We start from the raw sequence: 72,089 nt of genomic DNA on the forward strand, positions 1-72,089 counted from the left end.
TCTAATACATGATTGTTCCTGGTCAATATGTAGTTTTCTATATAGTGAGTGAATCTTGTGGCTCCATCCTCCTCTTTGCCTTGAAAACCTCCACCTTCATCTGGAGATGGAGACAAAGAGTGAGCAAGCCATGACACATCTGTAGCTCCTTGTCCTGAAAGTAATAATTGTCTCTCCTGTTCACATTTTATTGGTGAGAATTAGTTAAATCATCTCAGATGCAAGGGTGGGGGGTCACAGAGGGATAGAATCATTCTGAGCAGCTGTTTCCCAGCAACAACATAAAGCTATGGAAGGAAAAGCATGTTATCTCTGAACAAAAGCTGATAATCTCAGCTAGAAACATATGCTGGATTTAGCCCAAGAGTACAGGATTAGAAAGCAAGATCTCTGTGTTAGGCCATTTTTGCCTTGCTGTAAAGAAATACCCAAGGCTGGGTGATTTGTAAAGGAAAGAGGTTTAATTGGCTCACGGTTCTGCAGGCTGTACAAGCATGGCACTGGCATCTGCTTGGCTCCTGTAGACGACTCAGAGAGTTTTTACTCAAGCAAAAGGTGAAGCAGAAGCAGGTACATCACATGGTGAAAGCAGGAGCAAGAGAGAGAATGGAAGGCGAGGTGCTACACACTTCTAAATGACCAAATCTCTTGAGAACTCACTTACTATCACGAGGGCAGCACCAAGCAGATGGTGCTAAACCATTCATGAGAAACCTACCCCCATGATACTATTACCTCCCAGGCCTCACTTCCAACAATGAGGATTACAAGTCAACATAAGATTTAGAGGTGACACATATCCTAACTATATCAATCTCTTTTTAGGTTTCCTTTACCCTATTTCAAAGGAGCAAATAACCCCTTCTTTAAACTCCTGGGTTGAAATTAAATGTGAAATAAGATAACACTGTGATGACTTCATTGAGATGGAGTGCTGAAAATAGAGGCAACAATATCATAGTAATTGTTATAATGAGCATTGAGGGTGGATTTATCAGAGAAACATTCTCTGATAGACAAGAGTTAAGTTATAGTGTATCTTGACCCCTCAATATTCCTAACAGAAAGCTGGATTAAGGTATTCTCCTGAGTAGGAACTTGTATTGCTTACTTAATCTTTTATTTCTTCAACAAACATTCATGGCAAGCCTTCTCAGTATCAGAGACTGTGGATACAAAGATGACTAAGACAGGGTCTAAGGCCTGGGAGTACAATTAGTGCAGGGGTAGGCAATCCACATTGCCCATGGCAGAGTTGAGAAGTTGCAGCAGAGACCTCATACTCTGCAAAGCCTAAAAAATTTATGGCAAGCCCTTTACAGAAAAAGTTTACCAACCACTTGTCTAGGGGAAGGTAGATGATTGTGGACCAGCTTGAAATTAAGTGGATCAGACCACTTCCAAACTTCTGGATAACTCTCTTCAATTCTCCCACTTTCAGATTAATCCGTGTCTCCCTTTTAGGTGTTTTCATAGAGCCATATGCTTTTCTTTCATAATACAGGTTACAGTTGATATAATTTTTCACTTTCTTGGTAATTAATTGATGAGTTTCTGCTTTCCTCACCAATATAGGCCTGATTATATGCCCGACGCTATTCTTGGCACTTTTCATATATTCACTCATTTAATTTTCTCAACAATCCTCTTAACCTACTCTATGAGGCAGATACATTATTATCGTCATTTTACTGAAAGGACCTGAGACATAGGGAGGTAAAATAACCTATTTAAGGTAACTTAGAAATAAGTGGTAGAGTCGGGGTTTGGACCTAGGTAATTTGGCTCTAAAGCCAGCAATTAAAACATTGTGCAGCATGTGATGGGCCCTAAAATACATTTGCTGAGTGGATGAAAGATACGGTACTGTGGGTCAGTGCTAGTCCAGAGGAATGGATGAAACACTGTGCAGGCAGAAAACATGAGGCACATTTCTAACTGCATTTCAGGTGGGATCAAAGGGAACTGTATATATGACTTTCATGTTTTTAACTTGACTCAAGGCCTTAGAATAAGAAGCAAGAGAGCAGGCACCTTGTCTTTCTCCAATTTCATTTGCTGTAGCCAAGGACTAGTGCCCTGGCACCCCCCATGTGCCATCTCTGGGCTAAGGTCATGCCTCTCCGGCCATCCTTTCTGTTTTTCTAATCTGTGCAGTTGCAATCCCCTGCTCAAAGCAATTCCCTTGTTTTGACCCACTCTAACTCCCCCAGACTCTATTAAGCTTCAGGAAGCATAAAAGCAGCTAAGTCATTACCTGAACTGAACCTGAACTCTAAACCTCAGGAGATTCACCCATCACTGTGCTGAAACGGCTCCCTGGGCTTTCAGCTGTAGCAATTTTGTGAAGTCAGCACAGTGTGCCCACGGGGATGCATCATATTTTATTCTTCAATCAAGCATGGTGCCATCAAGGATTGCTTAAGTGGCTTGATATCAGCACTTTTTTTCCCCCCAAACAACTTATGAGCTTTACGTGCATGAATTTTGCCTGTGTGAAAGTGTGTCAGTTACCAATATTTTTCAAAGTCTTGGTTTTCTGATTCTGAGAGTTTCCTCCACTGAGATCCCGTGGGCCCTGTTCTTCAAGCAGAAGGTCAGCCTCCTTCTTTTTGCTGTGCATGCACTCTCTTGACACAGAATTGGAGCAGCCAAGATCCACCTCAAGGATGGCAGGTCAGGGGTCAGGGGTAGCTTCAGGTATTTGGTTGGTAATATTCAAGACCCCTCGCTTGCAAACTGGTGGTGCAGTTCTGCACTGCTTTCAGGCTGAGCAGAGTCCCTGAGGCCGAGAAAGCGAGCGCGGTGCTGACTGCTTGGAATCAGGTAATATTTCCCTTCAGGCTGCTGCTCTGACTGGCTTTTCAGAAGAGTGTTTCTTCTAATAGAAAATTCCTTATTTTCACCTGTGAAGAAATCTGATTTGGACAGTGAGTATCTTTTGTCTTCTGAAATGCTAATTTTTACAACATTGAGACAGCAGCTGCAGACGTGGATTTGACAGTCCACCTCCCTTCTACAGCACAGCTGAGTAAAGAGAGTATGACTTGAGCATATAGATAAGACAGTTTTCATCCTTAACCATCACAGCTGGAGAGATCTTGATCTTCATGGTGCTCCCTCCATACATTCTATAGACTTAATTTTTGGTAGGTACAGTGTGTTGTGTAACTTTTCCAAGATCAGAGAATATCAGGGAGAATATCATAGGCATCATCTGTCTGTTTTTCAGAGATATGCAAACTATGACCTAGTGATTTATTATGTATTAATTCAACAATGGCAACAGCACCATTCTGCCAAACCTTAATTACTCTCTATTTGAGGTTGGAGGAAGTCAGAGCTTTGGTTCTAGCCAGTGCTCGGTTTAACTGCTCAGATCTGAGCATCAAGATTTTATGAAACCCCATCTCTACTAAATTTACAAAAAAAAAAAAAAAAAATAGCTGGGTGCAGTGGTGCATGCCTGTAATCCCAGCTACTTGGGAAGCTGAGGCAGGAGAATCACTTGAACCTGGGAGGCAGAGGTTGCAGTGAGCCGAGATCATGCTATTGCTCTCCAATCTGGGCAACAGAGTGAGACTGCGTCTCAGAACAAACAAAAAAACAAATGAACAAACAAACAAAAAGCAGATTTTAGGGTGGGCCAGGCTAAAGTACTTCGTAAGTTAATATTCAACATGCATAGTTTCTAGTACATGTGAGTGGGTTGTAAACTGTAAAGCACTGTATGCATTTGAAGCATTATTATTTAGATTATATATAGGATATTATTACTTAGATGATTGTATTATTAAGATAGGTATAAAATTAATAACAGAAAAATATAGGACAAATAGAAGAATGGGCTATTTAAAGTATAGAAAATAATCTTAAACATTATTATTTTTTCTATTTCCCCTTAAGCAAGAAGAAGGAGAGTTCCCAGTCATCATTTACAGTGTTTATTTAGTGCCCACAGTATATATCACTTTTGTAGCCTTACACCTTTCAACATCTTTAAAGCATAAGATTAAGTTTCACAAGGGCAGGACAATATATCTGATTGGTTCATTGCTCTAGCACAGAAAATGTCCTTAATATATATCGATAGCATGAGTAAATGAGATAAAACTTATCACACACATTAATTAAAGAACGTATTTCTCTCAAGGTTTGTAAGGAAACAATTTGAGTATCAACCACTGTGATCCAAAGTGCAACAGCTTTTGTCACTCTCAAATTGCCTTCCAATCTTAACAGTCATTAGTATTTTGCTCACATTGATTGAATAGCTAAATATTCAAAATCCACCACACCTAGCATAACTCAAGGTGCTTTCCTCTCATTCAGTCTTGGGAGGTAGTCTTTTAAAATTTAGGTTTTACTAATACTCAGGTGTGGTGGTGAGTCCAACAGACCAGGAGAAAATTGCCAGATAAGATAATGTATTACAGTTCCCAAAACGACGAAGCCCACCATGCCACAGGGGCCACACGAGAAAGCACTAAGTTTCATCAGGAGGCAGAGAGAGCAAGAGGAAAACTGGGGTAAGAGCCTTTATTGTTGCTTTCTTGGGAAGGAACAGGTGAAGTAGAGTAAGTAGTTTAGGGTTGTCTAGTTTGAATCATTTCAGCAGCTTTGGGGGCATAGGAGCTGTCCCTAGTTGCCTGGTGTTGGCACTGGGGTGATTAGGGCAGAGGAATAGTGACCTGAAGTGTTAGAGCCTGATAAATGAGATGGTCAAGGGTATGGGCTCTGTATTGGCTGATTTGCAAATGAAGGAATCCTAGGCAAGTCCTTTATTTCCAGGAATTAGCTAGTCCTGGGAAAGGCAATCCTTCCAGAGTCAGCAAGCCTTCAATATGTCAAAGCATCAAAAATATAGAAAACAAAAAAAGATGGTTAATATATTTATGTATTTATTTATATATTTCTGTTGAGAAAAATGTGATTCTGAGAAGTGGCTTGATGAGGTGGAGACAGCTGGAAAGAGTATATAGGAGTAGAACCCAGAGCTCAGGAGGGCATACTGGCCACAGTCCGCAAATTTTCCCCTTTGCTTTGTATCAAGAACATCTCTTGCCAAACAACTATTCTATTCATGACACCTTTTAGTAGCAAGATTGATAACTCAAACTTGAGTTAATTGAAATTGATATCTACAGTGGGAAAGGTAGGAATTTGAATGTAGAAGGGCTCTCTTCCCTTAACTCATCTTTGCTTTTCTCTGCGTCTGCCTTCAACCTTTCCTCTTGCGGTCTGTCTTTCTTTAGAAGGCTGGAAAAACAACTTCTAGAAGTTTCTGTGCTCGGTCACTCAGGTCTTCACCACTTGAGAGGAAAAAACGCATTTCATACAATGGGAGGTCACTGACTGATCTATTTTGGAATGTCATTCCACTGTGTGAACTAATTCTTGTCACCTGAGATGTGAGGTAGTATCATTGTTCCATCTTGGGTCAGATGCTTATCTTTTAGGGGGAGTGAAGAAAAGGAGGGAGAGCTGTCACTAAAGAAGTAATTAGATAGTGGTTAGACTAAAACATTAGATGTCCATCACAGGAGATTTGGTTAAACTCAATGTAAAATCTTCATCTTCCATTTTCAGTCAAATTTTTGGATGGTGTACGGGTCATTTGAGGCATTTTTACCAGAGAAAATCCCAGGAACATTTCAGCAGTCATCAAATGGATGGGGAAATAGTATTTTTTGTTGCACAACAGAAAAGTGGAGTTTAAAATGTCAGCACAATTGTGAATGGAGGCTGAATTTTGTTTCAAATAAACATGAAAGGCAAAGAGAAGTCTAAGGATTCTTCAGCTCTAAAGAGTGAGATACTCTGGGTAATACAGCCCCCTGACAGTCTGAGAGTGGAGAAACCACACTGATCCTTACAGAATCATAAAGTGCCTTGAGTAATAAGTATCAAGCATTTGCAGTTAATTCCAGAATTTGATCAGTACAGGGCTAAGGGAAACCAGTTCCCTTTCCCAATTTCAGGCTCTTCAACCTTAATTTTTGGGGAAGTAGAATCAACTTTCAACGTTTGTGATCAGGAAAAACCCAATCTTTGCCTGACTTGGCATCAAAAAGTCACCTACTTGACAGAGCACAAACTACCTGGAGTGCTCTGTCCTTGTTTGTCTCTATCAAAGGTAAGTGATTGCCTCAGACAGTACCGCTGCCTACCCTCTCCTACACCCACCTGTGATTTGCCTTAGTAGTTTAAGCTGAAGTCTTTATGACACAAGGCTGTTGTAAGTTTAGAGTGCGCAGTAGGGCATGGGAGGCTTTGAACAGAAGCTCCCCATCTGTTATCTTCAATCCCTGAGCATTAGTAAAGAGACGAGTGAGGGCTTATAAACCATTAAATGTATCAAAATATCAAGCAGAATTAGATGTCGGCTAGCATCAATATCAAAATGGTCAATGCACATAATAATTGCCTCTACTTATTTTTGGAATTATAACAATTTCCTTGTGTGGGTTACCTTCCTGAAGGTCAGAATTTTCAAAGTTTGGTGACATGGATCATTGATTAGTACAAGCAGTAATTAAGAAATTAAGAATTATTACCTATAATGCATTTTGTGATAAAAAAGTATTTCAAAATATAAATATTACTTCAAGCGTTCATTTATTAAAGTACTTTGAAAGGAATTGCATTGAATCTGTAAATTAGTTTGGGTAGTATAAACATTTTAAGGATACTAGGTCTTCTAATCATTGAACATAAGATGTCTTTCCATTTACTTGTGTCTTCTTTAATTTCTTCATCAGTGTTTTGTAGTTTTTAGCGTACAAGTCTTTTATCTTCTTGGTTAAGTTTATTCCTAAGTATTTTATGCTTTTTGAAGCTTTTATAAATGGGATTTACATAAAAATTCATTTTTAGGTAGTTCATTCTTAATATATAGAAATACAACTGATTTCTATATATTGATTTTGTGTCCTGAAATTTACTGAATTGATTTATTAGTTCTAATTGTTCTTTTGTGAAGTCTTTAGGATTTTTTTACATGTGAGATCATGTCATCTGCAAACAGAAAATTTTACTTCTTCCTTTCCAATTCTGGTGATGTTTATTTCTTTTTCTTGTCCTATTGTTCTGGCTAGGATTTCCAGTACATGTTGAATACAACTGATGAAAGTGGATGTCTTCAACTTGTTCCTGTTCTTGGAGGAAAAGCTTTCATATGTTCACCATTGAGTATTATATTAGCTGTGTGATTTTTATTCACATATATCAATTATATCTCAACAAAACTGTTAATACATAAAAGACACTCTGATAGGAGAATATTTGGAAATATTAATAAAAGTTTCGGGCCCAGGCTGCTAATGGTGATGGTAATGGTGTGTGTTTAGAGTTAAGCACATTTGAAATGCAATGCTATATCTTTGTGGGAGAAGGGGATGAGACAGTTTTTATTGCTCTGGGTCCTTGAGATTAAGTGGTGAGAACAAGATGAAAAGTGCCTTATGGGAGGATCCTTAGGTTATGTGGCAAAATGTGTACAAGGACTAAATTCCTCTTCCCAGTGAAAATCCTGGAAAACAGCAAGAGCAGGGCATGAATAAACTAGCTGTGTTTATTCTGAAGGATCAAAGAGACTCACCTAGAATACATCATGGGTGAAGCTTCAGAAATTCATTATGTCCAACCCATTCATTTTTCAGAGAAGAAATCTATGGCCTCATGTAGAAGGGTTTGTCAGGCAAAATAACCTATCTATGATCAAGTACTCATAGCACAGGCAAGAAGCAAACTAAGAGTGAGCTTGTGTCTGGGTGACACCTTCATCATTTCCACCATCATACTCTTGGGAAAGTATATGTTTTTTCTGAAGTACTTTAAAGGCTCATGTTAATTTTTTCTGTTTGACTTCAAATGACAAAAAAGATAAGTGGTTTGAAATTACAAAAAAAATACTCAACTGAATATATAGAACATTTTCTAGGAGTTAGAGCTGTACAAAGATGGAACAAGTCAGCACATCATAGATCAAAATTTAGTGAGCATGGTTTTGGGGAGGTGATAAGCCATCTTAACTACAAGGATTCAGGAATGGCATGACCACTGTGGTAAGCTCAGAGATGTTTCCCCAGCATTGCCTTGGTAGGTGGCTGGGAGAAACTTGAAAATCACAGGATCTTAGTAAGTCTGAGGAAGGCTTGGAAGAGTAGTCAACTCTTAATGGGACACCTGTCACATTAAGTTAGCACAGAATAATTGAGAGGGAGGTGTTCCTGAAGACCTCAAATAGTCCAAGACCATTCTCAACCAAGGATGGTAGACTCTAAGAACTCAAAAAATATTTACTATTCCTATTGTTTTTTATCAGCTGGCCTTTCTTTGAGAATATTAGGTGACGAAATGAAACTACTTCATGAATGCACTGTAACATAATGAAAATACATAGTCTTTTAGGATCAGTCAAAATTCATTTCAAGTTTTGGCTTAATCATGTAATAGCTCAATAGCTCAAGGAAAAGAGCTTAACTCTCTTGAGACTCTGCTTTTTCATCTGTGTTATGGAAATTAAGATTTGTCTCAGATGGTTGCTGCAAAGATTTACCAAGGTGGCATGTAATACAACTAGTCTAGAGCCTCATCTCTGGGGTTAACACCCTTTGCCAGCCTCCATTGTTGGGCAGCTTCCATTGCTTAAAATATCCTCTTTTTGTCCTTATTTTTAAATACTATCTGCTTACTTAATTTCTTCTTCCACCAATGGATCCCAGACACACCATTTTTATTGTTCTCACTATGCAATAGAGCTGACATTTCTGCCTCAAGTTCCCATATAGATTCTTCATGTCAGTGGGGGCATAACAAATAATATTTGACCATGCCTGAAAATTAACAGTGAAGACCTTTTACTTTGTATTTCTAGTGGTGACAGGTACTTAATAAATGCAAAGGAGTATTACATTCTATTACAGAGATGAATACTGGTTGGTGGTATAAATGAATATTGTCTATATTGCATTTCTCCAATCTTAGAATAGCATTATAAAAAGATCAATCATTTTGTCATTATGGTCTTCTTTGGCTCCAATCCAGTTTATTGGATTCCTTTAGTTTCAAGTAACGATAAAATGAATTGCCTCTTATATTGAAAGGGAAAATACCATGTTTGAGACAGAATTGAGATTTTATGGCTTAGATAAAAATGAACCTACTGAAAATACAGGTTTCTTATCCATGGGCCAGTGAATTATATGTGAATAAAGTCTATTCCTTTTCCTTATTGAGGACTGATATTATGTCATTGGAATTTGGTTTTTGAAGATGAAGATTAGTGTTTTGATTCAGATATTTCTTGCATTTTGGAAGGAAGCAATAAAAAAGATAATCTATTCTAATATCTTTGATTTATAATAGAGAAACCAAGGTCCAAGTATAGCCTTTAAAATGGCTTTTGTGTATGCATTATCAAGCCCTACAGTGTCTCCTTTAACTTGATCTGACAGTCACAATTATAGACCCATGAAGTTTTAAAACTAGTCTGGAACTTGGTGATTATCTGGTCATACTTATTTTACAGTTGAAAAAACTAAGAGGTAAATGGTTGTTCAAGGTCACATGGAGAATTACTGGCAGACTTGACAGCAATACTCAACCACTCTAGGACTTTTCCAGATAATCTCATTTCCTCTCCCTTTTTTTTTTATTCAATCCATCAAACAAGAAAGCCACCACCTGTGTCTGAAGCTTCTCCACTGTACTAAGCACTACAAAGTAATATGGACAAATGAGGCAGAGAAATAAAATACTGTCCTTTCCATGGAAGAACTTAACAATCTTAGGAGACAAGATATCTTGCAGAACAACCCAAGAAGAAACTGAGAGATGATAACATCCTATGTTCTTGTGTCCCTCCATCCCCCATTTAGACACCTGCCTCTGTGCCCTCAGAAGTCTCTGTTCTCATCTCAGCTTTAGCCTTTATCTCACAGAATTGCAGTTGTTCACTTAACTTTTCTGGTTTTTATCTTTGTTTTCATTTCTTTGCCACTTGGCAAGTCAGTGCCTCCCAATTTTCTACTCACAAACTTCAGGATTTGAAGCTACTAAAAATATCAAAATGTCAGAAATTCAGAACACTTTAGCGTAAAGAAATAAAGAAACAGCTTACACAACTCAATACATTCTAACACGCTTCTCCCATCCTGGCCTCTCTCCTACCCTTTCCTTCTGTCTTAAATTTGTAATGACATTTTAATTAAAAAGTTGATAAAAATTAAACATAGAAAATAAGCCCAGGAACATTTAACATTTGTACATGGAAGCTGCATTTTTACTCAGATGGAACCTCGCAGCTTGAATGATTCATTTGTGGGAGTCGTACACAAGAGTTGCTTGCAAAGAGAATCTTATGAGTAAATGATAAGTGAAGTCATCCTTTTCAGAGAATAAGAAGAGTTATAACTGGGCGGGAGGAGCACCTGCCCTCATCTCAAGAAGGGCCCTATGCATGGCCACAGAAGAGTGAGGCCATAGTCCATGATTTTGGCAGTGATCATGCCCTCCCTGGGGGTAGCAGGAGCCATTAGGTCAATCCCAGCATTAACTTGACCGTATTTGGATAAAATATCAGCATTGATCTTAAGTACTACTAGCGAGACCTGCCTATATTACCAGTAGCCAAGACAGCAGAAGCAGAAACAGCTGGAAAAAGCTATAAATTGGGGCCATCAGCGGCAGATGTAACTTGACACTCAGGGCTACAGAACACGTGGAAAGGGGCAACAACAGCAGCTCCTGTGATTTTTATGCAAAGATTGAGGAGGGACTCAGAGCTAGCATGTCAGTTTGTTACCCTTGTGATTTTCATCCATGCTCTTGATTTTTTTTTTTTTTTGAGGTTTTATGTCCAGGAGACTCAAGAGTTATGGAAGAAAATAATGGAGCAAGAAAAGATGGGGCAGAAGAAAGGGAGAATGGCCCATTATTGGGAACATTTGGTCTATAGTAAGAACACTGTGATTGGTTAAAACAAAAGCAGCAACAATAAAATTACTAAACACCTCTGTGTTCTGGACAGTGTGCTGGACAGAAGGAACATAGAGACAGTGGGACAAAGTCAGATAACTCTATTCATATCTTTATCTTAGCTCTTATATTATAATCATCTACTTGCCTGTCTTTCTAAAAAGACTGAGCTCTTCTAAGGCAAGAATACTGTCTTTTGTATCTTTGTGTCTCCAGTGTATACTGTATCCTTGTTAGCTATGGAACTTGCTGTGCAAACTGAGACACTTGTGAGAATGAAATGGGTGACATAAGTGATTACTCCTGGGCGATAGACACAAACCAGGACTTTCCCAGGCAAAAGGAAGAAGCACTGTACAGAATATATATTTTCAAAGATAAATGCACCTTGGGTCAATTATTTGAACTCAAGGCAAATCTTGGAATAGCCTCTGAGCTAAGCAGCAATTGACAATGGAGAGCATTTTGACTCTTTAGTTTTGTGTCAGTTGGGACATCTTACCATGGTGCATTATTTGGTTGTGACTGTGCAGAAACTCAATAAAAAAACAGGCATGTATGAGACTAGATGTTCCACAGTCATCCAAAGAATGACAAAACCATTTCAAGAGGAACATGATGAGGTCTGCTGGCAAGGATCTTTATTGGCATCCTGGGAACTTCTGGGGTGAATGTATGTGCTGAGCTCAAATCAGAATATCTGCAGGAAAAAAAGAAAAAAGAAGAAAAAGAACAAGAAGTCAGACCAGGAAAGTGAAAGGATATCGCTGCTGGAGACAACGACAAATTTAAGCAGAGTAGGAGAAAAACTTTTTTTTTTTTCCTTTGTGCCAGTTTCTTTTACACGACTTCAGAACATTCAATGACAACCCAGTGTGCAACTTGGCACTGTCAGAAGAGTCCTGGGAAAGAAAGGAAATGCAGTAAGAAATGGAAACAGAATATTGTTGTTGAGAGCCTGGAGCCCATTTCCAGAGTTTTTTACTCAGGGGGGAATAAGAAAATACGAAAAACCTTAAAAAAAAAAAAACAGTAAACAGTAAATTTCTCCCTCATCTCCATCTTTTTTCACTGGAGGCAACAAGGAAAGGAATGAATTTTCATGTTTGTCTAGGATTCTTCCTGTGTAGAAAACAAAAAAAGAACTCAGTCAGATAAAACAAAAACACTTTCCAAGACTCATCATGGAGCGGTGGCCTTAGTGTGAAATGATGATGCCCATTGATGGCAGAAAATCTCTTTTCTTTCTACCTCAGGTTTGGCCCAGTGCCCTTTGTCTAAGTCTCTTTTTTCTATCAACAGAAATTGAGTCTATAGCAACTATATGTAATGGTCTTCCCATGCCTTCAGTATTTCTTTTTTCTTTTTCTTTCTTTCTTTCTTTCTTTTTTTTTTTAACTTGAAGTTCCAGGATACATGTGCAGAACGTGGAGCTCTGTTACATATGTATACGTGTGCCATAGTGGTTTGCTGCACCTATTGATCCATCCTCTAGGTTCCCTCCCCTCAACCCCCACCCCCAACAGGCCCCAGTGTGTGTTGTTCCTCTCCCTGTGTCCATGTGTTCTCATTGTTCAACTCCCATTGATGAGTGAGAACATGAGGTGTTTGGTTTTCTGTTCCTGTGTTAGTTTGCTGAGGATGATGGATTCCAGTTTCATCCATGTCCCTGCAAAGGACATGATCTCATTCCTTTTTATGGCTGCATAGTATTCTATGGTATATATGTACCACATTTTCCTTATCCAGTCTATCGTTAATGGGCATTTGGGTTGGTTCCCTGTCTTTGCTATTGTAAATAGTGCTGCAATAAACATGTGTGTATGTCTTTATAGTACAATGATTTATATTCAGCATTTCAAACAGCACATTTGAAGTAGACATGGGAGTTTCCAAGAGACCACTCATTCATTATTAAAAAAAAAAAAAATGGTGGTTGGGGAGCAGTTTGAGTGTCTTTTCTTTTCTGTAAAGGAATAGTAGCTCACTCTGATTCAGTGCTGGACACCCAACAGTATGCTCAGAGGGTTACAGTTTCTGCTCCCACAATGGTACTGTGGCTTGCATTGGCAGAGATTGAGGGTGATCACATCTTGTTCTCATGCCTTTTTTTCTTGGTTGCCTTCTCTTCTCTCTGCTTGGTTAAACATGTGAGCTTGTAGCCCTTCAAAGACTAGTACACATCAGTCTCTTCCCTTCCTCCCATGCTTCTTGCTGAGACTATGGTATGTATATCCTTGGCTTGCTAGGCAACTCTACTGTGTGTGTGTGTGTGTATGTGTGTGTCTGTGTGTGTGTTATGTGGATGTTTTGTGCATACAAGTATGTGGTGCATATATGCACATGTGCATCACATATATGCTGTGTGTTGTCTAGTGTGTGGATATATATGTGTATGTGGTGTTTTACCTGTACTGGATGTGTTGTGTATGTAATGTGTGTCTGATGTACATATGATGCATTGTATACATGGTTAATGCATGTTGTGTGTATGCGTGTAATATGCATGTGTTGTATATGTGTTTTTGTGTTGTGTGTTTTGCGTGTTCCGTGTGTGTGATACATATGTTGTATATGTGTTTTGTGTGTATTGTGTGTATGTGCATCATCGGAAATGTTGAATTACTTTCTTATGTTCATCACTTTTGTTGGGCATGCTCTAGCTTACCAATGTCTCTTTTTAGCTTTGGGCTGCTGGAACCACATTTCTTCAGATATCTCTGAGTAGTGCACAGATGGCAGGACTCCAGACTCACCATTCCTCTGTGAACAACCGCTGGGTTTCTACAAGTTTATCAGCCATTTTGCATGCACAAACCTCTCCCTGGAGCCTTCATCCTCTCCCGGTTATCACTCACCAATCTGTACTTTCTCATGGGGTTGTCAACTAATTCTCTCTGCATGCTCCTCACTTCCCAGTCATTCCTTAAACTGCAGTGATGCAGCCTTTCTCTGCCATCATGATTCCACTGAAGATGGCCTCCCTGTGATTAATGAAGAACTAACTGCCAAATTCACTGGATGCTTTTTAATCCTTATATTATAAAAATCAAACAATTGTAAGCATTGTCAAACTCTTCCTCCTACTTGAAATTCCTCTTGCTGAATTCTGCAGCGGCATACGGCAGTTTCTCAAATAATGTTGTTTAATTCAACAATGTTTCATTATAATGTCTATGAAAAAAAATTTGATGCCCAGCTGGGGCCACTGTCTGTGTGAAGTTTGCAAGTCCTCCCCATGTCTGTGTCTGCGTGTGTTTTCTCTGAGTACTACAGTTTCCTCCCACACGTCAAAGCTGTGCACAATAGGTTTGTTGGTGTGTCTCAGTGGTCCTAGTCTGAATGAGTGTGGATGTGGGCGTGAGTGTGTGCTGTGATGGGACGGCTTCCTGGCCAGAGTTGGGTCCCACTTGGCTGCTGAGCTGCTGGGACAGGCTCCAGCCACCCAAGATCCTTCACTAGAGTAAATAAGTAAATCATTATCTAACTTGTTTTTATTATTTTTTCTTAAACACATGCATATCTCACATTTATTTCAATGTTTAATATTAGAAGTGTTTGGAGTTTCCATTTAGAAGTATAATGTTTTTCTGACCAGAATATGGGGTACAAACTTAAGTCTTGTTAATATCAATTAGCCTATGGTAAAATTGGTTTTGTCACACTCACACATTGTTTTGTTTAGAGTTGCCATTTCCAAAAGCCTATTGACAATGTTAAGTGAGACCTTTCTTCACTGTCATACTCCCTCTGCTTCTCTAGCAGCTCCTCAGTTTTCTCCATCTCATTCTCTTCTTCAGTCCATTTTTAAAATGTTAGTTCCAAGTATTCCATTGTGGTCTTCATATTTCAGTCTATACATTTTCCCTGACTGACCACATTTACACACTCAGTCTCATTTTCCTCCTCATGAATGACCCACAAGTGTCCAGGCTCAGCTAAGACCCCTTCCAGGTGCAGATCTGAGTTCTGCCTGCCTGTGGGACAGCTCCCTCTGGGTATATCAGCAAGTACCCCGCAAGGATCTGCTTAGAGCCCGTGAGTCCTCCTTTGTCTGTCATTAGCATCACTAAGCCTGTGGTCACTCAGGCCAGAAACCCAAGACAGCTGCTTACCTTCTGGGAAGTGAGAATCCTATTTTCCTCAGAGGGTTGCTGTGGGACTAAAAGGAGATAAGCAATACAAGTCAATTTAATACATTATCTAGCTTTTAGTAGGTAATCAGAATATGGTTTTTTTTTCTTTTTCTCTCTTAAAACATTATCATGGAAGTTCATTGAGTCAGAGATTAGTTACAGATGGGAGTTTTCAGACATGACCTCAGTAAACAATCAAACAAAATTACAATATTTAAATAACAAATCAGGAACAAGGACTGTCTCCGTAGCACATGAATTCACAAAGTGATTCTACAACACCTCCATTATTGATGCTCAGAAATCTGTGGGATTGGAGGACAGGAATTGTATTTTCTACTTTGTAGAAGAGGAAACTGTGCTTCTGATGGATTCAGTGACTTCACCAAAGTCACCCAGCTGGCCAGTGGCAGAGCTGGGAGAGAAATAATCAGAAAGATCAGAATCCAGTTTGAAGAGTGTATTCACATGAAAAGCTGGGAATGGCCACCTAGAAAACACAGACATCAGAGAAGTGAGGTCAGTTCTTTGAAGTTAAAAGTTAAGATTTTGCCTATAAAGGAAGAAAACAAACAAAAAAATTTAACAGGATTACAACATTTTCTATACAAGGCTGGTTTATGAGTTACAACAATTTAATTACTTACAGTTTTTCTTTTCTGTACAACTTGTTTTCATTTCCTTCCCAATTTAAAAGAGTATATTTAACATTCCAGTAGACCAGACGTCCACAAGACCTGGGCTACAGACCAGTGGTCCTGGACCATTCAGCAGGAGGTGAGAGTGGGTGGGCAAGCATTACCCCCTGAGCTCTGCCTCCTGTCAGATCAGCGGTAGCATTAGATTCTCATAGGAGCACGAACCCTATTGTGAACTGTGCATGTAAGGGATCTACGATGCGTACTTCATGTGGAACAGTTTTATCTCGAGGAACAGTTTCATCTCAAAACCATTCCTCCCACTCTACCCCTACCCATGAAAAAATTATCTTCCATGAAACTGGTCCCTGGTGTCAAAAAAGTTAGGACTACTGGATTAGATGATGTGACAGCTGTGGTCTTTGTGTGAGAGAGGTAAGAGGGAAGTTACTCTATAACAAAAATCAACAATAAGAGGGTAGGGGTCTTCCCTTCCCTGGTGCCCTTTAGTCATTTACATTTTATAAAACAATATAGGTGAAGGAGGAGGCTAATCCATAGTAACAGAAACAAAGTTTACAGCTGCCTATGTTACAGCTGCCTATCATCTGACTCAGGCCCTATGATCTTATTCCTTTAAGGCTCAAAATAATTGAAGGTTCCAACAGCTTAGAGTTGGAATTACTTATTTTCACCCCTCCCAAGTATGTGTTCCTTCTGTTTCCTGTGGCCTGCCAATAACAAGGTAGGTAGGTAGTGTCTCTCTACCAAGGTAGATATTGCCCAATTGGACAGATTGACAGGCGACCATCCATCTCTGAGTTCAGTGGAGGGGGCAGTGGCTGAATTAAGAGGATCTAATCACCGTAAAAGTCCTTGGTGGGGTTGAAGCTTATGATAGTTTTTAAGACAGGGACATAGATTTGGGGAGAGAAGTGTCAGGGGCTTGCTAAGCCTGTAATGTGACACATAGAGTGAGACAGATGAAGGAGTAGATTCGGGAATATAAATCTGCCAGACACATGATGTAGATTGTTTTGCCTGTCTATGAGTTATCATTTCTGGAAGAGTGAATACAATGCAGTGCCAGGTGCCAAGGCAATTCAAAAAAAACTAACTAAGCTCACCATTTCATAGTCAGTGAAGTGGAATCATATATGTGATCTGATGTGGACCTTGCAACCACCCTTTGATATTTTAATTATTATTATTATTATTCATCTTTTATAGGTCAGGAAGGTGCAAATCTCAGAGTAGAGAATTTGTAAAAGGTCATGTTCCAAGGTCAACTACCAGAGAGACAATAGACAAAACTCTAAGGCTATAGACCTAAAATCTCTTTAACTTGTTTACCATGATACATTTGGGTCTTAACCTTTGCTCTCTCATCTTGGGCAGACGCCTGAACTTAGGTCTCTCACAAATGCAGATACTAATAACCGCTCTACCTACCCCATGCCATTGTTTGTGAAATCCAGATTGATGATATACATGGAAGTGCTCTGTAGAATCCAATGTAATATTATAGACCTGGAGAGTATTGGTATTAATGAGTTCCCATTCCTGCTGCCTTTCTGCTCCATGACTTTCAGCTTTATCTCATAGAGGGTGGTACCATTTTCTTTGCTGGCAATACAAGGCTGGTCAAATCAATAAGCCGAGCCTTCCTCAGTTATCAGGACAATGTGTGTTCCATTCCTGCACAGGAGGCTCTGGGCTGTTTGCAGTGCTGCCCTCGTATCACGGATGTCAGAATGTCAGTGTGAGATGCCAGATATCACAGGGTAAGCTCCTCTTTCTGCAGAGGAGGGGACACAGGACTGCAGTGGTGAAGTGCAACATACCCAAAGTCACACGGATGGTTAATGGAAAAGCCATTTCTAATAAACCATCTGTGATTTTCTTTTTGAGACCTTTAGCCTCTCTTTAGGCCCTTTCTATCCACATCACTGTATTCAAATGAAGAAAAAAATAGGCCTTCTCAGCCCCCATGTTCTACTTTCTGCCTTGTGGTCTAGTTCCAGGAAGTGGGTGATGGGGAGGGAACAAAAATTAATCCTATCACTTTTTGGGAGAGTGAGCTGGTTAAAAGGTGATTTTGTTTTTTTGGTATCAGCACTTTAGCAAATGTAATAGGCTTCTGATTGTTTCTGTGAAAGAAGAAGACTAAAGGGAGGAAAAAGAAAAGAGGTGAACAACAAGGTGTTGATGCTTTAAAGGAATAGACGAAAGTGACAACAGCAATAATAACAATGTTAACTAACATTTGTTGAGCACTCAGTGTGTACCTAGATGTGTGCTTACAACATTTTAATTAATCCTTGTGAAAGCACTATGAGGCAGTTATTATTGTTATATTTACAAAAAAAAGAAGGCTGAGTCTACGTGAGGTTCAGTGACTTTGGATAGCATGACAAAATAGTAAAAAGATAGGTGAAATGTGAACCCTGACCATCCAGTGGCAGAGGTTTTATGCCAGGGCATTATGCTACATTGAAGGTAAGATAGTGAGAAGCATTCCTGTTGGGGTGCCAGGATTTTCATATGACCAAGATATCCATGATGTCTGGGTAGTCTACCCCTAACAGGTAGTACACCCCTCCAGGGTACTACTAACAAGTACTACAGATACTATCTGTTAGGGATAAAGGTAGCATTATAGAGGATGATTCAGAGCACTGAATGTACTCAGTCATGTACTCATTCATTCACTTTTTTTTTTTTTTTTTTTCATTCAACAGGCGTTATCCTATTGGGTTAGAGATTTTAAGCAAGTGAAATAGTGCTCCCACCTATACTTGACATTTATTGTTCTTTGGCCTTTGCTGTGGCAGGCAGAATTCTAAGATAAGCTCATTGACTCTCACCCTTTTCTTATTCCCTCCCCTTCGAGTATGAGTAGAACCTGAAAATGTAATGAATATGAGACTAGAGAGTGAGCAGAGTTGATTCTGAGTATGCTTAAGATTCTTAGGCCGGGCGCGGTGGCTCACACCTGTAATCCCAGCACTTTGGGAGGCCGAGGTGAGTGGATCACAAGGTCAGGAGATCGAGATCATTCTGGCTAACACGGTGAAACCCTGTCTCTACTATAAATACAAAAAATTAGCCGGGCTTGGTGGTGGGCGCCTGTAGTCCCAGCTACTCGGGAGGCTGAGGCAGGAGAATGGTGTGAATCCAGGAGGCAGAGCTTGCAGTGAGTGGAGATTGTGCCACTGCACTCCAGCCTGGGAGACACAGCGAGACTCCGTCTCAAAAAAAAAAAAAGAAAAAAGATTCTTGATTGTGAAAAGATGGGAAGAGAAAGGGTGATTGCTGGGAGTGGGGACATCACATACATGATGTGTCTGGAGATACAGAAGAGAGAGGGAATTTCATGAAACAAAATCCCATAAAAATAGCAGATGAGGTGGTTACCATGGGATGGGAGTAAAGAAGAGATTACCCATGAACAGAAGTCTTACTGCCTTTTCTGTATTCTTTCTAATAAGTAGGAGTGAAATGAAGGAGAATCTCATTTGCCTAAAGAGAATGGGACATTGCAAGCTTTGTCATAACATCTGAGGGTTTAATGTTGATGCACATATTCATATACCTGCCACTCATTAGCCTCTACTATAACCTTAACTTGAGAGTATGTGCCTAGTAGACGTTCAAACTCCTCAAAGTCCTCAAAGTATTATAGTTTCTGGGTTTTTTTTCTGGGCGTCTTGTAAAATTGCACTTCTGTCTTCCGTTGCAGTTAGGCATGGCTGTAGGAGTTGCTTTGCCCACCCAGTTAAATGCCAGGCTATCTCTTTCGAGAAAACACCTTAGAAACAGTTCTCAGTCACTATGTTGTCTTCTCCTCTGCCACAACAATCTGCAGTGATTTTGAGTGGGCTGTTCTGCCAGCCTGGGCACTGAAGAGAGAAATAGTACAGTTTCCAGCTCATCCATAATGAGAATTTCATGAGAGTAAGAAACACATATTTCTTGTTTTAACATACTGGGGTTTGGGAATTTTTGATTGTTACTGCAGCATAATCTAGATCATCCTGACAAAAGCAACACACAAGGAAAAAACACTTGGCTCCCCACTACTGAGATATTCCCCAAATGGATGAATGACACCATGCCATGTGCTGAGGACCATTAGAACAACAACCAAAAATGGCAATACAACAACAGCAGCAGGAGCAGCAAACACAATTGTGTCTCCATGCGTAGCCCTCTGGACTTCCATGGCAATTATAGTCACTGGGAGGGTTGGCCTGGCTTTTCTAAGAATTCACTGCTCTCTAGAAGCAGGGACTCTCTATCCACATTTCCCATATCATTTCTCCACAGCTTGTCCTTAGGGTGAAAGGACAAGGGCTTTTATAACACATTCCATTGGCTGGGTTTGTGATGCTCTGCCTCACTCCCTCTGCCCTGAAGTAAATCTGAATTATAAAATAGGGCCGGTCTTATCTTGGGTAGCCATGCAACAATGGTTTCTGGAGGTGAGTGTTGAAATATGTCTTGGGGCTTTGGGAAATGTTTACAATTCAACATTCTGTGATCCTTGTCCAAAGATCCTTGATAGCTTCCTTTAGGCGTCACAGAGTACTATCAGCACACACACACAAAAAGCGAAACAAAATCTTTGCATTCATATGCCTTAAACTAACAAGTAAAGAAGCAAGTATCTAGAAAATATTTTGTAGACTAAGTAAAAATATGACTCTAATTACATATATATAAAAATAATAATAATGTAGTCATGTACATTCATAGATAGTCATATATATTAGGGTTCAGAGTCTTTGAGAAGAATATTGCCTAGGTGTCAGAAGATCTGGGTTTTAGTCCAAGCTCATCATTAACCAGGAAACCTGAAACAAATGGCTTGGCTTTCTTTACATTCCCTATTTATACAATAAAAGCATTGAATATATAAACTAATTGTTCTCTGAGGGCTCTTAAAACTCTGATATTCTAGGACTTTATGTATCATTATGCCACAACCTCGTCTAATCATAATAACAATAGCTAGCATTTCAATTCCAACAACTATGGCGGATTGTTAGCAAAAATAGTGACAATTATTCCCTTCCCTTTGTCATATGAGCTTGTAGTTCTATCAAGTGGTAGAGTCTAGGCTGGCCTTGTGGTTTTCTTTGACCAATAGAACAAGGCAGAAATGGTGTTCTACCAGTTAGAACCCTAGGTGTCAAGAGTCTTGCATGCTTCCTCTTTTTCTTTTGGAACACTGCTGCTACCTTCTGGACGTTCAAGGTAGGCTACTGAAAGATCTGAGACATGTGGCCCATTCAAACTCCATCACCCTAGCCAAGAGTTATCCAACTTCCTGACAATGTAAATGAGACCACCCTAGAGAAACCAGCCCATCCACCAGCTGACCTCGGACTCATGAGCCAGTCCCGCTGAGATCTACCAATACTAGTTCAGATCAGCAGAGCCATCGAGGTGACCTGTAGACTCACATGCAAAAAGACATTGTTGTTTTAAGCCACTAAATTTTAGGTTGTTTGTTACATAGATGTAGTAATAGATAATTTATATACTATGTCAAAAATTAACACATTTGATCCTTACAACAAACCAATAAAGAGATATTATTATTATTATTATTATTATTATTATTATACTACTCATTCTACAGAGGAAGAAACAGAGACAATTTACTTGCCCTACTAGTGAGCAGATGAGCTGGAATTTTAATTCAGATTGTCCTGCTCTAGAACCTCCATTTTTCCTATGATAAGCGCAAACTAGTAAATAATTTCTGCTAATTATAAGAAATATCTGCCACCCATATATATCTGTCTGCCAACCCACACCTCCACGTTAAAGTGAAATAAAACACATATAAAATTGCACAGTTTACATTCACATTACACATTTTCATCCACATTGTCTTTGAGTTATGGATGCCAATAATAATTTCACTTATTATCTCTAAAGACAGTCTTTACAAATCTCCCTTACTTTCATTTATTTCAAAAAAGTTCTTGAGAAAGAGCAGCAGAAATAAACTCTTTCTCACCCAGAGAAGAGTGGATCTCTCTCTTTTTTTTTTTTTTCTAGAGATCTGGAATCTGAGGTCGCCCTTTCAATGGAACACTCCTTCACTTACCCTCACCTCATTAAAAGTTGCTCTTCTTAAAGATGTTTCATAGACATTTCCACCAACTGCTGCTAAGGGCAGAGACAAGGGAAAAACTATTTCAGTGGGTGTTTCTGACCACAGCCCAAAGTGACCCCTTGTGTATGTTGCATTACATAACAGATTACCACTGTAACAAACCTGTATTATCTCATCGTTTCCATGGGGCTGAAATCCAGGTACACCTTATCTGGGGTCACTGGATCTCTTACAATTAAAGGGTCAGCCAGGGTTGCAATCATCTCAAGGCTCGAATACGGAAGAATATGCTTCCAAGTTCATGTATCTACGCATTGGCAGGGTTCAGTCCTTGTGGATAGTCTGACTGAGGGCTTTAGTTCTTTCCTGGCTGTTTCTGACCGGGTGGTCATCTCAGTAGGGCAGCTGAGAACATGAAAACTGGCTTCATCGGTGGGATTAAATGAGAAGAAAGAGAGAGAGAAAGTGAGAGTTTCTAGTTTTTTCTAATCCAAACTTGCAAATTTATTTCTATTACTTTTGCTGTATTCTGTTCTATTCTATTTTTTTTAATATATACATTCATGGGGTGTAAGTGCAATTTGGTACATTGATATATTTCGTTGTGGTGAAGTCAAGGCTTGCACTGGAGCAACACACATTGAATTCACCAGCTGATCTCCCATCATGACCCCCCTCCCACCCCAGCAACCCTCTGGGTTTTTATTGTCCATCATTCTACTCTTTGCTTCCATGTTTACACATTCTTTAGCTCCCACTTATAAGCAAGAGTATTTGGTATTTTTCTTTCTGTGTCAGAGTTGTTTCACTTAAGATAATAGCCTTCAGTTCCATGCATGTCACTGTAAAAGACATTCTTTTTAATGAATGAATAGTATTTCACTGTGTATATATACCTCATTTAATCTAATCTTTCATTGATGGATACTTAAGTTGATTCGGTATCTTTGTTGTTGTGAATTGTGCTGTGATAAATATACCAGTGCAGGTATCTTTTTGCTATGATTTTTTTTCCCTTTGGGTGGATGCTCAGTAGTAGAATTGCTAGATTCTATGGTAGTTCTATTTTTAGTTGTTTGAGAAATAGCCATGCTGTTTTCCATAGAGGTAGTACTAATTTGCATTCCCACCAACAGTGTATAAGAGCTCCTTTTTCTCCAAATTTTTGCCAAATCTGTTATTTTTTGTCTTTTTAGTAATAGCCATTCTGATTTGTGTAAAAAGGTATCTCATTGTGATTTTAATTTGCATTTCTCAGATAATTAGTGATGTTGAACATCTTTTTGTATGCTTGTTGGCTATTTGTATTCTTTTAAAAAGTGTCTATTAATGTCTTTAGCCCACTTTTTAATGAGATTACTTGGTGTTTTTTGAGTTGTTTGAGTTTCTTGTAAATTCTGGATATTAGACCTACATTAGTCCGTTCTCACATTGCTATAAAGAAATACCTGAGACTGGGTAATTTATAAAGCAAAAAGGTTTAACTGACTCACACTTCGGCAGGCTGTAAAGGAAGCATGATGCTGTCATCTGCTTGGCTTCTGGAGTGACCTCAAGAAACTTTCAATTATGGTGGAAGGTGAAGTGAGAGCAGGCACTTCACATGGCTGGATCAGGAGGAAGAGAGAGAGGGGGTTGGTGTTACACACTTTAAAAATGACAAGATCTCATGATAACTCACTCACTATCGTGAGGACAGTACAAACAGGATGGTATGAAACCATTCATGAGAAACCACCCCCATAAACAAATCACCTTCCATCAGGCCCCACCTCCAACATTGGGGATTATACTGTGACATGGGATTTGGGCAAGACACAGGTTCAAATCATATCAAGACCCTTATTGTATGTATAGATTGAAAATATTTTCTCCCATCCTGCAGGTTGTCTGTTCACTCTATTAATTGTTTCTTTTTCTGTGACTAGGGTTAGCATATACTCAAAGGACAGGAAATGCAAAAGGAAGTAAATACCAGGAGGTGTAGATCATTGATGGCCATCTTAGAAGTCTGTCTATTATACCTTGCAAGCCAGATATGTCTTTGAAGCTTTGTGTTTTATCTTTAAAATGTATGAATATTTACATTATATGCAAAATGATATGTCTACATTTATTTTAACAGAAGGACAGTATCTGAATGATTTATTATCAGGAGATGATGCGTATTGTCATTTCTGTAACTTTCAGTATGCCAGGTTGCAGGCATAAGCTCTGTTTGGAGAAGCATTGCCTGGGTCATTTTCTTATCTTTTCAATTCAAATCAATCTTGTCATTTATATAAAGGAGAAAAATAAGACACAGAGGGGACAGTGAAGGTCACCGCTCTCCAAGGCAATGACAAAGTTGAAACTATATCCTGGGACTCTGGGTTTGGGGCCAGAATACTTTTTTTAAGACCTTGCTTTAGTTGTGTCTCAAGCACACCTACTAGCACTTAGCACATACTTAATTTGACTTTTCCTAACAGTACATGGCATGTGTGGCTTGTTCTTCCTGTGATACTGTAAGGTGTTAAACTCAAGAACCAAGCCGCATTTTTCCTGGCACATTGATAGTCACATAAGACATATTCAGAGTCCATTCTGTTTATTCTTTTTTTCTTAATGTGGGAAGTCTTGATAGTCAGGATACTGTTATGTATCAGAAAACATATTTTAATTAAAATCTCTTAAGGTAATCGCTCACACTCCCCTCATGGCTTTTCCCAGCCCTCATCTTGCTCTCCTGATTTATGAAAACAAGCTCCAAACAAGTCCTCTGACTCCAAGTTCTTCTTCATTTCTGTACATTCTCCTCCCTTTAGCTTCTATAGGGTTTTGAAAGCAGGTCTTATTTTCCTGCTAAAAACACACCAGTCCTCACATTTTCTTCAAATATATATCCAATTCCTTAGGTAGACCAAGTAGGGTCTTCACATCAGGACCCTGGCTTAGCCTGCAATTTCATCTCATCCCTCTCTTTGTCATGGGTCCTGCTCTTCATCCCAACGACACTCCTTAGATATTCCCTAAAAGGCAGAGTTGTTTGTGCCTCCATGCCAATATCTATGTTGTGTCCTCAGCTTTGAATCACCTTTCCTCGAGCCTCTTCTCTCTCTTACTCATTCTTCAAGATTTATTTTAAGCATTTCTAGCATTGGAAGCCTTTTATATGTCCCTCCTCTCCCAGTCTGCACTTCCTACAAAAGCTCTAAGACATTCACTTCAGCTATTATCATTCCTCCTCTTTACATTTTCAATATCACACCCAGGCACCAATAACTACAAGAGTCACAACAAAAACCACACAGCAATGAGCTTTTTTTCACATCATTTACTAAGCTCTTCTGACACATCAAACACTGTGCTATGTATAGTGCATGTTATCCTCTTTCTTTTATTGTAACTTTAAGACATCAGTGTGTATAAGCTTTATGAGTAAAGTTATCTCAGAGAAGTTAAGATACATATGGTCAAAAATAGATCTCGGATGCCAATCTAGGTCTGTCTCGTGTTCTTTTACTATACTTCTCAGATTTCTTTTCTCGTGTTCTTTTACTATACTTCTCAGATTTATATTATTGAGGCAAATTTTCAGGTAAAACTGAATCAGCCCTTTAGGGCATTGTCTCTGCAGTATTCTTGTGAATACCGTTGTGATTGATCAAATTTGTGCAACATTTGCTAAAAAACAGCAACCTTTGCTTTTCCTAATTGAATTTGAGAATTAATTTGAAATGACTTCAGGAGGGTGGCTACTAGCAGCATGGTATAGGTATCACACAGAACTGTTCTCCAGCTTGACTCCATAAAGTTCTCTTCATTGCTTTTGAAACCCTCAATGATCTAGTCCCTGCATCTGGATTTTGGTTATCAGATGTTCACAGCAGTGCTTTTTAACCATTAACATGAACATGTAGTGCTTGATAAAATATAGATGACTCAACCCCACCCCCAGAGCTTCTAATTCAGTGTTCTGAGGTGGGCCCTGACAATTTGCATGTCTAACATGTTCCCAGGTGACATGGATGCTGCTGGTTTAGGGACCATGGATCATCTATTGAAAACGATGAGTTTACAAAAATTGTCTGGGAATGCTAGGGGAAGGGAGCCAATGGTCACATTCCACAGAATGCTTAGGCTGGTTACTGTTCCACCCACTTAGAGAAGGTAGCAACCACTCTGCATTCCCTTATGACAGCCGGCCTGCTTTCCTAGCAACTGAGAGTGAGTTTTTATGGTCATTTGCCGATAATTCGATTTACTGTTTCACATTATTATTAAATAAATCTGGATATATTTCTTCTTAAATGAGATAATAAATATCTTTATTGTTTAACCCAAGTTTACTTAGGACATCTATTATTTGTAGTCTAATGCATCTCAAGTGATATGGCCCTTTTATATGAGCTTCTAAAAAGCACCATCTCACCCTCCAAGCCCCACTCCCTAGAGGTGTGATTATACCTTTCTTTTTTCCTTCTATATGCTGAAAGAGGGTCTCCTTCTATCTAAGAGTTTTAGTTCAATTTCTCCCAGCCTTGATGTTCTTATTTCATCATTGAATCATTTTAACACCTGTTCCATCAGCCTCCCCCTCTTTATCTTGCCCTTTTTGGCATGTAAACATGCTCTAGTTTTCTACCCTTAACATAAAATGCTGAGGATGATATTCTTTACCAATTCAACTTCAAGACTAAAGACACATTTTGGCAAAGAGATTCTTTGCAGCCCAGGTATTGTTGACGTTTCTGAAAAGAGGTATAGTTATTGTGAAGAGCCCTAGTGACACTCTGCAATGGGATTTCAGACACAGCAATATTGACCTCTGTCTCCTGGAAAGAAACAGAAGAAGTGTCAGAGTCGTTAATGTTGGGGAAAGAGAAAGAAACATGCTATTGTTTACATGAGCTGTAGTTTGTAGCTGTACACAGACCACACTTAAAAATATTACCAGGGACTTCAAGAAGAGGAAGACAAAGGTCTATGCATGTTCAGTTTCCCACTGTAGAATTTATTCAAGAAAGTCTCACTTGTTTAAATCAGAAATGTTTTTTGTTTTAAAAGCAAATAAATGAACAAGTAAACACTCTTCTTTAGAGTTTGATTGAAGCCAGGCATTGCTTGTGCATTTTACAAGCATGGAATGATAAGGTACTTCTTGAAGGAAATGCGATGGAATGTGAATTAAAATTCAGTTGCCTTGATCCAATGAGTCATGTCAATCGTAATTCCCATCTCTCTCCCCCTTTCAGAAAGATTTGACAATGTAGTGTCTCCAGTTTTGATGTCCAATTTCAAATTTGCTGCAATACATTCTCAATCCACAAAGGCAGCACTGACAGCCTTGGGACAATTCAGAAATTACTTCTTAATTGTGAAATTCAGTAGACTTACATAAGTTCCTCATTTCACCTAATTTATCTATTTCATTTGACACTATTGACTCGTGTCTTCTAGAGAAAACGTTATTTCCCCTTTTCTGTTCCTCTTCTCCTTTGGCCTTGAAACTTGTTCTTCTTCTGTCTGTTTCCAGTCTTTTCAGGGTGTTTCTTACCATTTCCTATTTATTAAATGTTTGTATTTCACTTGACCTTGTCCCTGGTCTTTTATTACTCTTTCTGAACTTCCTGGGCAATCTGGCCCACTCTGTGGCTTTCACTCCACCAATAAGCTACCTCCCAGCCCTGGATACTCTCTAGGGCAATAATTTACCCAATGAGGCATTTTGAAAATTTGGGGAGGTGGTTTTTTATTATTATGATGAATGACAGAAGGGGCCTACTGGTGTTTGGAGGGCAGGGCTTAGGTAGGCTAAACGTCCTGTAATACATTGTATAGTCCCTCCCACGAAATAGATAATTATCCTGTGCCCCACATGATTTTGAATGGCCAACCTGACACTCATGTAAGTCAAAAACCTGATTATAATTGCATGGGCCTAGAACATATGTCTAGTTTTTATAAAATGCTAAAGTATTTTTTTTTTGCTTATTTTTATTATATGCTTGAATTCCAGAAATGCAAGTATGTGCAAATCAATAAGCAATTGTTGTTCTAGTTTTTCAGAACTTTACTAGGGGTAGTTGATCCAAATGGCAATATTGGATGTGGTGGTTTCCGGACACCCACCTGTGACACTGCGGTGACCAGTCTCCTGTCTGGCCTGAAGTGGATCTGGACCCCACACAGTCCCCATGTACAGCTGATACCAGGCTGAAATGGATCAGGAGGCTGAGGAACTAAGCCAGTGTCAGGTGGTGCACCAGGCTGCCCAAGTAAGAGGCCCTACACATGCAGGTAGGAAGGCTGTACATGACCTTTCTTCCCTTCTGATGAACTTGGGCGAAATATGTGGATATATAACGGATATAGATTGCATAGATGTGATCAGTGCGACTGACAGTTCATGAGATCTGACCACCTCAGGCAACACCAAAGGATTCATCAGCAGATGCCAAGATCTTCAGATCCATAGGCTGATGATGAAGAGATGGATGATCCTCCTTCTCCTCATCTTTAGGTCAGTCTCTTCTCATTTTGGCTTCTCTACTTTCTCTTTGGTAGGTGGAGGCTTAGATGAACACAGTATGATTATGGAGCAATACTTGAAGCCCAAATGAAGCTCTGGACCCAGAGACTTCTCAAAACCTGTCTTCAATGCTCTAACTCTTCTGTGGCCACCTGCTTCTGCTGGAGTTTCGCCAGATGGGAAGGTAGAGCACAGTAGAGATTGGGAGCTTCATTAAAAAGCTCTTTATCTCATGTGCCTCTCAGGCTTAAAACCCTGTAGTGACTCATTTACCTGCTACATAAAATTCAAGTTATTTATCTTGGTCTTCCACAGTTTCCAGAGCCAGACGGCACTCAAATCCTTAATAAGCATGTGACCCTGGGAAAGATCTTTGATCACTGTGCCTTGTGTTCTCTTCCAGAAAATGAGAAAACCAATATTGGACTGTACTGAACAGGACATATGTACTATATCAGATTCTCCCTGGCCACATGCATAGAGTCTCTATCTCTTCCCACCACTCTAAAGACATTGATAAAATGCCATACCACAGGGCATGAGATCTGGCATCCCAAGTTGCCACCAGCAAATCTAGAAGTGTGGGTGAGTTAATACTTATGGGGTAAAATTTGACTAATGGAAAATGGGAGACAGCTAACTGCCAGGCAGATAAATTTCCCCTTCTTCCCTCCCTTCCATGAATTGCTGCAAAGCGCCATTTCTCCAAAATAGCACAGTCTATGGGGAGACTTCCCAAGTAGCAGGTGGAAACAACTGCTGTCTCTCCTCAAGGCTTGTCATGAAGCAGTGCCCAGCCTGGTAATACATCATCTTGTATTACTTCCCATTGTTTCCTCTCTTGCTTCTTCCCTTGTTTCTCACTCCTAATGCCTTGAGTTTTTACCTCCCCAAATAAAACATCAGTATTAAGTTTTTGGGCTCTGTTTTCTAGGTGACTTTGAGGGTGGAGGGAAAGGAGAACCTTAGACTAGGGTAGAAAAGGATGAATTCCACTCTAACTTCTCCTCCTCCTCCCACCGTTCCCAGCTATCTGGACTACCAAGCACCAGATATTAAGGGGTTTATCCTGTCCTGCTCTCTCCTGAGGTTGAGGGGATAATGACTATCCTGGCAACTCTGCCAGAGAGTTTAGACCTCGTTTCCAGGCTCAGCAGGCTGTTTTACCTCAGAAAGCTAATAGAGAGAAAGGAACTTCACTATGCTATCAAGTGCAGGGCTGGCATCCCAGTCAGGATCAGTCCGCTTCAGAGTTTGTCTCTCTCCTAAGAGATGATGCCGTCAGTAGGTATTTCCTGAACCCATACTGGTGCCAAGCATGGCCACATGATGGCTACAGAGAGATGGATCAGACCTGGTTTCAAGGTACCATCTTGATCTTGGGGCAGACAGGTCCACCTAGGTGCAGTGGCCATGGAGTAGAGGAGCCCCTAAGGGAAAGAGTCAGAAAGGCCTTCTGGAGGAAGTGACCCTTGAGCCCAGTAAGAGAGTGTAGCATCTAGTAATCCCTCAAATGTTGAGATAAACTGAGCAGGTAAATGAAGAGGAAAGAGGATTCCAGACAGAGAGCATTGGACCTGGCAACTGTTCAGGAGAGAGTCAGCCTGCAAGTGTCCATTCATTCATTCGGCAGATGTCTTTTGAGCTCACAATACAAGAGCACCAAGGCTATGGGGTCCCATGGTGAAGAACACCAAAACAACTAAAAAATGTGTCAAGGAATAAAGACTTCGCGATGAAGTACCTGAGTCAGACCTGAAGGACTCATGGGGGTTGGTCGCACCACCCATTTCTTGAACATATGCCCTTGGTCATGCTCTGTGCTGGACACAAGAATTCAGAGGAGCATGAAGGTACCCTGCCTCTATTGTGGAGCAGAAAGATCATGGACAATAACTGTAAATATGTTCAGTGCTGCCAAGGAAAAGAGACAGACCTCAGCAGGATGAAGCTTATTCAGCTCTCTGGAGAAACTCCACAGCTTTGGTCATGCCTGCCCCTACCCTCCCACCCCTACCCTGACTTTATCTTGCTTGGCCACCTTGGTCTGTATCACTACTAGCCCCAGCATACTTGGGGTGGACATCAGATGCCCTCCACCCAATCTCCAAGTGAGAGGAGTGGATATGATTGAAAGAACAGGGGAAGAAGGAGCTAAATTGTGACCTGTTCACTGGCTCCAGAGATTGAGGTCTTGGGTATCCAAACTCACTTTCATTTCCACCTGGGCACCAGAACCCTTCCACGGAGTAGGCTATCTCGGGTTCCATAGGCCAGGGCTGATCTCTGTCCCCCAGCCCACCTGTTTCACACACAGCTCTGTGGTCAGGATCAGCAGACCAGATTGCTTATTGTTGGAATGTAAGATGAGAGATCTGGTTGATAACCTATCATTTTCACTGAGAGATGGACATGGAGAGTACCAGAGTGAGCAAGGGTATATGGTGTGCACTATGATGGTGGGCAAAACAGGATCCTACCCTTGTGGAGGTCACAATAGAGTGGAGGAGGGATGTTACTAGAAATGTACAAAGTGCTGGAGGACACACAGTGGAGACTTGCTGCAATGGGGCCAGGGACTTAGGAAGGCATTTCTTGGAAATTGTGGTTTGAGGTCAGAGTTAAGGAAAACTAAGCAGACAAAGAAGATGAGTAGTAATTCAAAGAGAAATAAATCTGTCCTTTATCCAGAGATTACCCTGTGTGAGGCAGTGGCTAAGCCTTTCCCAATATCACCCAAAGTCCTGCCTCTGCCATTTCCTGGCTGTGCGACTTTGGACAATTTACTTGTCACCTGTTGCTTCTGATAGCAAAGGGGATGGAGAGATAGAGAAGTTGAAGAGAGATAAGGTTTAAAGCGTTTCCTTTGGCTGCTATCTGGAGACTGGATTAGAGCAGGGGTTTAAGAGAGAGGAAGGGACTTCAGTGTTTTTGGTGAGAGTAAAGGTGGCCTTGGCCTGGGTGTGACAGTGAAGGTAGGGAGAAGTAGAATGTGATAATTAATTAGATTTGCTTGGTGAGGGAGTGGTCAAGAATGACTCCCAGTTTTCTGGCTAGTGTTATTATAAGTAACACATAAAAAGAATGGATGAACTTCATTAATTTATTTTCTATTTATTGTGATATCTAGCATACTTGCAAAACATATTTTGTACATATTCAATTTAAAGAATAATAATACTACTTATTTACCCCTTAGATCACTTGAGGAAAAAAATTTACCCATACACTTAAAGCCTTTGAGCCCCCTATTCTTCTCCCCAGGGGTAACTGCAATCCTGAATTTTTGTTAATCTTGCCTTTCCTATTTGTTGCTTTTACTCATATATATATCTATTTCTAAATGATACAGTGATTTGTTTTGCATGATTTTGAATTTTACATTTATTCAATTTGAGGTTCATTGAACTTTTTTCAATCCAAAGGTTTATAGTCTTAACAAAATGTGGAAAAAAGTAATAACAATATTATGTAATTTGAGTCACCAATTTAACATAACTGCATCAGTTTACATTCAAAGCGATTCTGCTTATTTACACTAATGTGTCTCATTCTCTTATTTCAAAATGAAAAACAATTTTTAAAAAACCCATTAAGCTGAAAATCAAATGCCGTTAATTTTTTTTAAATCTAAACTGTTACATGCTTGCTTCCCTGCACATTGCTAGCCTTAGACAATAGAGGAGGGATGATACATAATTAAAATTAATAAATATTAGAAACTCCTAAATAGCATTCATTAATTGCCAGGCACTATTTTAAGGACCTGGCATATTATAACTCAATCCTCAGACTAACCCTAAAGAGATTACTATTGTGCCCGTTTACATACAGCACAGAGGTTGAGTTGTTTGCTTACAACACAGAGGTTAAGTAAGTGTCCCAAGGACAAATAGCTTGTTGGTGAACCAGAGTCTACACTCTTAAATCACCATTTCACATTAACTTTCAGGAAGGCAGCATCATCAAGAAAGAGCTTTGAGTGTAAGAGATTAATGAAATGTGGGAGATGATGAATATTAGCATTCCAGAAAATCCTAGAGAGACACATCACATCAAAATACGGCCTTTAAAACCAGTTTACGCCAGTTGCAAGTGGACATGTACACTAAGAGCCAGGAAATTAGTAATTATTATGAAAAGCTTAAGTCCAAGTTGACAGAGCTTCTTGCCACACAGCCAAGAGTACAGTCTAACATGAAATGTGCCTGGTGCTATGTTTTGCTTACTCCAGGAGGCTCTCCAGACTCCGTTAATCTGTATATTATCCTTAAATTTTCCCATGACTTGGACTATCCTTCCTAGTTATTAAGGATTGATAACTTGGCTCCCTGTTTATCTAAAGCTGGCTTCAGTTTTTCTCATGGGGTCTACCCACTGGAAGGTCCCTATGTTTAACCCACTGTAGTCCATGGACCTTCCCTCTCCATCCCAGACTTCCAGGACCCCAGCCAAGTTGCAGAGCTTCAGATTTCCTTTTAGCTAAGATGAGACAAAGAATCCCACCAGATTTTCTTCTATATACAACAGAATACAAAGTGCGGGAGTGGGTGTCTCTAAAGATTCTTTCATGCTTTAATGATGAACACTTTGTTTTTTCTTTGAGTGTGCAAATGGTTCCATAATTTAATAGTGTTTATGACAATATGTAATAAATACCATAAAAAGTATAAGTCATTCTGCGTGTGTTAGCTCATTAAAACAAATGCTTGCTAGATTCTGTAGCAAGCTTTAGAAACATGGTGCTAACTCATGTAAATTGCCATGACAAATGTGCTTTAGGACCAATAAAGTGTGTACTGACTCATTAATAGTCAAATCCAGCATCTCCCTGTTGGTTCCCAAGAAAAGTCAAGTGGAGATTGGTGGAAGAGAAATTGCTGCCTGAATTCTGCCAACCTTCAGGCATTCTGATCAGCATGTGTGATTTGGTGCCTGTCTTTTGTGACACTGTGCACTTGCTATATCACCCTTGTGTTTTTGATCCTGCAAGTTCTGGAAAAGCCTCATAGCTCAACACATTCTTCCTGCCAGTGCCTGATGTGGAGTCTTTGGATTTATGCAGACTCCCCAGGCTCCTTCTGGCTCAAAAATAAATAAATAAAAAATAAATTAAAAAAAGCTTTAAGGGGCTCAGAAGGGGGTTTCCAGATTAAACTCCACACAGGTGCGTAGAAATGGAACCAGTCCAAATGATAAACAAGTATATCTCCTGCCTCAGAAACACCCAGGAACTACAGGTATAAATATGCAATAAAGCTGCATTGAGGGGAGGCAAGCTCATGTTTTATAATGCATTTCTGTCTTACACAACATCTGAGATTCCAGGCATAGTCCAGATCGTGGCTGTTTGGGTTTTGCTAAGAAGAAGGCACCTTTTTTATTACTTAGTAAAAGTATGACTGGGAGTTATAGGAATGACTGTGGAAGAGGCTGGGTGTGTTGAAATATACCTGTGTTGTTCCTTTTGCTGTCAAGCTTTGCTATTTAATTTCACATTATACAAACTGCTTAAAAACAAAGAATTAAAAGATTCATTCAACAGAGTCATATGATCCTGTAGTTCACAGGTCTCTAAACCTCAGTTGTCTGTGGAAGGTCTCTCACCTTTTATGCTTTTACGGTTTACAGAGTTGACCTTCTCTATTGCATCCAATGTGGATGATGTGGTTATTGTCTCAGATCTGTGAAGCACATTAAAGTTTAATGTACATGTTCATGAGATTTCTTTGATTGAATCCTCACCACTGGAAAAACACTGAGAAAGCATACTTCCCATTTTACAAGTGAGAAAAATGAGACTCGGGGTAGCTAAGAAAATTGCCCAATATCTTACAGCAAGTAAGTGACAGATATGGACACTAAATTCATTCCTTCTAATTTTAAAGTCTTATGCTTCACTTCCTCCATTAAAGTAAGTGGTGGGAAGAGGGAAGTTTCCTCTTTCCTTTGGTACTTCCACCTCCTGTATCCTCACCTTTTCTTGGGAGTAGATCTTGATAATCAGAATCTGTTCACACTGGCACTGGCTCATGTAACTTTGTCTTTGCATCAGACAGATACATGCCAAACGACAGTACATAAATAGCCAAATTTGATGCCTATTGGATGCAGAATTTACCAGGTATCTGGGAGAATAAAGGATCTATAAAATTGAATTAGTCAGACAAAATGTTTTATCAAGTGCCTATTACATGCTGGACATCTGGTATTTGTCTTTTAGACTGTTTGGAGAAAACAGACTTTTATAAATATATTGATTCACTCATCTTTCCATTCAATCACTAATTAGCCTAAATCATGTAATTGCTAAATCATATAATATAGTAGCCCCCTCCAAAAAATGATAAACAAAAGAAGAAAAGAAAAAACCTCATCAAAGGAAACAAATAAAAACCCTCTGGGCCAAATTTATTCAAATTAAAACTAAAGAGTATCTATTTGAAAGCATATCAGCTCCATTTACATTTTCTCCATCCCAGTAGGAATCAACTACTCACTCAAGAAATTTATATCACCACGATGTAATGTTAAGTTTGTATAATGACCAGAGCTAGAATGCCTTGATATATTGGACTGCTTTCTTTGCATGTTTTTCTCCTATATTTCATGCCAATGAGTATAACTTCCCTCCAGTATATTTCAATTTTTCTTTTCATTCCTAAAGTGCACAATCTCAGACAAACAGGAAAAGCTTTGACAGTAACTTTAAAAGGTTTTTTTCTCTTTAAAAAAAAAAAGCTTTTAAAAATGTACTGTTATTCCCAGTTATAGCTATCAGCCTGTACTAGTATACCTATCTGATGTAATTGAATACTTAGAAAAAATAAAATATGCTTCATAAAATGCTGGTGTAAAATCAACTGCGGCAAGCAATTTAAAAAAAACACTCCACTAAGATTTACTAGCATGGAATTTTTTAAAATTTATTCCATTTTTTATTAGATTTATATTTCAATTTTATGCTTTAATTTCTTATTAAGAGACTGCATAAAAATAAGTATGCAAAGGTCTTGGTTTAACAAATAATGAAGACAACTGTGTGAATGCATTATTGTAAAAATGAAATATTTGCCAAAAATCTAGGAGACAAATAGGAAGAGCTAATGTTTACTGAGACCTTACTAAGAACCAGGCATAAAATACACATGCATTATTAACCCACTTACCTTCCCAACTTTTTGTTGTTGTTGTTTTGTTTTGAGATGGAGTTTTGCTCTTGTCACCCAGGCTGGGGTGCAATGGTGTGATCTCAGTTCACTGCAACCTCTGCGTCCCAACAGTTCCTCTGACTCAGACTCCCAAGTACCTGGGATAACAGGCCCCTGCCCCCACACCCAGCAAATTTTTGTGTTTTTAGTAGAGATGGGGTTTCATCATGTTGGCCAGGCTGGTTTCAAACTCCTGACCTCAGAAGATCCACCCACCTCGGCCTCCCAAAGTGCTAGGATTACAGGTGTGAGTCATCATGCCCGGCCAAACTATTCTTTAAGAGAGGCAGCACTGTTACCTCATTTTATAGCCTGACCATTTTGGCATACGGAAATTATGGAATTCCTGCAAGGACACTGAGCTAGTCAGTGGGAGAGCAGAGATTTGGGAATTCAAAGCCAGCTTGTCTGAATCTGGCTGTTACTATTCTTATTAAGGAATCTTGGGCCTGTTGAGATTCACCAATCACCTAATTTGGAAAAGACACTTTCATTTCCCCTCCCTTTAGCTTCTTTCTTCAACGAAGAATGGAACATCTAGGGACTATTTAAAACACATTAGATACAAAACTAAGCTACTAGCTTCCTTGTGTCTACAAAAGTGTTGAAACAGGCTTTTCAAGAAGGAGTGAGTGAAATGTGAGAGTTGATGGGACCCTACACATGGCCATGTTTAAAGACAAATAGAACAAAATCAATTATTGGGCACAGAAGCAGCGTATCTGTGCTCAAGTTAAATTAAAGTGACAAGGGATAGTAGAAAGTAGATGAAGTTTGAGTTGAGGTACAGATGGACTAAAAAAGCAGTGTAGAAAGATAAACAGAAAAAAGGAAAAAGGCAGGTGGGTGAAGACAACTGCACATATTGAAGAAGCTGAAAACAGTGGGTTAGTGGGCGTGAGGATTATATTCCTCTAGGAAGAATTGGACTAAGGGAGAAGGTGTTAACAGATAATCTTCTAATCCCCAATAGGAACTGGACTTCAACTCACTGTGACTTGGCTTCCATTATTTGATGCAGCAGGCCACCTAAGAGTGGGTTCTCTCCTCCTGCAGCTATCATTTTAAACTTTCTAAGAAATTGTTTCCCGACTTCATTATGTGGCAGGTGTATTAGTTTCCTATTGCTCCTGTAACAAAATATCACAAAGTTTGTGGCTTAAAACAGCATAAATTTATTGTTTCCTAGTTCTGAAGTCCAGAGGTCCAAGATCAAGTTGTCGGGAGGGCTGATTTCTTCCAGAGATTCTGAAGGAGAATCTGTTCCAGGCCTCTGTCATAGTCTCTGGTCTCTGTAGACAAACAACCCTTGGTATTCCTTGGCTTGTAGATGTATCACTCCAATCTCTGACTGTCTTCACATGGCCGTCCTCATTGTGTCTGTATGTCTTTGTATATTCACATGATAGTATTCCTGTGTCTCTGTGTCTGTGTTCAAATTTTTCTCTTGTTAGAAGGACACTAGTCATATTAAATTAATGCACAATGTAATGACCTCATATTAATTTAATTAAATCTGCAAAAAACCTATGTCCAAAGAAGATCACCTGTACAGGTACTGCAGGTTAGGACTTCAACATACGTTTTTTGGGAGGATACGATCTGACTCTGGACAGTAGGGTGAGATCTGATGTTTCACTACCTGCTAGTCATTCATATTTTACATCTGAGAAAACCAAGTCTTAGGATACTCAAACATCAGGTTTTATTGGCATGATTTTATCCCAGGCCCAAGTCCTAATGTAATTTTTCTTATTATACCATTCTGGAGAACTTCTTTTTAACTAATGCTCATGTGGTCCCCTAAAAAGCCATGGTAAAAGATGTGGTTTAGGGAATGGGGCTAAGAAGGTGAAGGTTGGGGTAACAATTATTTCTATTGGTATCAATGGTACTTTACACCACCTGGTACTGAGTAGACACCCAATACCTGTTTCATCAATGCAAAAAATCACACAAAGCATCAAGGACACTGATAGCAATGGAAGACTGCTTTTGAGAATTCAAATATCTCACCAATAACTTTCGCACTCTCCTCCTGGTACACTGTATAGCACACTTATCTGAAAATTGGCTTCCAGATTCAATTTCTCACTAGAGGTCTGCCTTCACTTCACCACTTAATAGAAAGCTCTACAGGATGCCTTACTTTTCTGTTCTAAAGCACTATCTTTAGAACAGAAGCTATAGAATAAAAGAGATCTGGTGTCAAACCCCAGCCCGTTTCCTTGCTGGCCTTGTGATCTTGAGTAAGATATATTAATCTTTCTTAACCTCAGCTTCTTCATCTATAAACTAAAGACAAAGATAGCACCTATGAGGATTAAGTGAGCAAATCTATGTAAAGTGTTAGAGAATAAAACCTGGTCAACAGAATGTGGTATGTTGTTATCATCATAAGTATTCCATGTACTTGGCTTGACACATTGTATGTGATTTTACATATAACGTTCACAACACTTTTTGAGGTAGGTGCTACTTTTATCCCCATTTTGTAGACAGGAACTGACACAGAGGGGCTAAGGACCTAGGTTAAGCATTCATGGCCTCAGAGGAGTAGTGAAAGGGATGGGATAGGTCGGGCTTAGGCCTGTCTGACTCTAAAGGCTTGTTTTTTAACCTCATTATCCTAATATGTTGCATTATTTTAGGGAGCACAAAGAGAAGTGTTTTGGTTTAACACCAGACAGAAAACAGTCTGAATTTAACTTCACAGTGTTTGTTCAGATATTGACTTCTCAGACACAAGTAGAATAAAAACTAATATATAAGCAAACAAACAAACAAGCCTGCTTTTCCTTAGTGGGAAGTGAACACGGCTAGAAACCATCTGCATCTCACTCCCACCCCAGCTCAATCCCTTCCCCATGACACTGTCAGGACTCTCACGGCCCCTCCTGGGTAAAACAATGGCCCTTTGGGTAACCACAAGCATGCAGGAACAGCAAGGTTCCAAATGGGATCCTGGCCAGTTTCAGTTACAATGAGATTTTAAGCAGTTCACCAAAGCACAATATACATAAAGTGACCAAAAACAAGTGGGAAAAATAGAGTGAAGAATCACTGGCAAGTGAGTTACCGAATACAAACACAGGGGGTATATAGAAACAGTTATCCAAATCCAAAAGTAGGTTGACAAGCCAGGCTAGCAGGTATTGATAAAAAGAAGGAGCTGCAGAAACAAGGAGGGACCTCTGGAGGAAACCATTTGTGAATGGCTTTGATTTAGCTCCCCTGGGGTCCCATCTGCAGCTCTATAAAGTAGCAGACCTCATAGTTTAAAATCAGATACCAAAGCGTCAAGGGCATTCACAAGAACCCCAGTTCCGATAGCCAGCTGCTATGGTCTGAATTTCCCCCAAAACATATGTGTTGGAAACTTATTCCCAATGCAACAGCATTGGGAGTTGGGTCCTAATAAGTGTTTAGGTCATGAGATCTCCTTCCTCATGAATAGATATTGCCACTATAGAGAAAGTGTTCATGGGAGTGGGTTAACTCTCTTCTACTCTTCTGCCATATGAAGACATAATGTTGGTCTCTGCTTGTCTTTTTACTTGCCATGTAAGCATGCAGCAAGAAGGCTCTCACCAGACACCAGACACCACAGATGCTGGTGCCTTGATCTTGGTCTTTCCAGACTGCAGAACTGTGATAGATAAATCCTTTTTCTAGATAAAGTTATGCAGTCCCCAGTCATCTATTGTGGCAGCCCAAAACGCACTATGACACCAGCTCTTCCCTAGTCACTTGTCTGACCACCTCACAGGGACAATCAACATAAGGCCAAATGCATTTACCTTGAGGATGCTACAAAACATAAACACTATCTACTGACATAGAATGTGTGAACCTACCTTCCCATAAGAAACTAAAGCATTTTGGTCTGCACTAAAAGCAGAATTCAATTATTATAGGAAGACCTATGATGAAGGAATAAAAGAAGAGTTATGTAATAAATGTGAGTCACAAGAGTATATTGGTGAACTTGGTTTCAATTATTCCAAGCATCAAGAGAGTTAGGGCTCTGAATTTTGTAAAAACTAGTTTATTGTGCATTTTAATTGAGGAGGTGATAAAGGCTGTACATTTTCTGCATACTTAGTACTACTTACTTTAAAAAACTTGAAATATAAATTTGTTTATTTAATATAGGTGGATGATTGAGTCAGGAAAAAATTTGAAAGAGGTTCTTTCATCTGCTTTTTCAGATTAAGGAGTTTGGTAAATCAGATGACTAAACAACCCACATCTTTAAACCCTCAATTATAATTTTAGACTGCCATGGCAGAGATATGGATTCACCAAACTTGATGCTGTAAAAAGATAGCATATATTTCAATTCTGCTGATTGGTTTCAGAAAGTAAAGCCACTCAGGAGAAAGCTGGACATGAGGATTGAACAGATGGTGACTTGAGACTATGGCCAATTCCCATTGCTAAACTACCCTGAAGTCAATGGAATCACAGCTGTCAAAGAATTGTAGAGCTATTCAGTGGAAATGAAAACCTAATTTCAGAAACAATTCATAGGTTTGATGGGCATGAATCATACCTTATGTTTTTGTGTCTGCCTTTAGATTCCAACTCTATGGGTTTATCTCAGTCATTTAGCATCTGCTCTATCTTTGAGGCCGAGTTTCCAGAAGGCCTGATTCAACCAGAAGCAAAAGACAGTAGCCAAGAAGATGGCACAGCATAAGAATTTTGGAAATTGATAAAAACATCCCAGAGACATCCAATAATTAGTAACTATGTGAACAGATTCTGTAATATTGGGTCTATTGGGCTCTGTGGGAAGGTATTCCCTTTGGAAATGACTGAAATGGAAATTTTGAACCACTTTCAATGATACAAGTTTGGGGTTAACACAGAGATGGTGCTTCACAGAATATACCACATTTCAATAATTGTATTCTTATTGAATTGTTTAAAATTAGTCAGTGACTAATATTAGGCCTCTAAGAACAAAATTCATTAGGTTTATTTAGCCTGTTTTTGCATTACTGCTACAAAATCCAATAGTTTAAATAGCTAACTGAATACTTTTGATGTTAAAGAGCAAAATTTCATGAAGATTTTAGATCAAGAGAGCTACCAATGAGAAAAAACAATGCAGATTTGTGGTAAAGTCCCATGAATTTGTTGAACTGCCAAGGCTTCTGATCATCACTGCTGAAGAACTTCTAATGGTGACTTCCATCTGAGCTTTCTCATTGCCAACTATTGAGAATGTCTGGATTATCCAGATGTTGCACCACAGTTGTGTTTTTGGCTTTACCACTCCCTCTGAGCTGCGATTCTGTTTTTTCTTATTGTTGATGTTCTTTGTTTTTAATATGAGGAAGATTTGTGTATTATACTTCAGTTTTAGTTTCCTTAATCACAGACTAGACAAAAGAAAATTGGCTTGGTTTCCTATTAGGAAACCACTTAGAAGCCATTATCAGAATCATAGACCATCACTGTGAACTATGTCCAGGTGTTGTCATGAAAGTATGACATCCTAGAGTGGAAAAGCAACCTGGGTTTCAGAGACTGTTTTACTCTTTTATCTGGAATGTTGTTTTAGCTGCTATGGCTCCAACAGGGTGAACATAGCATTTTATTTAATCTAAATATCTTTCTTCTTTTTTTCTAAGTTGCGAAAAGTCAGTGACCACATTTCATCTCTAGCCTCTCGTGAGGTTTAAATTACACAAGGCAGAAATATTTACAATGTCAAATGCTGAAGATTGTTGGGAGTCAGAAGTGGTTGTTCAGAATCAGTTTTAATGACAAGTCAGAAATTAGATGAAGAGATGAAATGCTAAGCCCCCAATGTGTTCTGAAAAGTTAAATAACCATCTTACATCAGTTGGTACCATTTTGTAAGGGTCCAGGATGCATAAGTGATAAATTAATAAAAAGCACCTTTAAAAATCAACAAAAGACATGGCAGGAAATGGAAGAAAAAAGAAGCAAGGGATGCATTCTAATAGATATTAAAAACAAGCCAAAGTGCAGTATTTGCTTTAGGGTTTTACTGTTAATTGTGTCAAAACTGTCACAGATTTTAGTTATTTTTTTTAATGGGGAAAGTGAATAAGGCAGGTAGATAAGTAGAAAAAGTTGTGTGAAACTCATTAGTACTGAAAATAAATAGTTGTACTTCTCTGTGACTGCAGTTAAATTTATTCAAAGTTCAGTGTCCTAGTGGAAGAGTGGAAATGAACCTCACATATTTGTTCAACTGTTCTTTGAGTAGGCAAAAATTTCCACACATCATGTTTATTGATCATGATTTTTCATTTCTTGGACTGTTATTTTAAGATCGGTACACATTTTGCCTCTTACCTCTACAAGAAAGTGTAGGATCTCATGGTCCTGTGTATGTGAAAGTCCAGATGAAGGAACCTTGTCTGTCTTTTGTTACACAGCCCAACATAGAATGGAAGCTGACACAGTGGAGTAGCAAAAAGCACGTGTCAAATGAATGAATAAAGAATCAACTCGCACCATTGTGGAAGACAGTGTGGCGATTCCTCAGGGATCTAGAACTAGAAATACCATTTGACCCAGCCATCCCATTATTGGGTATATACCCAAAGGATTAAAAATCATGCTGCTATAAAGACACATGCACACATATGTTTATTGCAGCACTATTCACAATAGCAAAGACTTGGAACCAACCCAAATGTCCAACAATGACAGACTGGATTAAGAAAATGTGGCACATATATACCATGGAATACTATGCAGCAATAAAAAAGGATGAGTTCATGTCCTTTGCAGGGACATGGATGAAGCTGGAAACCATCATTCTCCGCAAACTATCACAAGGACAAAAAACCAAACAGCGCATGTTCTCACTCATAGGTGGGAATTGAACAATGAGAACACTTGGACACAGGAAGGGGAACATCACACACCGGGGCCTGTTGTGGGGTGGGAGGAGGGGAGAGGGACAGCATTAGGAGATATACCTAATGTAACTGACAAGTTAATGGGTGCAGCACACCAACATGGCACAAGTATACATATGTAACAAGCTTTCATGTTGTGCACATGTACCCTAGAACTTAAAGTATAATAAAAAATATATATATTAAAAAAATAAAAAATAAAAAAAAAATCAACTCGCTTTATTCTATTTTTTTCTAACTTTTTATCCTTCTCTTCTGTTTTTCTACTTACTAGTTTATCTTATTTGTTTTATATGTAATTTTGAAATCCACCTCAAATCAAAAGGACACGGAAGGAAATTTCAGGTAGCTGTAAGTAATACTCCCAAGAACCATTGAGGGTAAGATGCAGGAGAAAATCTGGGGTAGAATATGACTTCAGGTTTATAATCAAGTAGACTTGCTTATATTTTACCCCCAAATTACACAGACTTATAAACCTAGCCATTGCCACAGATAGGCAGCCACAGGCTCCTCCTGGAAAGAGCTGAGCTGATCCTTTTTAATTACTTCTCACATGTTCACTTCTTAGATAAACTACTTCTCTTCTGCTGGTGTAATGGCTAATTTTATGTGTCAACTTGACTGGGCTAAGGGATGCCCAGAAAGCTGATGAAACATTATTTCTGGGTACATCTGTGCAGGTGTTTCTGGAAAATGTTAGCATTTGAATCAGTAGACTGAGTAAAAAAGATCACCCTTCCCAATGTGGGTGGGCATCAATCAATTTCTTGAGGGCCTAAATATCATAAATTCACTCTCTCTCTCTGAGCTGAGATATCTATCTTCTTCTGCTCTCACACCTCAGTGCTCCTGGTTCTTGGGCCTTCAGACTCAGACTGAATTATATCACTGGCTTTCATGTTTCCTGAACTTGGAGATAGCAGATCATGGAATTCTTAGCCTTCATAATCTTGTAAGTCAATTCCTATAATAAATCTTCTCTTACAGTTATATTTAATAAAATATTCTCTTATAGATACATGTGGAGTACTAATAACAAAAAGGATTCAGGCTCGTGGGATCACAGGAAAGCAAAAAGAAAATGGAGATAAGATATAAATCTGCCTTTTTCATGGTCCAGGACTCAGAGCCCTCCTGCACAAATAACTCAATCATCCTGCACCTGACTTATCACCAGACCCTCGGCTGATAGAAAAATACAAGTTAGCTCACTGCAACTTTGACATTATCAGTACTGCATGTAGCCCTCTCCAGCACAAGCACCATCCTATAAAATTCCCAGCAAGCCTTTGTCTCCTTGCAGTCAGCTCCTCTCTTTCCTCTCTTGCTAGCCTGCCCCTTGCATCCTTGCAACATATTTTCTATATTTTTTTATTTTTATTTTTGAGATAGAGTCTTGCTCTGTCACCCAGGCTGGAGTGCAATGGCGTGATCTTGTCTCACTGCAACCTTTGCCTCCTGGGTCCAAGCGCTTCTCCTACCTCAGCCTCCCAAGTAACTGGACTTACAGGTGCCCATCACCACACCTGGTCAAATTTTGTGTGTGTATATTTATTTATTTATTTATTTATTTATTTTTAGTAGAGATGAGGCTTCACCATGTTGACCAGGCTGGCCTTGAACTCCTGACCTAACGTGATCCGGCCACCTTGGCCTCCCAAAGTGCTGGGATTACAGATGTGAGCCATCATACCTGGCCCTTGCAATGTATTTTCATAATTTCTCCAAAAAAAAATCTGTCTTTTTGTTTTTTTTTTACCTACAACTGTCTTGGTAAATTCCTTTACTGCCCATGCCACAGGCTCCAGCTTGTTGCTACCTATGATAATATATTTATAAGAGAAATCTATGTTTCTCTGGAGAAGCTTAAAGAAGGTTCTTTTTCTCTAGAGAACCCTGATGAATATACCCGGGAAGCAGTGAGAGCTAAAAGAGGTCAACCCTCTTTGTCTGGTATATGTCCCTTCTTTTGGAAACCAAAGCGTTCAGGGGAGTGAAAATTCTTCCAAAACAGGTATACAGAAAGAAATGGAGGAAGAGAGGGAAGAAAGAGAAAATCTTCCAGAAAATAAAAAGACAAAATCAAGTAATGATCTGATTATTCCATCAAGGTAGCTAGCATAAATGGCAAGCCTCTGCCTCTTCCCTCATTCCATTTCAGCAACTCCTTTCTTTCTCACATGGACTTTGGGTTTCTGTCCCAGTGTCTTTATATTCTTTCCCTCTTCCTGAGACAAGTGATATTTAAAAATTATACCCAGAACTGACAAGGATATCAAGTCTATCTATCATTTGTAGTTCAAACATCCAGTATTCCAATCTAGATATAATTACTAAACAGCTTCAACATTCATTATTCCAATCTAGATATAATTACTAAACAGCTTCAACATTCATTATTCCAATCTAGATATAATTACTAAACAGCTTCAAGGCCATCAAGGTCAGAGAAAATCTATGGCTATCACTGAGAATCTATTCTTGTGCACAAGCAAATTCTAAAACCTTTTTCTTTCTTTCAGATGCTTAAGGTGGGAAGAGAAGCTGGAAACCTAGAATTATTTCAACTCAATCACCAGCCATTCACTGACTTTTTATCATGTATAAATCCTGATCGACCTCAAAAAGAGTAATATTAAGTTTGATTCTTACACTTTTTTAAAAAAATATATCCAAGATACAACTATCAAAAGATGGCCCAGGATCAACAGCCAGTTTAACTATATGGCCCATAGATAATGATAGAGGAGGGAACTTAAAAAACTACTTTCTTGTGCAAAAATTATACCTGTCACAAAATAAAGATAAGGTGGAGCACTAGAATTTATGAGGCATTAAAATAGCTCATTATTTTCTAAAGCCTAAAAGTTTTTTTTTTATTTTTTCTGAAAGATAAAAGAAAGTAAACATGTAAGGGTTAATCAAGAACCTGAGCAAACATTTAACAGACAGTATTCTTTACAAACTTCAAAGTTCATAAGAATATGTTTCTGCTAAGTAGTAAGAGGAGAAAAGAAGAATTCAGTTAAACAAAGAATGAAGATAGCTGCAAGTTGGGAATAAACATACCAGAGAATACGAGAGTATTATGCTTCTTCAAATTTTGCTTCCAAGGTTTTCATTTTTCTGAAAATATAAATGAAGTTCAAGTAAATTAATATTTTTACCATTTTAATATTACTTTTCTTTTTAAAAGCTGATATTGAGTACTGAATTCTCTGAGATCTAGCAGTCCACACCTGGAAATTAGTTACTACTTAAAGCAAGAACTAATGGCTCCTAGGAGAAAATGAAGACGATAATGTCAACTGACCTCTAGAGGGCTTACTACAAATCGAATCTAGTTAATGAAGACATACCAGACATCACTCCAGGAAGCACTTGTTTTTAAAGGTGATATACAGGTATTTAAAAGACTTTTGTTTGGTGAGACTCATGCCTGGCTTGCTTTTCCAAATGACAAATGAGTCTTCACTAATCTTCAGGCGTAATTTGGTATTTCTAAGTCTTTTTTCTTTCTTTCTTTTTGAAAAAATACCTACTGGGTACGAGGTATTTCCAAATCTTAACTGGGGTTATTTACCATCTCTGGTGCCAACCCAAGCTGTGAGCTCCTTGTGTGCCCATTGTGCCCCGCAGCAGACACAAAGTCTGGCATAGAAGCAGGCAACCAGGAAATGTGTATTGCTTTGAATTGATCCTCTCTTTTAGTTCCAATGATGTTTAGAAAATCTCAGTACAGGATGAAGCTGACAATAATAAAAACGCATTTGACTTTTTTTTGTAGTTTATAATTAGTAACACACACTTTCATGCACATTATCTTAATGAAACCTTAAAACATCAGTGAGTGAGGCTTTATTATCATTTACATTGATGAGATGACTGAATCTAAAGGACTTAATGTAATAAAGTAGAGATTCAAATTTAGTTCTTTTGATTTTAATCTCAATGACCTTTTCATTGACTCATTGCTGCTTCTGATTGTACAAATAATAAAGTGAAAAATCAGTAACTTTTTAATAGTTGTCCCTCAGTGTGTAGAATTGTAGAACCTGAGATAGGGAAAAGGCATCACGATCGCAGCTAATTAGTCAAAACATTGACTTATGAAGGGAATTGGGGGGTGAGGCCTTAATGTATCAGCTCCTGGAGAGCTCCTTAAGCCAAATTGTTAAACTAATCAGGTGCCAGGAACAGAGATCAGACCCAAAAAGGAAAGCCATCTTCTTGGCTGACAAACTAAGGAAGGTAAAAAGACCACTAGGATGGTATCCAAGACACAGGATGAACCACGTTAGAGCTGAGCATAGAGTTTGACGTGAGAAACCATCATGGACAAGCACAAGAGGAAGTGAACAAGATGGGTTCTGGTAGACATGGAGTTAGCCCCAATTGACTGGGTCTAACTGCAGAGGTCTAGTTTATTCCACACATACTGTTTACATCTTGGTGCACTGCTCAAGACTTGACATCACTCTCATTCAAATGAGATGGGAGGAGAAAGAGGGAATATAAATTATTAACCTAAAAAATGATCCATTTTCTTTCTACTCATCAACAGATGCATGGCAGTTAACCTCGGAATCACACCCTAGTAAATGTATGCTTTGATAAAAGACCTATCTTCCTATTTAGAAATAAGAATAGGGTGGTGGGGCTATGTAGTGTTTTCCAGAGAAACAGAACCAATAGGATGTGTGTGTGTGTGTTTGTTTATTTATCTATATAAAAATACATTTATTATAAGGAATGGAGGAATGGACTCACACAATTAAAGAGGCTAAGACCTAGTAAAGCTGATGATGTAGTTTCAGTCTTAGCCTAAGTCTGAAGGCAGGAGACGACCAATAGCCCAGGTCAAAGACAGTGAGGCCTTTTATTCTATTTAAGTCTTCAACATATTGGAGGAGGCCAACTCCCATTGAGAAGGGCAATCTACTTTACTCAAGTCTACTGATTTGAATGGTAATCTCATCCAGAAACACCCACAGACATATCCAGAAATAATCTTTAACCAATGTCTGGGCACTTCGTGGCTCAGTCAAGTTGACACATAAAATTAACCATCACATGCTGTTTCTAGACAAAGCAGTGAGGGTGGTATTAAAGGCTGAAATGGATGAATGGTCACAGAGAAGAGAGGATGAAGCCTGAAGGTGGGTGCCGGTATCTTGCAATTTTGCACGGGGGTTAGAGCTGGTGTTGAGAGCATTGGGAGGGCAATAAAACAGTGGTTAAGAACATGGATTGCCTGGGTTTGACTCTTGTTTCTAACACTCACAAGCTGCATGTTTTGAAAACTTTTTGTAACCAAATTTTTTCTTTTTTTTTTTTTTTGTAAAGTTGTGATAATGTAGTACCTGCCTCCCGGGTTGTAAGTTTTAAAATATTTAAATAATATATATGATTCACTCAGAGCAGTAAATTCCCAATAAATTTTGAATTTTTTATGGTAGAAGGATTTGGGGAGATAAGGTATTCTGGGAAAGTGTAGTAACTTGCATCATTATAAAACTAGATTGAATATCACATCTCTTAGGGCAGGGGTATTTCTTCAGGGGATACTGGAAAAGTCTAAACTCCACAATACATGAGTGAATCTTTGACTTACATCACTTGTTTACCTCTTCAACTTACTGTTACAAAGGAAGGAAGGTACCTATTCTAATTTATCTATTAATTCAACAAATAGCTATTGAGCATCGACCCTATGCCATGGGATGTTCCAGGCATCAAGATACAGCAAGTTCCTGTCCACAGGGAGCGTCCATTCCAGTAAGATTTCATTTCAGTGGTTGTTAATGTTTATCTCTGTGCTTCCTGGCTGTTGTGCTTCTTTCACAGATGATTAGGAGGTAGAAATCCAGGCTAGGTAAGAACCCTGCAGAGGTGACAGGAAAATGGCTAATCAATTTCATTTGCTCTCTGCCTAGGTGGAAAGATCTTAGGCCTTTCCACACACTTGTTCCTTTGGACATTTTGCTTTTTTCAAAAGCTGAGCTCTATTCTGGTTCTGACTGCACATCCAGAAACCAGGGGGGATGGATACCTGAGGAGAACCAGTACGCTCCACCAGTGAGCTGAGTCCTACCTTCTCTCAGTTGCAGGTCACTTACAGTAGGGCTGTGTCCTATTCTTTGTTTCTGGTGTCCTGTCTTGAGAGCACCCAACTATTCATAACATAAAATGGGACAATGCCTCCTTTGTTCCTATCAAATCTGTCCACTCCAACCCAGCTGTGCTCTTCTAGAATAACTGTCTCCTTGGGCTCCTTATGGGACATCAGCAGAGTGTTCTATTCTTCAATAATCATGTCTTTCTCCAAAGGTTTTTGCATTTCTTATTTTCTTGCTATATGCCATGCCTGGCACATTAGCAGAGACCTAATAAATGTTTGTCAAATGAAGTTGAGTGGCGTTCAAGATGATCTTAGAAGTTATGTGGTAAACAACTTACATTTCCATATATTAATATTAACTTTAATGTTGTAAGAAAGATATATAACTGGATTCAATAGATTAATGTCTTTTTAAAGACCCTGAACATATAAACTGAAGGTATTAATATATATATGTTCATCTGTAATGATTGCAAAGTTTTCTTCTCTAGCATAGTAAAATCTAATAAATCTGTTATTATTAAACATTAAAAATGTTTAACTACTATATAAAAACTTCAGGTAACTTTATGGTAGCTACATCTTTTTAAACATCTTATTTATTTCAAATAATTTAATAAAAATAGAATTTTAAGGAAATGAATAAAGACATTCACAGTGGTATGAAACTGACCAAAGTTTGGGAAACATTGACCCAGTGGCTAATCACACAACCTCTGTAGTTTACCTGTCTGGGTTTTAATCCTGGCTCTGACATAAACAAATTGAATGGCCTTGGGAAAGGGTTTGGCTCCTCTAGGCCTCAGTTTCCTCATTTTAAAATGGGGCTAAAATAGTACCTACCCCATAGAGTTGTTGTGATGAGTAAATGAAATACATAATCCATGCAAAATGCTAAACCCTCTGGCAATCAACTGTGGCTTTTCAGTAAATGACAATTATTATTAATCATTGCTCTAATAACATAACTACCATCTTCTCAACTCCTACATGGTGTTCTAAATGCCATTGAATGGAAGGCTCAGGCTGCTGTTTCATTCTTAAGGATTTGCACAGGAGTTGTGGTAGGCCTTGATGTGGAGGTGGATCCCAACAGGACACATGCTTACAGGAAGGGGAGGTCATAGACTCAGAAGAAACCAAGAGAAACTGAGGTCTGGGCAGAGGTCCCAAGGCTTAGCTAATGAGCACATCTCCTAGGTTATTGAGTGGGAAGACTGGAACCTCTTCTGAGACCCCCACAACTACTTTACTTCAGTAATTTATTTCAATTGGTACACTTGATCCCTTAAGAAAAAATGACCCTGCTTTCCTGAATGTTAAGTAGATGAGAGTTCAGTCCATATTCAATGCTAAGAAGCAGAAATTTTGCAGAGCAATAAAAAGAACACACACATAAATAAGATGAAATTTTGTTTAACCATAAATCTTGCAGTTGGTTAGTCATTACATTGTAATCTAACCTGATCTAAACAAGGCAGCGCACAGATGCCTTATAAGCTTTTTCTCTTCTACAAATATCTCATTACCATCCACAGGAGCAGTTAAATATAGATATTTTGTTTTTATGGCCTTTATTTCTGAAACATAAAAGGTTTTATGTTTCTAATTCCTAGACAATTTTTCATGATATTTCTGTTTATCTTGCATTCTATTTTCAAACCCTGTTTGGGAAAAAAAAATCAATGATTTCGGGAAAGTCTAAAGTGTTTTTCAATTATAATGAGGGAATTCTGGAACTCAAGGAGTTCTTTGCTGCCTCTGATCTTAGACAACTACTTTGCTCAACAGGAGTTAGTCTACTTGGGATTTTAGTCTCCTGGTTCCTTTAAAATTCTCTCTGGTTGCTCTTATTTCCTTTTGTTTCACTATTGCTTATTGCACTGAGTTTTAATAAAGTTTACTTAGACTGGTTTTGGTAGCAATAAAGCCTTATTTAGTTGAAAGTTTTCCAACATAAGAGTTTTATTTTGCAGAAAAATAACATCCTTGCAGTCATGCTTCTAATGATCTTCACGCAGATTTGAACAAAAGACTCTGAGACATAAAAACAGCAGAGGCAAACTTCATGCACATCCATCCGTAGGCAGAGTGACTTTGTCTCACAGGCCCTCATACTTAGAAGGGTTATTGCTTAGCTTAATTCTCTGCTGTCCGTGTTTTGAAATTCTTAATGATTTTTTCACGTTCCCTTATGAAGCCATGGGCTGCCCCAACCCCAAGCTTGTTGCCACATGATGCTCCACCTGCTTGGAAGGTCACCATCTACATTTTCCCTTCCTAATAAACTCCTCACAGGTCATGGGTAACTCTCTGTAAAACTTTCTCTCCCTTTGTAAGGCCAAGTTTGTCACTCCGCATATCTGTGTTCCCGTGACAGCTCTTTTATCCCTCTAGAGGTACACTGTTTATTCTGTACCATATGTGCACACGTGACTGCTATCTGTCCAAAGTATGAACTCTAGGCCAAAGAGTAGGCCTGCATTTATCTTTGTGTTTCTCTGGAATAGTGCCTGCTTCTTGGTAGGATTCCTTAAATGTACCATAATGAGAAAAGTTTCAATAAGCATTCACACTCAGCTCCAGTAAGACGAAGCTTCTTCTTGCCCTTGGTACACTTTTCTCTCTGCAGAAGCTATAATTCTCCTTTTTTTTTTTTTTTTTAAATAAATGTGAAACTCTTACTCCTCTTTTAACAGACAACTAAAAGGTCCTTTTTCTGAGAAGTTTTCTTTGAATGCAAAAGAAAGAAGAAATCACTTCCTCCTGTGTGGTCTCTCTGCACTTACCCCATTGTACTGTGAGTATTTGAAAATGTCTATTTCCCCCACTTGACTGAGAGATCCTTGAAGCTCATGTTTTATTCATCTTTGTATCCCAAGCTCTGGCGTGGTACCCAGCACAAAAAAGCAGAATGAAGCAAGCAAGCAGGAAAAGGCAAAGGCAAAGAAACAAATCACACAGTTGCATGATCCCAAGATAATGATGTGATAGATGAAAATTCCAATTGAGCAATTCAGTTTTATTATCTGACATGTCATGAGTTGCTAAGTACCTTTTTCTTTATACTCCATCAGTTGAAAGAGAAATAGGGGTCCTCTAAGCTAGTTGATTGTTAGCACAAACTAGAATTTGCTGGCCATACTAGTTTCATGAGTCCAGTTAGATAAGAATCCACATTTTTTTCCAAGTACAAAAGAGAAGCCTTATACTTTAAGGTAAACATATGGTTTCCTTAAAGGCTTACAGGCATACTGATTGCTATAGCTAACAAAATAAACAACAACAACAAATCAATCTTACTGTCTCCCCAGTGTGATTTCCAAACCCAACTGTTCACAGACCTTCTTTTTTTGCAACTTCTTTTCCTTCAGCTCATCTAGGTAAGTTAGTTTGCCCTGGGATGCTCCCTTTAATCCTAGCTGATGCCATTTATGCAGCCCAAAGATTCTTCAGGCATCTGGCTTTTTACATGGTGAAAACAAGAAAAATTGTTCTCTGTAGTCTTGGGTCCTGTTTTGTGATTTCATTTCCCATTTCATGCCATCACTTCTCCCAGTGGATTTACATGACTTTAAGCTTCAGTGGCACTCAAAGATGAATTAGAATCTGACATGAAATGCCCAGTGGATCCCTACTCTTGTGTTCCCCATGCACTGTCACCTCACTACATGTGACTCCCTTCCTTTGTCTTAGGTTCCTCCTCTTAAAGAAAAGAAAAGTTGATTAGCCCAGCGCTCACCAAGCTATGTTTCAGAATTTAGAATCTAAAAGCTCAGCTTTAGAATTGGCTGTGGCAGGTGCTGGGAAAAATGGAGATCCATAGCACCATTTCAGACCAACGGACCGAGAATCTCTAGCACTGGGGCCCTGGAATATCCACCTCTAATAATCTCCAGGCAGATCTCTGTGCAGTGCTGTCTAGGAGCCACTAAACAGGAATATCTCTAAATCTTTACATCTCTACTACAAAGTTCTCTCTGACGTGTGAACTGAATTCATGGATAAAATGATGTACAGTTCTCCATGTAGGAGCCCTACTATTCATATTATTGTTTTGCATTTTACAATTCATACTGCTATTGTATAGATCACATTATTTTAAATATTTTGATCGTTGTGACAATCTTGTGAAGAAGAGAGGAAAGTCTAGACTCATCAGTCACTCTTCGTAGAAAAATAAAGCCTTTGGGAGATTGAGCAATTTGATCAAAATCACATGGATCTAAGTTCAAACTCTAAGTTCTTAATATAGTTGAAAGAGTGGATTGTAAGGGATCCAAGAAGGTGAAGTCCCGTTGAACAAAAGAGTCTGGGAAGAATTGTATTTCATTTTTAGGCTGCCTCCCTGTCCATTGGTAGAGGAAGGTAGCAGCAAGGTTTACCTCTGTGTGAGGGTTTGGGTGGTTTGCCAACACATGGGTATGGAATCCAAATCAACACATACTTTATGCTCCAGACATGTCTGAAAAATTAATACTAAAGACTGGTTGTGGATTGGTAAGTTCATATGTGCCAGGCCTTGGGTTGGGTGGTATGGGTGCAGAGCTAAGGCCTCACAGCCAGGATTGTAATGCTTCTCAAACTGTGGCCTTTGCCCGTGTGTATCAAAAACGCTGATTCTTAGGTACTACCCTGACTGTAGAATATCTCGGAATGTTTCCCAAGAAATTGCATTTTCTATAGCTCCACCTAGTGAGTCTATAACCTCTGTTACAGTGCGGAAAACAGAATATTATTTAAAATGTCTGAAGTGTTCACTCATTCATCAAACAAATATTTTTTGAGCATTTATTATGTGCCGAGCCCTGTCCTGGAGGACATCAAGGAATAAAACAATAAAAAAGTTTTTTTTTTTTTTTTTTTTGCAGCTTACCTTTTTCTTGTGAAAGACGGAGGAACAACATCAAATAATTAATAAAGAATAAAATATGTAATAAATTAATAATAAGTAAAATAAGTTCTACGGTATGTTAACAGTAAATGGGACAAGGAAAATAAAACAGAGAAAGAAGATAAAGGGGGCGGTGGTGCAAAATTCGGTTTGAAATTTTAAATTGGGTTGCCTGCATGTGTTTTATTGGGTCATTTGAGCAAATTCTGCAAAAAGTGCAGGACTGTTCCTATAGATACCCAGGAGATGGTCTTCAAGGTAGAAGGAACAGCTGGTGTAAAGGTATAACACCAGGCCTCACTGTGAATTCAGAAGCATCACTTCATTAACTTCCCCCAATAATGCTATTTGGTAGGCACTCCCATTTCCATCATCCAGGTAAGAAAACTGAGCTTGGGAAAGCTGAAACTTTTGCTCCATGCTATTCCACTGAAAAACCAGGTTAGAACAAAACAAATAATGCTTTCCCCAATGCACAATTTTGTGTGTGTGTGTGTGCGTGTGTGTGTGTGTGTGTGTGTGTGTGTTTTGGTGATGGTTGTGGGGTCAGATGTTATTTATACTAAAAGGTTGAAGTCATTTCATTTTAAAAATTCAGAAGATGGAAACCCATTCTCTGTTAACGGGTGCCAACTAATTCCAATAATGATCCTTTACAAGCCTCTGCTTGCTACAGAGTGTTAACTGTTTAGTAGCAGTCGTTTTTAACAAGCCCATAACATTGCCATTACATGAATTATACATGGCTTATAAAATGATTATTTAGTCAGTGGAAAATTAAATTCGTCAGTGTTTTCCAAATCTGAGCTAGGACATTCATCAGAAAAACTGTTAAATTTTTAATCAACTGTACTGTGGTTGATGTAGCTATCAGCGTAAATTGCTCTTTCTCTGTCATTCCCCTTGTTGCAGAATATAGTGTAGTATTACCAGCTCTACCATGCTAATTGATTTTTTTCTTGCAAAGATTTAAGACACAGCAGCATCCCATCTAACACGAAAATAAAAAAGTTGCATGAGGTTCAAGGCACATTTCACATACAATGAGTGGGAATTTAATATTTTAGGGTTTTAAAAAATGTCTTCCCTCTGATCTAATGCTTCAGGCTGGAGCCCACCTCACTCTGATTTCACACTGAAAATATTCAGACCCAAACATTAAAATTAGGAAATTATATAGTGTGTTAAAAGATGGTAAGTTTAATGAAAAAAAAAATATTGTATAGAGGCGGTTTCTACCTGTACATCAATAACACAGCATAACGAAAGAGTGGATTCCCCAAGTGCACAAGAGTGACTAATACTCCATGTGAATAGATAACTCACTGGGTATTTCCTGCAGACATTAAGTGATTTAGACATTTCTCACTTTCTTCATATATCTATTCTGTTCAGTGTACAATCTTCTGAGACAACGAGGGAAAATCTTATATTTTTCTTCAAGGAAATTCATTTATTTGTTAGTATAGCCTTTTAAACTTAAGTTTGCATCTCTCTAACCAAGTATGTTTTCAGGTGGACACAGGCAGGGCCCTGAGAACACTTCTTGGCCCACATCTCTATGTCAGAAGCACAGCTGGTAAGGGGAATAAAAAAATCCATCGTCCATCTTTGCCCCGACACACCATAGCTCATCCCCCTACAGCACACTGTGGGTTTCTGCACATTTCCAATCCATTCTGGCTTTCTCAGGCAGGATTTACCATTAGCAAGGACAGGCTTATCTAGACCGGTGTTTTTCACACTCAGACATGCATGCAACTCACCTGGGAAATCTTGTTAAAATGTAGATTCTGGTTTAATTGTTCCAGAGTCGAGCCTGAGACTCTGCATTTCTAATGTACTCCTAGCTTATGCCAATGTTGCTGTTTGGTGAGCCGCATTTTGAGGAGCAAGGATCTTCAACAAACTTCTGGAATGGAGTTATTGATGATGGTATCAGTCCTGGGACCCCAGACGAGGTTTAGATTACTATTGCATACATGGGATAGATATTGATTCCATGATGTATGTTTCAGTATGGATTCCAGCAGACTGAGCAAGTGTCCAGAATGGGCCCTGAGAGAGGGTGGGAGGGTGAGGTTGGGGTGGGAATAGGTAAGCGAAATTAGAGACTTCTGTACTCTCTTCTTGATGGGGCTCTGACTGAGATCAGGAAGAAAGGCAGAACTGATTATCATTACTGCTTTTCCTTCCCATGTGCTCTGGTTTGGGGCCCCAACCACTTGGAGGAAGCAGTGCCTTTTGCTTATTAGCACGGTGAGAGACATCCTATGGGAAAGGGATGCACCTGCTCCAGGCCCCTCACTGTCTGCTTGTGACATTTTTGACCCCACCACAATCTGGAGATAAACTGTTACTGTTTCCTACACACACTGTGTACTTAAGAGATGTCTGTACATTTGCAATCACTGTCCTCTCTAACTAAAGCACCCTTCATCTTTTCTCTGCCTGATGAAATCCTGTTGAACTTTCTAGAAAGATCTCAAATGAGAGGCACCTCCTGTTCCCTTCCTGGACACTGCCCACCCAGGCAGAAGTAACACTCCTTCTACTGCCCTGGTGTTACCCTGGCAGCCCATTTATGGTTCTTCCTGCTTCTGTACTCAGTCCTTTCCCGTCTTGTAATCAATTCTGAATGCTAAAACAGGTAAATAATATAAAACTCCTCCACTTAACATCTCTACCCTGCCAGTGGCCACTCAAATACCTTCATAAAAGCCAAACTCCCAGCCAGGCTCCTGCCTGTAATTCCAGCACTTAGAGAGGCCAAGGCGGGTGGATCGCCTGAGGTCAGAAGTTCGAGACCAGCCTCGACAACATGATGAAACCCTGTCTTTACTAAAAAAAAAAAATACAAAAAATTAGCAAGGTCTGGTGTCAGGCACCTGTAATCACAGCTACCTGGGAGGCTGAAGCAGAAGAATCACTTAAACATGGGAGGCGGAGGTTGCAGTGAGCCGAGATCGTGCCACTGCATTCCAGTCTGAGCAACAAGAGTGAAATTCCATCTCAAAAAAAAAAAAAAAAAAAAAAAAAAAGCCAATCTCCCTATCCTGGTCTACAGTGCCCACGCAACATGGCCCTGCCTGATTTGGGGACTTCTTTCCCTACTGTATTCCCCTTCCTCACCCAGGCTCTGGTCCCACCAGCCTTCCACCTGAACCTGGAAGCAAATTAGCTTGTTCTCGCTTAAGCCGTGAGCTGTTTCCTCTGCCTAGAATGTTCTTCCCAAAGAGCCTCACTTGCCAGACCTCTTCTCATTCTGGTCTCAGCTCATTCCTCCAAACTGAAAGTCCAAGCAGCCACAGGGCTCTCTCCATGTATTGTCCCATCTCGCCAGCTTCATTATTACCTGCCATTTTCTTCTTTAACATATGTCTTCTTCTACCATAATTACTAGTCCAGAGAGAAAGAGAGAGACAGAGATAGACAGAAACAAAAAAAATGCTGCCTCCTCTGTGGAATGCTATGTTCCCAGAGCCTAAAGCCAGGTGTGGTGTTTGGAAGGCTTCTTGTAAATATTGGTTGGATAGATGAATGTTGAAAGAATTTAACAAAATGATCCTCCCTTTAGAGAAACAGATCTGGAATAGAGAGCCAGTTCTGTCACTTACAAGCTATTTACCTTCCCTAAGTCTCAGTTTTCTCATTTGTAAGATGGGAATAATAAATCCCACCATCTGGAGCTGTTTCTGAGAAACAAAATCAGATAATGCACATAACATGTTTAGCACAGCATGCTGTAAGGAGCAAGCTCAGTAAATAGACCTGTGATTTTCGTTATCATTATCCACTCCTTTATTTACACATGAGGGGCAGTGGGCGTTGGGAAGAGGTGGAAAGAGTGGGTGTGAGGGCTCATGCCTAGGAGCCAACATGGGAAACATGGCCTTCTCCCAGGCTGCAGGAGATATCACAAATCAGAGAATGTTTATTTAGAGAATCAGCTTGAAAGTTAGTAATTATCTGATTAATGGCCATCCCACAAAGGGCTTCTGTTCCAGGATGGTGGGTTTAAGTGTATCTGGACTCAAGGGGAAGATTCTAACCTGCTGCTCTCTGAATGGTGAGATATTTAAAATGGGATGTGTGGATTGGGGAGGTAATTATGTGTGTGGCAAACATATGGCAGAGGCTATATTTCTCCTGCTGAAAGAAACAAGTCCAAATATGTAACATACACACATTTTCCCTCCTATAAATACACAGATTGGAGGATGCTGTGGCAACATTTTGTTAAGTACCACAGTCCCAGAGAAATCACTGGAAGCATGTTATCGGAGGAACAGATGGTCGGTGTCCCTCCTGGGCTAAAGGTATTTCTGGCTGTCATGTGGGTATTCTATAAATAAACCCCACTGAGAGGCAATGGAAGATAAGCAATCAGTTGCACACTCCAACTTTACAAAAGAAAAAAAACAGTACTGGAAAAAATTAAAGGCCAACTAGTTTTAAGATGATTCTAGCATTGAACATTAGGGCTAGAAAGGGTCTTGGAAAACCATCAAGACCATCTGCCCCTTCTAGGTGAAACCTCATTTGATTAGGTTCAATTTGACTTTTAAAGACCTTCAGAGGCTGACACCAAAATTCAGTCATGAAATCTGTGGCATTGTTCAAACACATTGTGTGGATTCTGCCCATCTGGATCCTAATTCCTTTAGCTGCTTCCTCCCATTGCCCCCCTCAACTCTGGACTTGTTCCTGTTCTGGGTTCGAAGTTCAGGTAACCCAAAGTCAGTGTTCCTGATAATCCTTCTCTGACCTCAGGAGGGGACCCATGAAGAGAGATGATGTTAACTCAGTGACAACTAACCCCCCAGTTGATTTGTATGCAATACGCTTCTTACTTTTTTTCCCTCACAACTGTACCATGAGGCATGTTTTATTATTCTGATATTATGGATAAGGACTTGAAGTTCAAGATATTTGCTATTCAACCAAGATCACACAGGTAGTCATTGGAAATGAGATGGGGGCTATGCCCCAGGTTCTCTACCTCCTTGTCACTGTATCAGAGCTGTGCAACATTCTTATCCTTTCTAATTTCTGATGTTTTATTGCTCCATAGAAGGCTTCTTCCTGAAACTGAAGGGACAGCTATTTATTCTCTAAAGCACAACATGAAACTCGCCCATACATGAACAAGGAACAGCTGTAGAATGAGAATCTCTATGTCTTTCCATTTGTTCATCTACTTATTCATTTACTCATTCACTCATTTTTAAAAATTTTCAACAGGACAATGAGAATGAAGGACCTATTGGATACTTGCAGAAGTCAGAAACCTCTTCCCATCGTATCCCTATTACTAACTACATCTACTCTTATTTATTTATTTCAGCTTTCTGAACCATAGTTTCTAGGTCTGTAAAAAAGTAGGAACATCACCTGCCTGAGAGGGTGGTTGTGATGATGACAAAGGACTGTCGGTGAAGTGCTTAGCAATATGCCAGGCTCTTCAGTCAACATCAATACTCCTTCCCGTTGGGTGCAGAATAAAGTAGAGTGAGGGCTCTTCTCATACTTGCCGCAACAGCTCCTTCAATATGGGAAAAAAAAGTGTCTTTTCTCCAAATTCCTGGAGACATTTTTTATAGTTTAAGCACTGTTGATCTAATTCATTTATGTATGCTCAGAACCTAGAATGGAAATGGAGCTTGTCCACAGGAAACGCTTAATAGGTCTTTGTCAAACACACATATTGAAAATGGAACCTAAAAACAAAATAACTATTTTTGAAAACAATTATACTCATTTTACTTCTTATAAAATAGACTTTTCTTCACACCTGAGAAATAGCTACTTTCAAAGTGAAACTTTCATATCGGATTTTTAGCATGTGATGGAAATAGTCTCAGAAATTTCTGAAGAAATCTAGGGTATTCAAGCTGCTAGAATTTTTATTTTTATTTTTAACATTCTTTGTTCTTACATTCAAGGAATAATTAAGATCTCCAACTTGAAGAATCTCAACAAAATACTAGCCTTTTAATTTTGTATTTAATTTTAGAAATAGTTTCTTAAGATTATTTTGTAACGAGTTTTGGGAAACAAAACAACCGTATGTAAATGAGAATGCACTGGGGACTTTCAAAAGTCTTTGAAGTTTATTGCATTACTGTGTTACTTACAAGTATGATTTACCTTATTTGGAAAGAATTTCCATCAATAGAAAAAATGACATCATACTGAACAATTATGCTAGAATTTGATAAGTAGAGACAGTTCACTTGGAATGCTTTTGGTTACCAACTTAGTATTTAAAAATATATTTCTGAAATATTAACTATATCTTTTTATTTACTTTGTGCATATTTATTTGGCCCTGCCATTCAGATTTCTGAAGTAACATGAACTCTGTGAGGAGAAAAATACTAGAATCCCATCAGAGAAAAGAGTGTCACAGTCCCAGTGGATGAAGCCCCTGTACAGGTGGCAGTAGTCCTGGCCCTGCCATGAAGTCGCTGGACAACCTGAGCTGAGATATTTGAGCTCTCTGAGCCTTGGTTTCCTCATATGTCAACGTTTAAGCTGGACAAGTAATTCCTAAATTTTTCTCTAACACACTTAAAACATGCCCTTATTTTTCCTAACTAAAAATAATATATGTTCATGGTAGAAAAATTAAAAATTGCACAAACTAAAAACAAATTACAATCCCTCCTGAAATCATCACCTTTATTTATTTATGTATTTATTTATTTATTTATTTTGAGATGGAGTCTTGCTCTGTCACCCAGGCTGGAGTGCAGGGGCATGATCTTGGCTCACTGCAAGCTCCGCCTTCTGGGTTCACGCCATTCTCCTGCCTCAGCCTCCCGAGTAGCTGGGACTACAGGCGCCTGCCACCATGCCCAGATAATTTTTTTGTATTTTTAGTAGAGACGGGATTTCACCGTGTTAGCCAGGATGGTCTCGATCTCCTGACCTCGTGATCCACCCGCCTCGGCCTCCCAAAGTGCTGGGATTACAGGCGTGAGCCACCACCCCCGGCCGAAATCATCACCTTTCTATAAATATATGCACACATGTATGAGTGTGTGTTCACACACACACATCTCTCCCCACAAAAGCAAGTGTGATTTCTTATAAATGCCTTAGGACCCCTTAGCCTAACCACAATAAACATCTTAATCCAGTCCTTAAAATTACTTGCTACCTTTGCCATTCTATTGTTTTTTAACTTTAAAAAACGTATAAATTTCCAGAAAGTTGCAAAGATAATGCAGAGAGATACCATGATCCATCACCCAGCTCTCTAGCTGCAAGAAATCTGGTTCTCATCACAAACATTTAATTCTTATAATAGATAATCCTTACAATCCTACTAAACTCATAGTTTCTGAATTGTTAACCCACATCCAAATGAGAAAGAAATGAACTAACTACATTACAGCATTTGTGTACAGTTCTTATTGTCTTTCTTTTTACAAACTATTTTGTCCAGAAAAAATAAAATTTTCAAAGTTTCTTGGGTTAGTTCTTTTCGTCGCCACCCACTTCAGTGTGATTTTGTTATTCCTCTCCATGCAACTACATTCATTTAGTACTGTGTCTATGGCATTTCACATTCCCTTGAATTCTGGATGATTTTAGTTATTTAATTTGGGGGTTTGCCATATTATCCTGTGATTCTCAGAGTTAGAGATACACAAAAGTTCTGCTTAGAGAAGCATTTCTCTTTATCCTTACTACCTGTTCTAATTCCCTGCTGCTTTCCAGCCTCTTCTTACCCATATCCTGCACATAACTCATCTTAGTTTTTGGCTTATCCTTCCTGTATGCCTTTTGCACAAATTGTGTGTATGTGTATTTTCTTATATTTCTTCCTTTCTAACATAAAGGGTAGCTTATTATAGATAGACCTTTGTAAGTTCCTTTTTCCACTTAACAATTATCATGAACATCACTGCATGTTAGGTAATAAAGATCTTCCTTTATGTCTTGTTATAGCTACAAATTACTGTACTGTGTAGATGTACCATTTTATTTCACTAACTCTTCTAGGTATGGATATGAGATAGTTTCTGATATCTTGTAATAGAAAAAAAATCCTCAATGCATATCCTTGTGCATATACGCATTTTCATACTGTAGGTTCCTAGAAGTAGAACTGTGTGGTTAAAAGATAAGTGCATCGTAGTTTTTTGTTGGCCATGCACTCAGAAAATGTTCTGTTTGACAAAATGTTTGAAGAAAGCCTGTTTCCTTGCAGCTTTGCTAACCAGATGTGTTGTCCTGCATTTAAAAAAATATATACACTTTATTTTTAGAGCAATTTTCGGTTCACAGCAAAATGAAATGAAGAATACAGAGTTCCCGTATTTCCTCTGCCCCCAACAAGCACAGCCTTCCCCACCATCAACATCACAACCCAGAGCGGTACATTCGTTATAATCAATGAGCCTACATTGGCACATTATTACTACTCCAACCCACAGTTTCCACCTTAGTGTTGTACATTGCTTGTGTTTTGACAAATGCATAATGACATGTATCTACCATTATGGTATCATGCAGAACGGTTCAGTGCCCTAAAATCCTCTGTGTTCTGCCTTTTCATCTCTCTCTCCCCACTAATTCCTGGCCACCACTAGCCTTTTTACAATCCCCATAGTTTTGCCTTTTCTAAAATGTCATATAGTTGGAATCACACAGTATATATCCTTTGCTGAACAGCTTATTTCACTTCATAATATGCATTTAGGTTTCCTCTATGGCTTAGGTACTTATGGATGAGGACTTGAAGTTCGAGATACTTGCTATTCAACCAAGATCACACAGGTTGTCATTGGAAATAAGGTGGGGGCTATGCCCCAGGTGCTCTACCTACTTGTCACTCCATCAGAGTTTACTTTGGTTTTCATCAGACAGTACTTAGGTTCCCTCTATGACTTTTCATGCCTTGATAGCTCATTTCTTTTTAGCTATGAATCATATTCTATTGTCTGGATGCACCAGAATCTACTGGTGGTACATTTACCCACTCACCTACTGAAGGATATCTTGGTTGCTTCCAACTTCTGGCACTTATGAATAATGCTGCTATAAAAATCTTTGTGCAGGTTTTCGTGTGGACGTAAGTTTTCAGCTCCTTTGACTAGATATCAAGGAGCGTGATTGATAGATTGTATAGTAAGAGGATACTTAATTTTGTAAGAAACTGCCAAATTGTCTTCCAAAGTAGCTGTACCACGTTGCATTCCCATCAGCAATGAATTAGAGTTTATTTTATTCCACATGCTCACTAGGATTTGATGGTGTCAGTGTTTCAGATTTCAGCCATTTTAATAGGGGTATAGTGGTATCTCACTAGGTTTTAATTTTCAGTCCCCTAATGACATATGATGTGGAGTGTCTTTTCATATGCTTATTTATAATCTAACCTATCTTTTTTCTTTTTGGTGAGGTGTCTGTTAAGGTCTTTGGTCAAATTTTAAAATCAGCATGTTTACTTTCTAATCATTGAGTTTTAAAAGTTCTTTGTATATTTTGATAAACAGTCCTTTATCCCATATATCTTTTGCAAATGTTTCATCAAGTGTGTGGTTTGTCTTCTCATTCTCTTGTTAGTGTCTTTTGGTAATTAGAAGCTTTTAATTATAATGAAGTCCAAGTTATTAATTTTTCTTTCATGGATTATGGCTTTGGTGTTTTATCTAAAAAAGCGTCAACATACACAAGTTTGTGTAAATGTTCTCCTATCTTCTAGGAGTTTCACAGTTGTGAGTTTTACATTTAGATCTATGATCTATTTTGAGTAAATTTTTGTTAAAGGTATAACGTCTGCATCTAGATTCACATTTTTTTCCTGTGAAAGTCCAACTGTTCTAGCACCATTTGTTGTCCTACGTTTCAGTCTTTGTAAGTCTGAAAGGTGAGAGATTGTACCTCAGTGTTGTTATAACTTGGATTTCTTTAATTATGAGTCAGCTTGAGCTTTTAAATCTGCTTGAAGTCCATTTTTATATTTTGTGTGAGTTGATTTTGATTATTTGTCCCTCAATTTTTAAGAATTCTTTATGTCTCGAGAAGCTTTAACCTTGTATATGGTATCTATTACAAATATTTTCTCATTTTTTTTTCAGTTGTCTATTAATTTTGTGTATGGTGATTCTTGCCATGCATTTAAATAATATTTTTCCACAGTCAAATTTATCAATCTTTTCATTTCTTGTTGCCTTTGGATTTTGCATCATGGTTAGGTATTCTTCCCCTATCTTGAATTTAAGAGGAATTCACCCATGTAATACTTGTACATTTCCATTTTTTATATTTAGATCCCTAATCCATTTGGAGTTCATCTTTGTGTAGGGTGTGAGATATGAATTTTATTTTATTTTTTCAAAATGGTTACCCAATTCTCCTAGCACCATGTATTTTAAAGTCCATCTTCACCTGGGGTTTGTCTTGATTGCTGTGTCATCTATGATCAAGCAGATTCTGGAATTTCTGCTTTCTATTTCAGGATATTTATTATTAATAAAAGTGAGATATTAGACTTTCTTCTTTTACTTTTGCTCAAAAAATACTGTTTAAGTACAGAGCTTTTTCAACTTAATCACCAATGAACTCTTGCTTCTTAACATGCCACATAAAATAGCAGCTTACCTATTGGACTTGTCAATAGGGACTGCTGTAGAATATTGCAGCTCTTTCACCTTAGTATCCTGTAACTATAAGTTGGGGTGATGGAGATTGGTGACTTAAACACCCTTTTTCATGAAGTCCTTTAGTGTTCATAGTAGAGATTGAGATTCCCATACTAGGAAGCCAAGTCTCTTCCTATAGAACAACATTTACCAAACAGTAGCCTATTGATTGTAAGCTATGGAAGAGAGAAATATTGTCTGCCTTGATAACTAGTATATCTTCAGGATGTAGTACAGTGCTTTGAACATAGTGGACCATAAATTAAATCCTTGTTTAATGACTATGAAAATGAAAGAATAAATGAATGAATGGTGTATTACTGTCAAATTTCAAGTCCAGTATGGAACAGCTATAACAGGTTACTAGTCATTAAACACCTATATATCAACCATATTTAAATAAGAAAAATGGTGTTTATATGTTCTCCTATGGGTCAGCTACCTGTGGGTGTTCTACTATGGGTTAGGCATTATACAAGGGCATTTAACTTCTATTTACTCACTGATTCTTATCATAACCCTATGAAGTCGATATTATTAACCTGCCTAATAAAGATCAGTAATTTGTGCAAGATGACACAGCTACAAAGGGAAGGTAGGTCTCTGGATTTCAAGTCCACTAATATTTCTCAACAGCTTGTTGAAAAGTGTTAAGATTTCATTATTCCAAAAATGCAGATCCTACAAGAGTATAACGATGGTTACTACTGTTCATAACTCAACCCTTGCAATGGCTGATGTGAAATAATTTACTGATGTTCACAAACTATGTCTTGAGGAGGTGTCAGAACTTCATTACTTCTTACAATATTATTAGCACACCCTGATCTGTAGCAGGTAATAAATAATTCAGACTGAATTTGGCAAGAGCAAATGTTTGTCCTTTTCCACTTTGTATTGACTTGGGAAGAAATTATTTTCTCTCTTCAATTGTTTACTGAACAAAAATGCATTTATATTGCTTTCTAAGCCAGTTGTGTGGCTGGCCTTATTTTCCCCCATGCTTTAATGAATAAATCGTGCAAAATCTACTTGTTCTCATAACAGGAGATCTTACTAAGAAAGCATTCAGTTAGACTCATACAATAAACCACACCATCCCATGTTTGGGTCAGATTTAAAAATCAATTCTCCCCTGCTTCCAACAAAGTTAGTTTATCATGGAAGACAAACTATCATAGTACAACTTGGGAAATGAAAAATCTTCATGTAGAACCACTCTGGATTTTCTGACTGGTCAATAGTTATATTTAATATATGTAAAGATAGATCAAAGGCAGTTGCAAATAATGATGACATTTTCTTAGTCAGGGATTACTGAGATACTCCTTATAACAACATGATAAAAATACACGCATTTGTGAAGAATATTTTATTGTCAGCAAAATGTGGGCCTGGATTTGGCAGTGGCTGTGATGTGGGGAAAGGGAAACTGAAAATGAGTTGGACATTCTTGGTTTAATTTTCAGTTGAATGGCTTGTTCATTACATGATTTTAACCAAGTGTCTTACCCTCTCTGTATCTGTAAAATGTGGATATATAAATGGGATTTGCATATAAAACCTTTCTATATGATCAAAAGCAATATGAAATTGTAACATTTTTTATTCTTATCACCTTTTTTCCCACGAAAGATAATAACACTTATATCTGCACAGCAACTTACTTGAGATATGAACAGACTGAACCACCTAGGTATGCCCATTTTTCAAGGAAGCAACTGCAGTTGGAAAACAAGGGAGATCAGGTCTCTCTGGTCAATCTTTCAGCAATTTTTTACTGCATGTGACTCTGTGCCAGGTCCTTTTCTAGGTGCTAGGAAGAGGTTGAAGTAGACTGTGCCCCTACTTACCACAACTGAGGAGCTACATAAGGTTTTGGAGCTATTAAAAAAAAAAATTAGTCCTAATTTTTTGACTCAAGGTGCTCATAGCACATTGGGAAAGAAAGGCTGATGTACAACCAGATAGTTGTGACTGATTTGAACAAATTTATAGGAAAAGTCTTCAGAACAGAGGACATTATATTTGTCTTATTTTTCATATTCTTGGCCAAAGTCTCATTTGCTTCAATTTGCCGTAAGATCAAATACTCTCCTGAGTCCTTCTTTTCTCTCCACGAACTTGCCAAGAATTCTGGGATCAACTCTATTTCCATAAAACAGGAAGAGAGAAAAGGAAAATTATAAGGCCCCTTGGGGTCACCGGCATGTGGTTATAGTTCGCTTTTACTGGTCTCTGGTATCATTTTCACTAACCTTTGTGTCCTTGACATATAGCCTGTAACATTTCACCATTTCATAGTTACAGCTCTCCGTATTACATACAAATGCATGCCACAGTTCTGACACAGATGCCTTGTGAATATCTAGGCCTGCATTGTCCAATATGGTGACCACTTAAGGACAAGAATACTTTAAATATGGCTAATCCAAATTGAGATGTACTGTCAATATAACATACACTGGATTTGAGAGATTTAATACACAAAGGATAATATAAAATGGTTATCAATAGTTTTTTATATTAGTTATTTTTTGAGATGATAATATTTTGGATATACTAGGTTAAAAAAATTTGTTAAAATCAATTTCATTTTTTGATTTTGACTTTTTAGAATGCAATTACTACTAAATTCAAGATTGCATATGGAACTTGCATAATATTTCTATTGGACATTGCTATTTTAGCCTTTGGTGTTTTCAGGTTACTTGCGTAGACTACATCTTTCCCCATGATAATTTCCTCTCTGGTGAACTTGTTCTTTATTGCTAGCACCCTTCAGTTCTGACCATCCTAATTCATCAGAGACATTCACATATTGACTCCTAAGAGCAAAAGGAGTCAGAATCTAGGTTTGTTTTATCTCAGGAGGTTTCTTGGCTCCTATGCAAATTTACTCATCCTTGCCTTATCAACCAACTATGTATATCAATGGGAATTGGGAGTTCACTTTCTTGTTCATTATACATGCATCCCCCTGTCTTCCACCGAAATTTAAATCTGTGCTAGTGATTTTTTCTCAGAACAGAGACAATGTGCTGTCCCCACCCAGAAAAATGTAATGCTCAAAGCTACATAATTTATCATGCAACATGACAAGCCACTGGATGCTGCACAATCTGTAAAATAGGCAAAGAGCTCCATGGCCATTTGCCTAAGTCCAGAAGGTGGCTAAAATTGGGACCAGTAATAACAACAAAAAATAACCAGGAGGAGATGAAACAGTTGAGGGTGTTTAAATGGTGCCCTCAGCTCATCTAAGAAAGAGGAACAGAAAGAATGAGCTCATGGGGATCAAAGATGTGGCACTCCCAGAAGCACGTGAGAGCTTCAGGCCTAACCTGTGCATAACAGAGTTGAAGAGCTGACAGAGTGCTTACTACTTCATCACACAGCAGAAGTGCCCTGGTGATTCTATGCCAGACCACCATGCCCCAGGAAAATGTTCTCCACTGGGACAAAGTCCTTAAATTTTTAGAATGGCCTTATTATGGATTACAGCAAACATCTCAGCACATCTTTCTCAGCAAGGATCTCAAAACAGCATTGGGATGGCCTTTTTAATAGATCCCTTACTAAAACTCAGAAAAGTTAGAGAGACACTCAGAATCTTCCTAAAATATGAAATGTTGAAATCTGGATTCTTTTTTACCATGACTGCAAAATGTAAGCCACTACTTGGGCTCACCTTGTTGAATCAGATTTCTTCTACTTTGCCATTTTGATGATATCACTCCCAGATATGTTTTTTCTTTTTTTTCCCTTTTTTTTTTTTTGAGAGAGAGTTTTGCTCTTGTTGCCCAGGCTGGAGTGCAATGGCATGATCTCTCTAGGCTCACTGCAACCCAACCTCCACCTCCCCAGTTCAAGCAATTCTCCTGCCTCAGCCTCCCAAGTAGCTGAGATCACAGGAGCCTGCCACAACACCCAGCTAAATTTTTGTATTTTTTTTAGTAGAAATGGGGTTTCACCATGTTGGCCAGGCTGGTCTTGAACTCCTGACCTCCAGTGATCTGCCCACCTACGCCTCCCAAAGTGCTTACTCCCAGGTAAGTTTTTGAAGTAACTACTCTGAAAATACCGGGCAACTTTTTAATCTATTCAGTGACACTGCCTACAGTGGCCCTCGTTACCAGCTGCAAAATGTTGAGATGTTAAAAGAAGTCCTAATTTTTCAAATGAGAATGGAAAAGAGGAAGAGACCTTGACTTTATTATACTGCTTGGCTGTCATATGCAAGGAAATATAGAATTTGGGGTATGCCTACAATGCATAATCAAGGTTGGAGATGGGTAATGGTGGGATGGTTTGAAGTCCTGGGCTGAGACAACCAATGGACTAACGATGAAGAAAAGGCTCTTCTGCTCAGAATAATCTTCTCCCCACTTAAGTCTCTTCTAAAGAGGATCATCAGAGCAAATCTGTGACTAACAATTCTAAACTTGAAGTGGAGACAGATGTTCACAAATATGTATATGAATATTTAGCTAAAAATAACTAAAATAAGACAAAATGTCTTATTTTCAGTAGCTAAAAATAAACTAAATGCTCACCAACAGTTGATGGGCATAAAAGGGTGGCATATTGATTCAGTGGAATACTGTTTAGCAACGAAAAGTAACATACTACTCATAAGCATAACTGAATTGACAAATCTCAAAAACATTATATTTAGTCAAAAGAAACCAGAACAAAGAACTATATATTGTATGATTCCATTTATATGAAGTTCTAGAATAGGTAAAACAATTATGATGACAGATTGTTATTATTATTTATTAAACAATTATGATGACAGATATTAGAGCAGTAATTTTCTCTAGGGCATGAGAATTGACCAGAATGAGGTACCAGAAGGGACCTCTATAGGATGATGAAAATATTCTGTTACTTGAGGGTCTGGATGCACAAATTTGTTATGCATTTGTTAAAGCTCATCAAAATGCACATAAAATCTGCTTTTTATTATATGTAAATCGTGCCCCTATTTAAAAAAATAGTAAAAGAAAAATGCTTCATACCATTTCCCAAATTTAAATGGAATTTCCTTTTATAGTAGCCATCAAGAGTCTATAGATTCACCCTGATGTTAAGAGCTTATCAATTTTATCAATCTTATTGCCTTCTCTTCTCCACAGATGCTGTTTTTTTGAAATTGTCTTTCACTGTTTTCCTAAGAAACAGGGAGAAATTGAAAAGTAACTGAACACAAATGGGATTTTCTAACCAGAGAAAATGCCTGTCCAAGCATTGGCCTTTAAGAGAATAGAGAACAATTCTCCCTTCATCAGCTACCTAATTTCAGAGACTGTTTTAATGATAACTGGCCTTTAATGATTTCCTTAACAACTAGCTACTAACATTTGAGACAGAATTTAGAGTTTGAAAAAAAAATCCAGTCACTGTTTTATAGGGACTGGCATCTGAAAAAAGCATCTTCTTTTTACAACAGCAACTAAGTTAAAGATAACATGGCTTTAAAATACAGAGATAAACTGGTTTTACTACATACTTTGACCATTTTCTTCATGGTTAGTCAGCAGTTTAATCTAGCCTTTGGTTCATGTCTTCTAATTCATCACATTCACACAAAGTACATGATGACTAAGTAAATCTGAAAATAAAGTGCCCAAAGGCAGATTATTTGCCACATACTTTATGATATTTAAAATCCTGAGAAGGTAAGCAATCTTATCTCAGTTGATGTAAAAGTGGTCTTAAACACACATCAACTACGAAATCCTGCTAATGTTAACTGATAATAATATTGATGTTCCAATTTCCTGACCTGTTGATGGCCAGTTTGGCTAGTTTTCTTTGACCTATAGTTGTAAGATGGTGATGATGTTGATGATGGCGGTGGAAAAGCTTATGAAAATGTTGGCTATCAAGAAGATTGTGAGCAGTGAATTTATTTCCTACAGCAATTTTACACTAAAACTTTCACATTGTGACTTGATTTCTCTCCATTCTTTTGCTCGTATTCTCCTTTAACATCAAGATTATGTTCTGTGCCTAATAAGCCCATTCAATATTGTCTTCCACAGCTTTCAGACAAGCTCCTTTTACATTAGTGAAACTTTTCTTCTTCCCATCACATGATAAACATATGATTATTCTGATTTTAATGTGAACATTCCAGCTGGCATGAAAAGTAACTCTCTAATTGCAAAAGAACCATTTATTACCTTTATATGCATTTTTTTTTAGCATTCATTGAGTATTTATGTGGCATAAGGCACTATGGTTGACAGATATAAAAGCACATACCCATTAACTAATTACTGATGCATTAATATATGTATTGATATACATAGAGATAGAGATGATAAAGCTATAGAAAAACTATGAAATCGTGAGCAACTGTATTTGCTGAAATGGCCGTATTATTGGACATTGGTTTTCAGAAGTTCAAACGACTGCAGTGAAAGTTTTTATTTTAAGAGCGACCATTGAAAGAATCAACTGACCTTGCTGTTCTCTGTCTCAAGTCAGAAAATAAACAGTGAAAGTGTATCTTAGTGGTTTGCAAGTGATTCAGAGCAGGATGCTCACCTATTAGAAAGTCATCGATTGGGCTGGAGGAAATGAGTTGGCTGCAGCACGAGATATAAGCCAATGCCCAGGATTGTGAGGTCAGGGCAGGATGCCAAGATGGACTACATGTCCTGGCAAGAATTCAAGCTCATTGCCAAAGGCCTGCTGTTATTCTGAATCCAGGTTTTGTAACCTTTTCAAAAACTCTTACCTTGATATTCAATATTTTTCATTCAACCTTTCTATTTTTCAAGATGCACAATATTGGTATGACATTTATATAAATTTAAATGCAACCTAAAAATCCACATTTTTAGGTTAAAATCCATTCACTGCTTTAAGGCTATATATTTTTAGGGTGACAATCAACACTGTCCATTAACTTTATTTTCAGACATATCTCTCACCCTGGAAAATAAGCAAGCTTGCCAAGAATGTTACTCAGAAAAAAAAATTAATGGTTCACAAATATTAAAGCCATTAGCCACTGCTGACCAGACTGCTTCAAATAATGTGTATTGGGAAGGTTCATGGCTGGATGAGAAATCAGCAGACATCAGTTCTATTCTGGGCTTGACTTCCATGTGACCTTGTCAGTTCACTCCAATTTTCTGTGGTTCAGTTTGCTCAGGTTTCAAAAAATTGGAATGATAATACCAGGATGTTGTGGGGAGTCATCAGATTAGCAAGAAGCTTTGGACTCTTGAGACACACCTAATGTAGAAATAGATGATATCCAAGACTTGCCTCAGAACAATACGTCTTGTATTCTATGTACTGTATTCTCCTTTTTTCTTCTCTCATTGCTTTAAAGCCCCATGAATTACTCCTTTCAGACACTGCATTGTTGTTTTGAATTGTTGCTCGGTAACAAATGATGAGATAAATGTTTCATGCATGTCCGTGTGAAGAGACCACCAAACAGGCTTTGTGTGAGCAATAAAGCTGTTTATTTCACCTGGGTGCAGGTGGGCTGAGTCTAAAAAGAGAGTCAGTGAAGGGAGATGGGGTGGGGCTCTTTTATAAGATTTGGGCAGGTAAAGGAAAATTACAGTCAAAGGGGGTTTGTTCTCTGGTGGGCAGGAGTGGGGGTTGCAAGGTGCTCAGTGGGGGAGTTTTTTGAGCCAGGATGAGCCAAGAAAAAGACTTTGACAAGGTAATGTCATCACTTAAGGCAAGGACCGGCCATTTACACTTCTTTTGTGATGGAATGTCATCAGTTAAGGTGGTGCAGGGCATTTTCACTTCTTTTGTGATTCTTCAGTTACTTCAGGCCATCTGGGCATATAGGTGCAAGTCACAGGGGATGCGATGGCTTGGCTTAGGCTCAGAGGCCTGACATTCCTGCCTTCTTAT

The 72,089-nt window shown here is 38.7% G+C and overlaps 1 long non-coding RNA gene across 1 annotated transcript; it reads left to right on the plus strand.

The window, feature by feature from the left end:
• The first annotated feature begins 11,700 nt into the window (after positions 1–11,700).
• Positions 11,701–41,770, plus strand: LOC129058837 (uncharacterized). The gene is made up of 3 exons (XR_008524250.2): positions 11,701–11,903; positions 28,802–28,983; positions 40,190–41,770. It is a non-coding gene; the product is annotated as an uncharacterized LOC129058837 (long non-coding RNA).
• The last annotated feature ends 30,319 nt before the right edge of the window (positions 41,771–72,089 follow it).

The sequence above is a fragment of the Pongo abelii genome, chromosome 3 (genome assembly GCF_028885655.2).
Source record: "Pongo abelii isolate AG06213 chromosome 3, NHGRI_mPonAbe1-v2.0_pri, whole genome shotgun sequence".
NCBI classification, from domain to species: Eukaryota; Metazoa; Chordata; class Mammalia; order Primates; family Hominidae; genus Pongo; species Pongo abelii.